Source organism: Trachurus trachurus, assembly GCF_905171665.1.
Source record: "Trachurus trachurus genome assembly, chromosome: 8".
NCBI lineage: Eukaryota > Metazoa > Chordata > Actinopteri > Carangiformes > Carangidae > Trachurus > Trachurus trachurus.
In genome coordinates this window covers 25868482-25940570 of record NC_139905.1, presented here as the reverse complement: position 1 = coordinate 25940570, position 72089 = coordinate 25868482, and the positions used below count along the sequence as shown (strand labels likewise).

The 72089-nt window shown below is 41.9% G+C and overlaps 1 protein-coding gene across 1 annotated transcript; it reads right to left on the bottom strand.

Annotated features, from left to right (window-relative positions):
* Positions 1-16675: 16675 nt before the first annotated feature.
* LOC310990178 (retinoic acid receptor alpha-B-like) lies at positions 16676-41692 on the bottom strand. The gene is made up of 9 exons (XM_083977450.1): positions 40493-41692; positions 23568-23722; positions 22941-23082; positions 20766-20926; positions 20396-20572; positions 19930-20134; positions 19101-19168; positions 18901-18991; positions 16676-17681 (listed from the first exon to the last, which is right to left on the bottom strand). The coding sequence occupies exons 1-9, from the start codon at positions 40701-40703 to the stop codon at positions 17419-17421; spliced, it is 1473 nt and encodes a 490-aa protein (XP_083833576.1). The 5' UTR covers positions 40704-41692; the 3' UTR covers positions 16676-17418.
* Positions 41693-72089: the final 30397 nt, after the last annotated feature.

Below are 72089 nucleotides of genomic sequence, written 5' to 3'. Positions count from 1 at the left end.
GTCCCCCCTCATCATCGTCAGAGTCCACATGAAGCTTCCTGACAGCCACTGGAACACAAACACAGAAACACAATGTGCTGTCAATAGCCAGCATGACTTTTTCATCGTATAATAAAACACTACAGGCACAGAGCCTGTTTAATTTTTTTCGGGACAATTTCGCATTTCAGGGCTTCAATACAAGACGGACATTACATACGAGCAGCATGGAGTTATTTGGATGTTTTTTGGTGTGTCTTGTTACAAAGAAAAGTGGTATCCATTTGCATCCGTTATATGGACATGCACTGCTATGTCGAGACCCCCTGTAACTCAGAGAAGCCACGGATAACTCTGAAGATAATGAGTGAAATTTCAATTTTGGGTGAACTATCCCTTTAACCAACGCATTCCCTTTCAGATCTCCTCCAAGGCATCGCCCGGGGGCGCATGAATCCCCACTCTGAGTCTCCCTCCGACGGTCTCCGGTTCATCCTCCCAGACCAGACGCGCCGACATCAACCTTCCCTCACCTCTACCACTCTGTACAATATAATTTATTCATCCCATTAAATCTTCTAATGGCACATTGTTGTGGCGTGGTCCTGCTAGTGAAATAGTGTTATGTGAAGTCACGATGACCTTAACTTTGGAGAACATAAATCTAGTGTGATGGGTGCACAGATGGAAAAAACACAGAAATCAGTTATTTAACAAACGGCAACAGTTTGGTTGAATACAGACATTCGTTCAGGGTGGTGACTCCAGGTTCAGATTGTTTTCTTCTCTTGTGGACCAGACAGATCACCACCAAGACCAGCAGCAGCAGCACAAGGCTCCCAGTTACCGACAAGACCAGCAGTGACAGATTCACTGGGAGAAAAAAAAACTTGCGGTTACTTTTTGTTTGCTACTGTTCAGAGCATGAACGTATAAAGCCGGAAGCTTTTTTGTTTGTTTGTTTTGTCTGTCACATTAATTAATATTAAATTATATGGAGGTATAGATTTCTTGCAACTGCATGAATAGACAGACATCTTACACTGTGGAGATTTGTGACCTGTTTGGTCATAATGACCATGGTATGTTTCAAGTGAAAATAGTGAGGGAAGCATTACCTGCAAAATGGATTAAACCCAATTAAGTCAAGGTATGGGAGTGGCAGTTAGAAATTCCAAAATTCAATTCAACATTCATTCACTTAAAATGAAGTTGGGACATTAATGCAGTTCACTGGGAAACTAAGTTTGACTTCAACTCTGCATACCTTTTTACTTTATAGCACTCTTGTTCCAAATCTTAAAAAAGACACAAGCTGTTAAAAAAAATGCATGCAGGTGTTGTAATTCTGGCCACTTACATTTAATAACAACATTTATTGGTGTTGTCTCTGTAGATCTGAATGTCCTTGAGGACAGTTTGACTTCATACACACAGCTGTAGTTGCCCTGGTGTTCATACTCAGCTGCAGGGAACTCAAAGGAGGCTGAGTGGTTGACTGCAGGCTTGGTGACAGTGGTGTTGGAACCAGAGAAGATAAGAGAGAAAACACCACCAGGATAGTGGGAGGAAATGAAGCAGGTGATGATGAAGCTGTAACCCTTTGTGACCTGTGCAGCTTCAGGACTGCAGACCAGCCCTCCATCAGGAGATGTCACGGAGATGTTGGGCCGCTGCAGGGGCACTGGTAACAACGGTAACAACATAATGTTAAAGTTAGGAATGGAAAACACACATATGAGTCTGTGCTACTCTGAAAAGAGGAGACACAGCTGCAAAACAAGTCAAAGAAAGAATTATAGGGGAATATCCACCAAAGAGAAAACAATATGAACCAACGATCATAGCAAAGACATTCACTCTCTGTATGCTTTATTGTTCATTTAAATAAGTTTGGAATGTTGGATGTACTTGTCTTACCAGCAACTGAGAGTCTGACAGAGACACTCAGAGGAGAGATGAGGTCTCGACTTGAAACTCGCGTCTGATACCGACACTGGTACGATCCTTCTCTGTCAAAGTTCACTTGACGGATGTTGAAGGTGGCAGGGTTGGAGCTTGATGTTTGAGTCTTTCTGAATGATCCTGATGTCTGCTGCAGAGTGAATGTTCCACCTAAATGATGGGTTGAGATGGAACAGGTGATGGCAACATCCTGACCCCAGGTAACCACACCAACAGGATTCATAGAGATGCTGGGCTTTGGAAGCTTCACTGAAAAAACAAAATTACAGCAGTGTATAGTGTCTTTGAGATGAGATACATACTGTAGCCTATAAAGTTTCTTGTCATTTTGTGTAGTTTCAATTGATCATTTCTACAAGTGAACAAAACAGGGATCTGAAACAGTATTTGTTTCTTTACCAGTGACTGAGAGTCTGACAGAGTCACTCAGAGGAGAGCTGAAGTCTCGACTTGAAACACTTGTCTGATAGTGACACTGGTACGATCCTTCTCTGTCAAAGTTCACTTGACGGATGTTGAAGGTGGCAGAGTTGGAGCTTGATGTTTGAGTCTCTCTGAATGATGCTGATGTCTGCTGCAGAGTGAATGTTCCACCTAAATGCTGGGTTGAGATGGAACAGGTGATGGCAACATCCTGACCCCAGGTAACCACACCAACAGGCTTTGTGGAGATGTTGGGCTTGGGAAGCCTCACTGAAAAAACAAAATTACAGCAGTGTATAGTGCCTCTACATCTGTACATTAAAGTTTCTTGTCATTTTGTGTAGTTTCAGTTGATAATTTCTACAAGTGAACAAAACAGGGATCTGAAACAGTATTTGTTTCTTTACCAGTGACTGAGAGTCTGACAGAGTCACTTTGAGGAGAGCTGAAGTCTCGACTTGAAACTTTCATCTGATACCGACACTGGTACGATCCTTCTCTATCAAAGTTCACTTGACGGATGTTGAAGGTGGCAGATTTGAAGCTTGATGTTTGAGTCTTTCTGAATGATCCTGATGTCTGCTGCAGAGTGAATGTTCCACCTAAATGATGGGTTGAGATGGAACAGGTGATGGCAACATCCTGACCCCAGGTAACCACACCAACAGGATTCATAGAGATGCTGGGCTTTGGAAGCTTCACTGAAAAAACAAAATTACAGCAGTGTATAGTGTCTTTGAGATGAGATACATACTGTAGCCTATAAAGTTTCTTGTCATTTTGTGTAGTTTCAATTGATCATTTCTACAAGTGAACAAAACAGGGATCTGAAACAGTATTTGTTTCTTTACCAGTGACTGAGAGTCTGACAGAGTCACTCAGAGGAGAGATGAGGTCTTGACCTGAAACCCTTGTCTGATACTGACACTGGTAAGATCCTTCTCTATCAAAGTTCACTTGACGGATGTTGAAGGTGGTAGAGTTGGAGCTTGATGTTTGAGTCTTTCTGAATGATCCTGATGTCTGCTGCAGAGTGAATGTTCCACCTAAATGCTGGGTTGAGATGGAACAGGTGATGCCAACATCCTGACCCCAGGTAACCACACCAACAGGATTCTTGGAGATAGTGGGCTTTGGGAGGTTCACTACAAAGAAACACCATCATTCAACAATACGTACTTTTCCAAAAAAGAAATAGTAATCAAGGTAACAGAAAGTTTCCCCTGTCTGGGAGTCATTGGCATCATATCCTCTAGATGCATGTGTGATTGCTTCAAAAATTATTTTTATATAGTGTTAAGTCTCTGGATGGAAAGGTTGAGCCAATCAATCACACTGTGTTTATGTTACATACTGTGTACTTCTTTACCCAAAACTGGATGACTGTATTTTCCTCTTTGCCATAAATGACTGTCCTGCTTCATACTCTATCAGAATAGCCTACAGAAGTTACCACTTCTTACTGGCTTTGCCAGACAACAGCAAATCGCCCCAATCATTACTTCCCCTCATTGGTTTGTCAATTTAAGGGGATATCTCAACATTTTGGCAAATTCACCTATTGCCATAATTCCTATAGTCTTAGGAGTAGGTTCATTACCTTTAATTGTCGGTGCAAGCTGTTTTTAGATCGGCAGAGCAGAGACGGAGGCTCATGGTATTTCTACATGACCCTCATCAAACTAAATACACAATCCAACAACTCCAAAACACTCTCATCGACAAGTTGTGACCTGCATATTCACCATGCAATGAAATAACTTTTAAACTTAATCTACTCTCCCTATTTGTCCTTGTCTATTTTGATGTTTATTGTATGCCTTTAACTGTATCTTACTTCTGTCCTTCTTGCGTTTGGCCTCACTATCCAGCTGTCGAACACGGCTTGGGGTGAGAGGAGCTGAATAAGCTCAGCCTTTTAAATGAGTTTCTCTTCACCCTCTGTGCCGACACTCACTTACAGTAGAGACCTTTCACTTCCTGAACAGACCCCATCATCAAGACAGATTTTCCCAGTTCCTTTACTAAAGTGGGCTAATTTAGGGTCACTCAGTGCTGTACCACATTCCAACTCTCTACACTCTTCAACCGTCTGCCCTGTCTAGAAACCACTGTGTGAGTCCTGGCTGCCATAATAGATTTGAACTCTTCCAAAACACTGAGTAGACTCATATCACTCATCAGACATGTAAGGGTGTATTCACACCTGTTTAGTGCGCACCAAATGTTAAAATGATACATTGTTTCATTTTTCAGTTAGTGCGGTTGCTAACTCGCTTGCTGCTCGCTTTTCACACCTGCTTTTTGTCACTCGGGACAATGTCTCCATGACTACCGGCTGAAATCTGGAACCGCTGATTGATAAAACTTTCATGATGGAGACTCAAGTAGGGCCGGTTGTTAGTAGCTCTGGTCATTTATTTCTATATTGTTTGCATGTATAACTCTGTTTGGTACTTCCGGCTGGTTTCCGGTTGCGTTCACCCAGCTCGGTCCCGTTAGTTCCCGGTTAAACGTTAAAACACGGGCGGACCTCTCCTGCTGCTCGGTAATCAGCTGCTCCGCGGACCCAAGGGACGGACCCGCCGACCTGTCGGTGTCTGAGCGGACTCAGCAGACACGCACCAACCGGCTGCCCCGCTGCTGCTGCTTCGTTTGTGGGGACGGAGCTGCGTAGGACCGGAGCACCGGGCGGTCTCCCCGCTGCGTTAACCCGTTGTCAACGACTACGGGAGCCCTTTTACGGTAGCTCAAACTTGTTGAGTTCGCCTGGCAGTTGGCTCGCACCAGAGTGCGGTTGCTTTCACACATCAACTAGTGCGCACCAGCGTTCGGCTGGAGCCGAACCGAGACCACCTCCTCAGGCCGCACTAGTTTTGGTGCGCATTAGAGTGCGATGTGCTTTCACACTGACCCAAACGGGACCAAATTTAGTGCGATCTAAATTTAGTGCGCACTAACACTGCAGGTGTGAATACACACCCTTATGGTGTATTCACACCTGCAGTGTCCGGAGCACCGGCAGTGTCCCCAAACGGGACCAAATTTAGTGCGATCTAAATTTAGTGCGCACTAAATTTAGTGTCAGTGTGAAAGCACATCGCACTCTAATGCGCACCAAAACTAGTGCGGCCTGAGGAGGTGGTCTCGGTTCGGCTCCAGCCGAACTCTGGTGCGCACTAGTTGATGTGTGAAAGCAACCGCACTCTGGTGCGAGCCAACTGCCAGGCGAACTCAACACGTTTGAGCTAAAAGGGCTCCCGTAGTCACTGACAACGGGTTAACGCAGCGGGGTCATCCCTTTGTTCCCACAGCCCTATGTTCCCTCAGCCCTATGTTCCCTCATTTCTAACTTTTGTCGTCACTGAAAATTAGGCCCTATGTTCCCTCAGCCCTATGTTCCCTCATTTCTAACTTTTGTTGTCACTGAAAATTAGGCCCTATTCCCACAGCCCTTTGGTCCCACCATTGGTTGGGTTTAGGCAATGAAGAAAGGAGTTGGTTACGTTTAGTAAAAAGACCAGGTAGAGGCTAGACAGGCCAGATAGATAGAGTCCAGATAGGTAGAGAGAGTCCAGAGGGAACATAGGGCTGAGGGAACATAGGCACGCTCCCAACGCAGCGGGGAGACCGCCCGGTGCTCCGGTCCTACGCAGCTCTGTCCCCACAAACGAAGCGGCAGCAGCGGGGCAGCCGGTCGGTGCGTGTCCGCTGAGTCCGCTCAGACACCGGACAGGTGGGCGGCTCCGTCCCTTGTGTCCGCGGAGCAGCTGATTACCGAGCAGCAGAGGTCCGCCCGTGTTTAACGTTTAACCGGGAACTAAAGGGACCGAGCTACCAAACAGAGTTATACATGCAAACAATATAGAAATAAATGACCAGAGCTACTAACAACCGGCTCTACTTGAGTCTCCATCATGAAAGTTTTATCAATCAGCGGTTCCAGATTTTAGCCGGTAGTCATGGAGACATGATGCTCTCCAAGTTTGGTCCCGAATGACAAAAAGCTGGTGTGAACGCAACCGCACTAACTGAAAAATGAAACAATGTATCATTTTAACATTTGGTGCGCACTAAACAGGTGTGAATACACCCTAAGACACAATGTTACATGTTTAATATCACACAGCAGAATGGACTGACCTGTAGCAGTTGAAGATGACTTCAAGAGGAAAGAGACTGTATGTGAGAAAAGTACATCACACATTTAGAAATGTTTAAGTACATGTAGTTCCTGTTCTGAAGAACCGCATTGCTACAGACATAAAGTGAGTGTTTTTTGTTTTGTTTTTTACCACAGAACCTCAGTCCTGTTTCTTAGAATCCTGTCAGTGCCCAACATGAGAAATATACGTAAAGTTTTGCTTTGTGCTAATAGTTTTGCTTTGTGCTAAATAGTTCATTCTTCAGTCCCAAACAACTTTTAGCAAGTCATTTTACACACATTTCGCATTTAAAGGACATTTCTGGGCATATTTAACTCGGGGCTGTATTTTCCTAACATTTTAGGTCTAAAAGAAGGAATCTGAAGATTTTCAGTTTAATTGCTTCTGTTTTGCGGTAGTTGTGTCTCTGTACCCGCATCGCCACGGCAGCGATGAATGGAGCGGATGGAAGTTCCGCTGCTTAGGCTGTTTACAGACCTCAAAGCTGTAATTTATTTCCACAGACAGCGTCAGATGGCTACTCAAACATGCACAGAGAAGTTTATTTACTTGAAGCAAGCCGACATGTTTGTAAAACTAGATCTAATTCAAAGTCTTGCGCAAGACCCAAGTTGACGCGCTCGGGGTGTTTACTTGCAGTCGGAAGCTCCCGTTTGTGTCATAAAAACAGGAATATCAACTCTTGACTTGCTTGAAGTAAATAAACTTATCAGTACATGTTTGAGTAGCCATCTGACGCTGCCTGGAAAAAAATTGCGTCTTTGAGGGATTTAAACAGCCTAAGCAGCGGAACTTCCATCCGCTCCCATTCATCGCTGCCGTGGCGATGCGGGGACAGACAATTACCGCAAAACAGGAGCAATTAAACTGAAAATCTTCATATTCCTTCTTTTATACTTAAAATGTTAGGAAAATACAGCCCCGAGATGAACTTGCCCGGAATTGTCCTTTAAGTAACAAATGTAGATTATAACTGCTGCGCAGTGATGGGTCGGGTCCAGGCTATTTGTGGCAAATTTAGGCAATTCTGAGCAACAAACAGGACAAGACAAGACAGTTGACATTATAATGTTCAGTTTGCACCAGTTGAGGATTGAACCCACAACTTCTGGAACCAAAGACTGTCATCTATCACTCTGAGTGGCAATTCAATAGTGGCTTCACATATTGAGGAAGCCATTCACTGTCGTGCAGGCAGCTTTGAAACCACTGTAAAAGATTCAATTATCAAAACAAAGACAAAAATCAGCTTTGCTGCCCAGACCCTAAATATGAATTTCCTTTAGAAAAGAAAAAAAAAGGAAATAAAAATATTAAAATGAATTACGTGACTTGAAACGCTTACTTTCCCTAATTGAATCTATGCTGTTTTTCCTGATCCAACAGATACATAAACAGAGTACAACATACAGATTCTGTAACACAATCAGTGGCATATTACTCACCAAAAACCAGTCCAGGTAGATGTTTCAACATTTTGGTCAGCACAGGTGACCCAGAGACTCTGGGCTCTGGAGGGTTGGTGTTAACACAGAGAGGCTGCACAGCGGTGTGGTGGCTGTGACATGAACCTTTTCACATTATATTGCAGAGAGCAGATAAAGAGGAAATTGTGGGCTAGCACTTCACACCTTGAGCTCAGTGTTATTTACTCAGACACATAAAAAAAAACACACACAGAGCATATGTAGCCTCGTAGGACTGACTTTAGATGTAAACTGGTTTTATATAAAAGACAGAAACGATAAAAAAGAAAAAACGATAATGGCATGATTATAAGTTTCATGTTGATGATTGTAGAAGTTTTGTGGTGTGTTTAAACTTATAGATCATAAAATTAGACGACGCAAGCACCAAGATTTTTTGCAACAGGCTTGAGCTGGTGATCTTGTTTTATCATGGGCTAGGACCCAATAAAAGAATCTCAGTTCTGTCAGGACCACTATGTCAAAAATAATATTTATTTACTTACATAAGTTTTATTTGGCGGTATGATACTGGGACCCCCTGCTCTTCCACGCGCTTGCGTGGAAAGCCTGAGGCAGGAAGAGCACCTTCCTGCCCTTCATGAGCCATCATGAACGGCATAAGCAGGGAGCGCAGCAGCAAAGAAAACCCAGACAGAGCAGAGCAACTAACAAGATACAATGATAGGATTCATAACAGATGACGGGAGGAGCTGGGGTGGAGGTGGGTTGCAAAAAAGCCAGCAGAGGAAGCAGCAGCAAGGATGACGTCAGCTAGAGCAGTTTAAATAGCCCGCTCTGAATGCAATTCCCCAATAGGAAGCAGCCACGTTTCATCTTAAAAAAGAAAGGGGGGGGGCTCAACAACATGCTGGCGTCAGTGGGTTAGACTAGCAGGTGCAACTGTGAAATGTCAGTATAAAAATATCAGGACAGGAAATTCGATTTTTTTAGATGGTGTGTTTGTGTTGAAGTACTATATAACTAAGATACAGTATATTCAGTATTTTTGGCAATGAGATTCTATGAGTGGTCCATTGGCAAGTAACAAAATACAACTGGCCTCAGAAGTGACCCGCACTATAGGCTACTGAATATGAGAAAAACTGTTTCTGCAGACACAGAACATGTAATGTTCACTTCAGGAACTTGTTTGCAACAGGTCTGTTTGAAACAGATATACAAAATAATGACAGCCACATTTCATAAAATAAATAAAACATGAAAATGTGTTACAGATACTTTCCTGTGGCATGGTGTGATTGTCTTTTCAACCACAGGAGTCACTGAAATACAAGCGATCCCATTATTAAACACAACAGTGTCATGACTGTCGCCTACGCAGAAAGACAATGCCAAGCAGTTCCATATTCTCAACACAACAAGACAGTGACAAAACTGATAAGACAGTTCATATGACTGTTTTAGCAGCAGAAGGGACTTGAGTTGTAGTTAAGGAAGTTCTGATGCAGCAGAGTATATAGGGGATATAGGAGAACAGATCTTTTACTCTTTTGACTTCCTCTTTCATTGGCTCATACTCACATCATCTAAGGATTACATGCATGCACCAAGTCCACGGTAAAGGTGTGAAACCTAACCACATGTCCCGACTCCCAAGATGTATTTTTGACACACTCTTTCTGTCTGGTATTCACTTAAAGGGATAGTAGCATTTTTTTTTTGAAGTGGGGTTGTCTACAAATAGCCCCTAAGTACTTGAATTGCAGTAGAAGACTCTCTGCACTCCTCCCGTTAGCAGCGCCAGCCCATAGCCCTGCCCAGAGGTTTACAACATACAGTGTTGTGAATGGACCCAAAGAAACGGCCTATTTTCGCGGCCTAAAAGAGGTTTTACGTGAAAAAAATTACACAGTTCCATTGTTCGCTATAATATAATTTTTTCCAGCCCTTCAAAGTGCAGGAAAAACACAGTTTTTATTTGGACTGCAGAGAGTCTTCTACTGCAATTAATATAGGGGCTATTTGTAGATCATACAACCCCACTTTTAAAAAAAATGCTACTATCCCTTTAAAGGGAAACTTCGGTTTTTTTTTTCAACCTGGGCCCTGTTTTCATATTTTTTTCTGTATACATGAGTGATGGATAATACAATTATTGAGGTGGCTCCAGTATTGAGCAGGGCAGGCAGCCTGCAGCCCAGCTAACACTCTTCAACCGGGCAAGTGGCTCCTGTCAAAGTTCGCCATACGTTCATTTCTCCTTTCTAGTATGTTGTCGGACACTCATTGTAACTATCTGAGCCTGTCAGTGTGAAAAAAAATGCACGTTTATTGAGCAAACTTTGACAGGAGCCACTTGCCCGGGTGAAGAGCGTTAGCTGGGCTGCAGGCTGCCTGCCCTGCTCAATACTGGAGCAGCCTCTATTATTCATCACTCACGTATACAGAAAAACATATGAAAACAGGGCCCAGGTTGAAAAAAAAAACGAAGTTTCCCTTTAACTATTAGAGTGTGAGTATTGATTGGCTTATGACCATCATGGCTTATTAGATATGGGGGACACTGACAGTTTCCCAGGTTAGTATTTTATGATAGGCTATAGATACATTCTTTATGGTGTCATATGGCTTTGATGCCAATATGTTTCAGGGAGTTCAGGGGTGTTTAAGTATTTTAATTTATAAAATTAAATAAAATTTCATATTGACTTTTCTGTTCATTTTAAAACATTTATTTATATAAATGTGGTGATTTCTGTCCATACAGAGCCCCGAGGCAGCACTGCTGTTTTTTTCATTCAAACAAGTAACATGTAGTGGAAACAAGATTAGAACAAAAACAATGAACGATTTGCTGTAGTAGTACAGTAGAAGCAGCAGTAAATTCAAAATGGCGAAACAAGGAGGATGTCGTCATCTCCGGATGAGGGGCGCAGTGTCATTACATCAACTCCTCATTCCTAATTATTAGGATATTTAACGTATATTCCAATCTAGTTCGTAACCATGGTAACAGCAGTGTGGGGTTTTCCATCTGAGTAATCTATAAATAGTAATCTGCCCAATATGAGTAATCTGAGTAATCTCCCTAAGTAGACCTACTGGGGCTGCTGTCCTTTGAAGTTTATGACATCACTATGATGACATAATTGGAATGTCATAGTGGTGTGGGGTTTTCCCCTGACCAGCTGTCCTTTGAAGTGTATGACATCATTGGAATGTTAGGTTAAGATGTATAAAGAATCGATATTCAGTTGCTAGTAGAACACACAGTCTACACGCAGTCTAGACAGAGACAGAGTTGCATACGCAGACAAACACACTATAAACTAAGTCACTTCATTTTAGGTAAGATAACACTTGCGCAAAAATGAGTGCAAAAACTAGTGAAAAACAGAGTGACAAAAAGAGTGCACGTGAGGAAGAGTCTGAATTTACTCGGACAAAGAAAAATGAGAAACGGCTCTTTGACGAAAACAAGGACTTGAAAAGACAAATTGCGAACTTCATTAAAAATGAAAATTCTGCAAAAAGAATTGAGATTGAGCATGGTAAACTGCTGCAGAAAGTGAAAGAACTAGAAATGCTTGCTAGCAATCTCAGAAATGACCTACAGCAGACCAAATCGAACTATACCAAGGAAAAGACCGAGAAAATCCATCTTAAGACTGATTTAGAGCAGAGAAATCTGAATCTGGAGTCGAAGAACCAGGACCTCGAGAACAAATACTCTGTGGAGAAGTTGATGCGAACGCAGATGGAACAGCAACTGGAGAAGTTCAGCGGAATCAAAGAGGAAAGGGACCAACTGGCCGCGAAAAATACGACTTTGAATCATAAGGTTGAAGAGCTCTCAGGGTACAAACAGTGTACCAGCAAGTCAGTACAAGAACTAAAACAGCTGGTACGACAGAAGGACACCGAACATGACAAAACAAAATATGAGTTGTGTGATGTGAGATCTGAGATTAAACGCTTACACGAAACAATAGGACACGTCACGAGGGAAAAAGAGAAACTTGAGGGCTCAGTCAAAAAAGCTATGGAAATGAGAGATCAAATCAAACAATACCAAAAACAAATTGATTTTGAGAAGACAACCAACTATAAATTGCATAGAGACAACCGCCAGCTCACAGCTTTGCTTGATCAGCAAACACACAAAATAGTAGACACAGAACGAAGGGCTGATATGGCAAATCAGGCTTGTAAAGAAAAAGACGAGGAAATAGATTGTCAGCAAAAAGAGTCAGAAAAACAGCGTCTCATCATAACGAAACTGGAAGAGGAGGTTAACAAATACAATGACCTGAAACATAAACTTCAAAACCTAGATGAAACAGACATTGCATTCAGCCATGCAAAAGACCGGGTAATCATTAACATGAGGAATGAGATGAAGGAATATGAGGATGAGATAGGACGGCTAAAAATGTATATTTCATCTCAAAAGGTTACAGGAGAGCTCGCCTTTAAAAACTTGTCCACAGCTCAGATCAAAATCTGTGAGTTAGAGAGAACAAATGAGATTTTAATTAATGAAATCCAACTCCAGAAAACTGACATCACTTCAAAGAAATCCAACATCGTCAAGTTGGAGAGGAAATATCGTTGTGCGAAAAAGCAGTTGGAACGACTGAAAGTCCAGCTGTCACAAGTAAAGATAAAACAGGACACTTGTGCGACCTCTGCTGATAGGGACCAGGCCCTGGCAAAGAAAACCCTGGCCAATGTATCAGCAGAGCGGGACCAGCTGAAGAAAGAGCTAGGACACACACAAGATCTTTTATTCACACAGCAACAGAGGGTGAACCTCCAGGAAGCCGATAGGCTCCAACGAAAAACTGAAGAGAAAGTGGTACAGCAGGAACTCAAGACTGTCAGGTTAAGCATGAAAGACCTTGAGCAAAATAATAGGTTATTGCTAACACAAATGTTGAAGACACCTATTGCAAGACCCAAATCATGCAACAGCACAAGCAACGTCTACCAGAAACCCAAGGTAGAGGAACCCCGCCTGCAGGCAACCAGTCCAAAAGAGGAAAATGAGAAGGAAAAAGAGTTGAAGCGCAAGTTGGATGAGGCACTGATGAAGTTGCATGAGCGTCGTTGGGACATCAGAAAACTTAAGGAAAAAAATAAGGCTTTACAGGGACAGCTTATGGCATATGTTCTCTCTCAAAGCACCTGTAACGAAGAGAATTTTGTGCTGCAAGATGAGTTGAGGAACATCAAATTAGAGATTTGGGAGAAATCAAAGGCCAAACCCGAGCCCCCTGTCTCCATGAAGCACCAAGCCCCCCCTAAGGAAACTGTGACTGGTTCTACATCAAGACAAACGCGCATTGTACTACCATCCACCAATCCCCAGTATGAGTCTAAAGACAAATTAAAGACTCCCTTTCTCCCCCCGATCCAGGGAAAACCTATGCAGCTGCCCACAACGTCCGCTCAACCCTCTCGCCCCTCTGAGGGCAAATCCGGTCATGGATTAAGACATACTCCCAGCACACGGACCAATCAGCCTCCACATAGACCACCAATTATCTTGCCTTCACTTAGAAAATGAAAAACAACACCTCCTAGCATGATGCACTCATGCTAGAAATGAATGGGTTCAGTGTCGGGATAGGGTTTTCTCCAGGTATTCTGGTTTTTCCCACCTATTTTGTTAAACATCTAACAGAAATAACAAAACAAAAAAAAGACAATTTGTCCAGTCCAATTTCATCATCTGTTCTGTTAATTATGTTGTTTTCAGTAGCATACATCAATTAATAAAGATGATATCAGTAAATGACCAACATATAGCTGAATAATTGCACAGGGCAAATCTGGTCACAGATTAAGACAAACTCCCCAAACACTGTCCCCAGCAGCTTCAAGATAGACCAACGAAGATCTTGCCTCCACTTGGCATACTCCTCGGATTCAGTGTCGGGATTGGGTTTTCTCCAGGTTATCTGGTTTCTCCCACCTATTTTGTTAAACATCTAACAGAAATAACAAAAAAAAGACAATTTGTCCAGTCCAGTTTCATTATTTCTTCTGTTAATTGTGTTGTTCTTAGTAAGATACATCAATTAATACAGATGATATCAGTAAATTATCAACAATTTCCTGAATAATTGCACTGGACAAATCTGGCTACAGCCGTACTCCCTGCACACTGTCCCCATTGGATTTCTTCCAGGTACCCCCACCTATTTCCTCAAATAAATAATAAACATCTAAAAAATATATAATTTTCTATTCATCGAGTCCAATTTTCTTAAATGTTCTGTTAATTATGTGTATCAATCAATAAATATGATAGTAAATTATCAATAGATGAGTAAATCCACAACTACAGTACTTGAAAAAGGCAAAGATAGACAACACATAAAATCAATACATTCCAAGTAAAGATCAAAGCGTATAAAAGTTGACAGTAGAAGACAGTTCAAATGTAATCTTAATAAAAATGTAGTGTTAAATGAGCTCCAAAGCTTCCAAATGATTGTGCTTCCCCAATGGCAGCATCTTATCTTATCTTACTGTGTTTTTATTTGCTTCATTCACTTTACTCTCTTAATTGTTTAATCATTGGTTGTTTTATTGTGAAGCACCTCGTAACTGTGTTGGGAAAGCTGCTATGTAAATAAAGTTATTGTTATTATTATTATAAATGAACTCACAACATAAATTAAACTCTTTAATACCGTCTTACTTATGATAAAAATAACATCATTGTTTTTTTTTTGTGTTTTACTGTTTGTGAAAATTCATGGTGTCAAGACCTGTAAAAGCCTTGTTACACTTCTCTTAGCATCCCATACTTTACCATCTCCTTGTATCCATGTTCTTCTCAAATAGGGTAGAATACAAAATACAAATGGATATAAATTAATTAAATTCAATAAATAATTGGGGGGATCTCAAAACCTCTATTCATTACTTTATTTATATAAAGTTGTAAAATTCAAGTTTTCAGGCCCTGTTTGTCTCTGCAGTTCTTCACTTGGTGACCTGGGTTCAAGTGTGACCTGCTGCCTTTTGCTGCTCATCCTCTCTCAATATTTCTCTGGGGCTTGAACCACCAACCTTTCAGTTAACAGCCGAAACGCGCTAACCAATTGCGCCACAGAGACTCACCTGGCTGTCAGGGGTGTGGCCTCAGACTTGACTTCCTCGGCTGGAGTGGGCGTGGTCTAAAAACCCCTAAAATGTTGTTGCTATGTTGATCTTACATTGCATATGCATGTACAAACCACAACACATAGTTGGAGGGTTAGTTGTTGTTGCACTGTTTTCTTGGGCATTGTGCCACTTGTGTGAGAGAATGTGATTATTACAACAATGTTTCTTTTTACAGTGAACACCATGAACACAAGCATTTTATGATAAAAGAAAATCATACAACTTTATTTACCTCCTTGTATTTTTACAGTCTTTGAGTAAGCTTTACCTCACCATAAATTATAGAAGACAACTGTGAAATTGGAATCACAAAATTTGTACCTGACCGTAGGCAGTGGCAACGCAGACTGTAAAAGTAAAATACAGTGTTTACATTTACAGACAGTGTTTTGGCGGCACCCATCCTCAGTGACTATGACATTTCTTCATTATCTTTAAAAGGAGTGCTTTACAGCTTTAGTGCCTCAGTGTGGGGGGGGGGGGGGGGGGTTACAGTATTACCAGCTAGGATCACTCTTGTGAGGGGTGTTTGCATTTCAGGTATCACTGTTTGCTTTGGTTGAATGTGTCCCATCAATTTCTTCCTAAACCAGCCTGCCCACCAGTGTTCCCATTATGCTGGCCTGCTTTCCCTGCATTCCCTGCATGTGAATCAGTCCCCGTTTCTTCCATATCCCGTGTTGTAAACTGTTTTCTTGTCTGTACACGGCATTTATTGCACTGCCTGTCCTGGGTGAGGGATCCCTCCTCTGTTGCTCACCCTGAGGTTTCTCCTATTTTTTCTTGGGTGTTCCTCAGTGGATGTGAGGGTCTAAGGGCAGAGGATGTTGTTATGATGCTGTGTAAAGCCCTTTGAGACAAACTGTTAGTAAAAATGGGCTGTACAAAACTTGCCTTGCCTTATGTATCACTGTTTTTTTTAGGTTGGCGCTGCATTTGAAAACAATCTAAATATGTCTTTAACTATGTATGATGATAAAAAATAAAATATTTTTCAGTTACACAGAAAGTATGCCATTCTTGTTAACACTTCTGAATTTAGGGAGGGGGATTTGAGCATCATTAATTTTCCCTGATGTGTCTGTGAGGAGAAAGAAAGGAGGCTGGTAAAGTTTGTGAGGTCTGGTGATTGTGAAAATGGGAAGAATGACGTTTTCATGGCTGAAATACACAATATACAAATGTACATTTAGGAAAATAACTTCTTCTATCAGTCTGTCTCTGCCAAACAACTTCTTTCACAATCTTTTCTATATACAGAATATTATACATAACGAATGTGAATGTACCAGGAGATGCGCTAATATTCAACACATGTCAGAGGGAAGTTACTCCAGACGAGGACAGAGGCATGGTGGCGGCTTTCTCAAGCTTTCTCCAGAAGAGAATAAACATGATGTGTCAAGAACTAGCTTGGGCTTCGGTCCAATTGTTTTTATCTGTTCCATTAGATGACACAATTGATTTGATGTTAATCAAAGGCAAATTTAAGCACAGATATTAGATTTGTTACTGTTTAGATATGTGGCACTGTGACCCACAGGATTTAAATAAGTCAGTGAACCATTTCTTTTTCATACCACACATAACGTCTTCCATCCATCCATCCATGAAGATCCATATACCATACATCAGTTTGTATCTGTAATTTGCTCTTTGGAGGACAATTATCCCTGGACAATACACTACAACAGTGAAATAAGTGATGAGAGTATTTGTCCTGCTTGGAGAGGCTGTTGCTATCAGTAGATATGGATCTGTCTTGAACTGTGGTTAAAAAGCCTCCAAAAAATAAACATTTTAAAGTCTGCTGGTGTTGAAACTGCCACCATGCCTCTGTTGTAACTTTACTCTTATATAGATTTTGCATATCATACATGACTTTTCATTAGGTATGAAGTGTGTGATTGTACATAAACCCTCTACATTAGTCTGACCACATTTCTCTGCACATACACAATCCTCCATTTAGGCTCACACAGTCTGGAATATCAGCATTATAAAAAGACTTTTAAAAAAAATGAAATCACATTTGCTTTTGCGCGTGAAGCTGATGTCTGAACACAAATCAGTCCTCACAACTGCTTTCATTTAATGCAACACTGAAACCAGTAATCCCGTGAGTTCATTGGGTTCAGGCCAGTCCTCCAGATCAGCTGTCATTAGGTGCAGTTCATTCTGTGTTGTCTGCTGTGTGGATGGTTGTCGACGCTCCCTCGGTGCTGGCAGCTGTGTGTGTGTGTGTGTTGGGGGGGGGGGGTGTTGGTTGTGGGGCTTCAGGTGGAGCAGGAGGGCGAAGAAGGGGAGCAGGGACTGGGGCTTGGGCTACGAGAGGGGACAGATTTGAGCGACGGACTTGCGCGGCGGCTCCTCGGGTCTGTTTCCTCCTCTTCTCTCCCCGCTCTTCTACCTTTGCCTCCCCCTTTTTCTCCCCCGGCTCCTTGTCCCTCCAGACCCTCAGAGTTCTCCAGCATCTCCTGAATGAGAGGTGGCATCGAGCCGGGGATCTCCATTTTCAGCGTGATCACTCGCTCTGCTCCTGTAAGAGAAAGAGGAGGGACAAGATAGCTCAGGATAACAGGAGACATTATGAACGGACCTACATCCATTCACTAAAACTGACTACAATTAATTACCCAGTATTCAAATTGCACTGAAATGTATTCAAAACCTTCCCAATTTGTGAAGAGGATGGAAATGAAGTGACTGTACCATACAAAATAAAAACTAGGGCTTAACTTACAATAATGACATCATGATAACAATTGCCAGAAAAAAAACTCAAACTAATATTGGTGTAAGAAGTAAACAATCCAGAGTAACAATGGGTTGAATCTGATTGGCCTTTTTTTTTGCACATTTTTTCTACAATGATACTGAGTACCTTTTACAGTAAAAGCCCTTAAGTAAAGGGATATGTCCCCCAAAATAATGATAATACGATATTTCACCAATCATCTACTCACCGTCATGCCAAGGAAGGGTTTGGAGAACTTTCAGAGTTATCAAAACGCTTTTGGAGTTCCAGTGGGGGTCCGGCTGGCAACGGATTTCCATATAATGGCGACGAATAGTGCTCACTTTTGAATGGTCCAAAACACACACTATGAAACATCCAAATACCTCCATACTGCTCGTCTGTACTGACCCAATTGTCCTGAAGCCGTCGCATGAAGAAGTTGTTTGGAAAAAAAAATGTGATCTCTGTTTTTAGCCTTGTTGTAGTTTTAGCTCCCAGTGGCTCTGTTGATGTTTGTGTGCATGCGCGAGATTTGCTGCGAGATGTTCGTTGGTCATACTTGGATGTATGATGTAAACATGGAAGAACATCTCGCAGCTACTGCTACAACAAGGCTAAAAACAGAGATAAAATAATTTTTTCCAAACAACTTTTTCATGTGGCAGCTTCAGGACACTTGGGTCAGTACAGACGAGCAGTATGGAGGTATTTGGATGTTTCATAGTGTGTGTTTTGGACCATTCAAAAGTGAACTCTATCCGCCGCCATTATATGAAATTCTGTTGCCAGCCGGACCCCCCCTGGAACTCCAAAAGCGTTTTGATAACTCAGAAAGTTCTCCAAACCCTTCCGACAGTGAGTAGAATTGGTGAATTATCGAGTTTGGGTGAAGTATCCCTTTAGCTTTCTGGAATTAATGCAGGAAATATTTAATTCAGGGAAACTTTACTTCTGTGGAAGTGATTGAAATAATTGTGAATGAAAGTAATGTATACATATGTGTGTGTTTGTGTCTTACCCTTCACACTGATGCTCCTGAGGTCAGTAATCTTCATCAGTATTTTAGGAAACATACAGGGTTTCTCAGGCCTCCTCCTCCTCACATAGATCTACAGACACATGAACAGTTATTTGTGTGCTGAAGCTTAAGAGGAATGGTACATTCATTCCAGATAAAACAAGTGTCCATAAAATATTCTAATAAAAGTCCGATCAAACCTTCAAAGCTTCGAGCATTGGCTCCTGAAGAACGTCCACTTTCTCTGGCTCCTCCAGATCCTGACGATCTGCACACACACACATCCAGAAAAAAGACAAGGTTATTACGTAATCTTGTATATGGCTGCATGCTTTATGGTCAATGTGTGAAACTGATGTGGAACCAGTATCATCTGATATTGCCAGCTGGTTTTATCTCTTTATCTGTTTGCGTCTCTCACATACACAGTGGTTTCACACACTGAATCGCTGTAAGGCCGTTCTGTATGTGTTTTTCTACTTCTGTTGTGAGACAGCAGGATAAGTGTGAAATGCTGACTGAGACACGGCTTTGATCTTATAACCACCATGTATCTTGAGACCTGTGGTTTTACAGTAGATACATTTATTCATCAAAGAGAAAGTTGGACGCTTGTTATGTCTCACCCTCTCTCACTGGAGATTTGTTTTTCTTTACCAAAATTAGCTGAAGTTATCAAAAAGTTGCTACATTTGTTTCTAGGTGTTGTTTTTAATAAAAAATGCATTAAGTTTGGCAACACTGCACACTGTCAACACCTCCTAATAACCTTTTAAAAGAAGTGTAATGGGGAATTCCAACTGTCTGTTCTATCAGCTAGTCAGTCAGTCATGGATATGTTTGTGTTATGTTATGGTGTCTAGTCCTGCTGTGGTGGCCTGGTGTTATAGCCAGAAACATTTAGCACATAAAAAATAAAGACATTCAAATTCAAGTGAATTTCACACTTTTTTCCCCACCACAACACTAAATAAAAGCAACTCTTCTGTCTTGTTTCATTTCATACTCCTGCGCTATCAGCTGCAGTACCTCCACAGAGCAGGCAGATGGCACTGAGCAATCCAGTCTCTGCATCGTCCATCTCCAGAGGGAGCAGCTGGTTGGCAAAGGAGAAGACGAGGTCTGTGAGAGGTCCGAAACCAGCGTTGTGCATCTGAGTGCGGTTCAGAGTCAGACCGTCAGAGAAGGTCATGGTGTCCTGGTCCGGAGTGTAGCGAGTGCAGATCCTCAGAATCTAGAACAAAGGGCATGAAGTGGCTGATGTGTCACAACTGTACATTTTCCCATGAAAGATCTTTCTATCTTCTTTGGGAATCTTTTAAGGAGCTACTTTTAAGCACAGTTTTCTCGTGAGTACAGAAGAAACATTAACTTCATTCCTTACTTCCAACTTCCAACACCAACGTTAACTCTTGTCCCTATCACTTATTTTCTTTCAATGTAATTAGCATGCTAACAACTAGCCCGGGCCCACTTTATAGCAACTCAAACCCACCAGTATGTCGAGGCAGGCAGCTTTGAGCAGCGTGATCTGATCGGCGATGGTTAGCGTTGTGAAGCCGGGCAGCTGCTTGGCAAATTCCACCGTCTTGATGATGCATTTGGTGGACAGCTCGCTGAACTTGTCCCAAAGACTGACGTCCAGTGCCACACGGTGTTCTGCGCTGTTGCTCTGTAGATTGGAGGGGGACAGAGACAGGAGATAGTGATTTTTCAAGAAGATGGAAGTTAAAACTAAAAGGATCTAACGGTTAATAATTCAACCGTAGCTGCTTTTATTGAGTTAAATCATGTTTTCAAAGTGTTTGTGTGTGTGTGTGTGTGTGTGTGTGTGTGTGTGTGTGTGTGTGTATGTGTGTCAGTACCGTGGTGTATTTCCCCAGCTGACCCAGGGAGGGAAATGTTTCCTTATGGGCCACGCGAACCCGTTCAATCATCTGCTCGGTGTCCGCCGACAGAACGTGGATCTCGACCTCCACGGGCCGCTTCTCCTCCTTCTTCTTCTTCGTCCGGTCGTTTCGTACCACTGATGAGTTAAAGAGAGGAGGATTTATCTTACACGCGATTCACATTGAACGTTTCACATCTGAAGGGTGAGGTTTTCTTGACCTGAGTTTTAAATCAACATTTTAAGAGACTTTACTTGTCAAAATCACAGTCAACAGTTTTAAAACCAGGCCTGAAAATGCAAATGGGACACAAAGGGTGTAACAACATAATTTCAAGTGTTTATAGTTGAGCCGTGTCTCTTCCTCTACCACCGCTACCGCTGCCCTTCCTCCTGCTGTATTTGACTATGACAGTTTTTCGCAAATACATTTCACACATCACTTATTTAATTCTCACAGCTGCTGTTCACAAAACAGTAAAGGCATTTATCTTACCTGTCCCTCACTTGTAACTCACCTCAATTAAACCAAGTGCATTGAAACAGCTCTTTTACTTACAAGACTAAATGTTCTGATTTGTTAAAAAACTTGACTTATTATCATGATGTCATGATTAAAGCAGATATCAGTGGAATGTTTTTGTTAATATAAGTCCTAAATAGTCCTATTTTCCGTCAGCAATCACTTACATGAAGTATTTCAGCCTAAACATGAGTCTCTCCGTCACTCTGCTCTGCTGTAACCCGAGGAGAAAATTTTCCTTGTGGGATACAAGTGTTATCCAATGAGGAGAGAGAACGGCATGAAGGGCTGTGTGTGCAGCCAAGGGATGCGCGTGAATGTGGTGACGTAGCACGAGGACCAATTGATGCCTGACAAGGGCGGGGGCTGCTAACTCATGGTGCGTTCAAAGAAACTCGTACTTTGTGTTTTTCCTTCCTGTGAAGTCATACCAGTTCGATCTGGTACGAGTTCACGGGTCGGAAGTTACGAGTGGCCGTTATAGGGAACTTTCACAGACAACAGGATGGTATAAACACGAGCTACGGGTTACCTGGAACGCTACCAAGTCGTAGTTGTGACTTGAAGCTGTAACTTACGGTTTCAAAAGCCTGCCTTGAACGCAGCATTAGCCGAAACGGCCGTGAAGCTGATATCTGCTTTAAACTCGGCTAAGGCTTTAGCCATGATTTCTATAATCTGCCTGTTCAAAGTGCCCTGACATGGCCCATTGCCATAATCCCTATAGTCATAGCAGTAGGTTCGTTACCTTTAATTGTCGGTGCAATTTTTTTTTAGAACGGTGGAGCAGAGCCGCGAGCTGCTCAGAGTGACACTACGGAGGCTAATGGGATTTCTTGGTTAAAAAAAATAATAGAAAAAATAGCTTGCACCGACAATTAAAGCCTACTCCTAAAACTATAGGGATTGTGGCAATGGGCCAATTTGCCAAAATGTTGAACTATCCCTTTAAAGGCCACATGTTTGACACCTTTCCTGTGCTTTATCTGAAGTGTTGATACATTACAGTATATACTTGTGATTTTAGCTACTAAAAATCAATACAAAATAGCGTTATATCTCCTCTCTTAGGGTTCTCACTGGAGCTCGTGTCAGTGAGCCAATCAGAAGAGAGCCGACTTTGAGCCTCTCTTCAGTTGACTGTTTTCTGAGTGATCAAATAAAAATAAAGCAATTTCCAGCTAAACACACAGAAACTGAACGCTGTAAAGTTGGATGGTGGATCCAGGTCCAGGTGGGTGGAGCTTAAGTCATGAATGAGAGCGGTGACCGCTTTGCTGTGACATCACAAAGTAACATAAGTCTTGACTTGGCTTTGAAGCCCTGAATACAGGCTGTGTGTGTTTCTCGGTTGCTGAGGCTCTGATACTTTCATAATATTAATATAGAACCCGGACATGCTTGTATTGTAGGACATGCACTACCCACCATAGGCCACCAGGGGGGGACAAATATTAAGGTTAAAACACATCACTGCTGTCTGAGAATGTTCAGCCTGCTTGAGCTTTCTTTTATTACTGTGTGACTACAAAGCATTTCCAGAAAAGTGCCCTTCAACTGATTCATGTTTCTTATTTGCTGTACTTTGGTGTTTTATAACGTTTGCCCTTCTCCACGCGCTGTACTCACACTCTTTGGACATGCCGACGTCGAGGCATTTCTGCAGCCGACAGGACTGACACCGGTTCCTCGTCAGCTTGTTTATGACACAGACTTTGTCTCGGTGGCATGTGTACACCATGTTCTTCTGGATGCTCCTCCGAAAGAAACCCTGAAGAATGAAGAGGGACGGGGGGATGAAATCCAGAAACAAGGGAACGAGAATACAACGGCATCGTAAACATGTGCATGTGCTCTTTTCAAAACCTGAGATGAAAACAAGGATGAGTTGAGAGGATCACTGTTTTGTTGGGCAGCTGGTACCAGGTCAGTGCGTGGTCTGACACGACATAAACTGTGTGCGTGTGTGTGTGTGTGTGTGTAGAATGTTATGAGAGCAAAGCGGCTTACAGATCCTAGGGGGAGGTGTAAAGGTTGTGACCTCTTTACTGAGACATTAAGCACACACTCTGCGGTCTCATGCTCTTTGTAATTATTTCTCATTCAGGTTTGTGTTTTTTTTTCTTTCCTCTGTAGCTCGCAGCGCTTTGTGCGCACGGATGACCCAGTTACCCAGGATGAGTGCGGTGGTGGCTTATGTGCGTCGCACCGCTGTTATGTTTAGCTGGTGCACGCTCGTTTTGGGGGGCTGCCTACCTTGCAGCCCTCGCAGGCGCTGACTCCATAGTGGTATCCTGAAGATTTGTCCTGACACACAAAGCAGGGCTTGTAGATGCGGGGCGGGGGCGGAGGTGAGGGGGGGCTGGGGACGAGCAGGTCCTCCCCTGAGCTCGTGCTCTCCGTCTCTATGGCTGCAGGAGGAACCAGAGAATACAGAGGTTAGCGTCTAGCTAGCCAAAGGACAAATTTCAAGTATGACATGACACTCTCATGTCTCAATTCTGACTAAAGCTGTGTCAAGATTTGGAAAAGAAAATTAATTTTATGTATTTATTGAAAATGACAAAAAACAACAACAACAAATCTCCTATGACAGAGGGAGGACATATTTTTGCAGGCCAACCCGGATGTTAGCGTCATTCTGGTTCCCCAGTGGGATTCTTTTTAGATTCACTGCAGAAAATAAGATCTGTGATAAAGTTTATGACCACATATTTACATTCTGTTCAGCAGGACAATCCACACCTCTATGACTTTGAAAGCCTTAAAGGACAATTCCAGGCAATTGAACTTGGTGCTAATAGTTTCCTAATATTTTAGGTCTGAAAGAATGAATCGGCGCACATGTTTGTAAACGGAGCTGTAATACAAAGTCAAGTTGACACGCCCCTCGCCCACTATGTTTACAGGTCGTCTGAAGCTCCCGTTTGTTTTATCAACAAAGGAATATCAACTTGGAGGCACGACATTTTAGTTGATATCCCTTTGATGATAAAAAAAGGAGCGCTTCAAACTACCTGTAAACATACTGAGCGCATCAATTTGCCTCTTGCGCGAGACTCTATTTACAAACATGTCAGCTTTCTTTGAGTAAACACACCCCTCTGTGAATGTTTGAAGCCATCTTGTTGTCTATGGAAAAAACATTGCGGTTTTATGGGATGTAGACAGCTTAAACAGCATGAGATCTGTCTGCTCCCATTATACACTGCCATGACGATGTAGGCACAACAGGAGACATTGAAAAGAAAATCTCCAGATTCATTTGAGGCTTTTGACCTAAAATACCAGGAAACTATAGCCCCAGGTTGAATTTACCTGCAACTGTCCTTTATTACAATCACCGGAGTAAATTGCAACACCATCAACAAAGCAGACAAATAGTTTAAGTGTCATCTGTGATGGGATCTATACTCTAACTTGAAGTTTGATTTAACTCTGACCTGTACAAAAACCTTTCCCTTCATAAAGATAGTAAGAGTTAGCCCCCAACAACCTCTGCAGTCTCATTTCGACACATTACCAACCATCCTTTGGGCGAGACACTACTACTACTACTACACTATTTTGAGATTTTGGGCTATTTTTCTTCCTTAACATGTATTCTTTCAGAAAAGTTTAAAAAAAAAGGGTATAAAAACCACATTAAGGTGGTTATTATACTTCATTTTGTCTCTTTTGTTGGTAAATTTCTCCTTAATTCGCCAAAAGTTAGCATGCTACTGTGACATACTGTGTTATGCCTCTTGTCTGATCCAGGTCATGTCAGGTATCATTGTAAAGCTCTCTCTCTCCTGAACAATTATGTAGGCTCCAAAAATGATAATTTCCTCCGTATCCGCAACCAATCGTAAAAGTACAATTTACATTAACAATCTATGGAATTTTACAGTACAAGTCTTTAAAGGCTGTTTTCTCAAAAAGAGTTTTTCCTCAGACTCTGAGCTAGAAATCTCCACTTCACCAGCACTTACAGACACCAAACCTTCCAGTTTTATTCTTGTCTATATTCTGAAGGATTTTACAGAGAGGTTTGTTGATATATCATTCACATCCTGATTTATACAACATTTTATTCCTAAAAACAGGGTGAACTTCAATTTTTTTTAGGGCTGGTGACAGTATTTTCTCATTTACAGAGTGATATAAAAAGAGATATCCAAAATCCCCTCTGTAAAAACTTCTGACTCTAATATGTCAACAAAATAAAACAAGAATTTTGAAAGGGGCTTTATCCATTTGGATGACACCACACACGTTTAATCCATCCCATCCTTTTACATATTAGTTTTGTTTTAGTTGAAAACATCTGGGATTTTAAACTTTTATTATTCATCAAAAGATTACATTAGTCTGTAACCAGACCGGCAATTACCATTCTAGTCAAACCATAAAATGTTCTCTAGTCAGAAAATAAACGATCTTTTGACAGAACAGAGAGAACAGAAGAATGAGTGTAAGCCAGGGAATGAAAGGATGCATGATTAATAATGCAGCTTTGCAGAGAGGGCGTCTGCTCTGATGTTATTAATTTGAGCAAGACAGCGAGACATGGAGGAGGGTAAGAAACAATGACTCTGGAGAAGATGCAACAACATTAACGAACCCTGTGTAATCTAACTCTGAGTCAGTCCTCCCTTTCACTTGAACTCGCACAAACCCCCAGCATCTAGGAAGAAGGAATAAATCCTGTCCTTTTGTTTACTTTGGTCCGTGTTGATTTTAGTCTGTGTTTTTTTTTTAAAGCCTGTGGGGGCTGTGTTGCGCGCCAGCCCGTGCTGCTCTCATACCGTCAGTATTTAGTGTTTAAATTAAATCGTAAAGAAAAGAGCTGGAACGTCTTTGCACACAGGGCAGCTAGCTTTCCTCAAACCTAAAAAATCTATCTTTTGCATAATGAGCTGCCCGGGCACGTTCAAATTCAACAGGACCTGCCTATCAAAGGTGAATAGTGAATTAAATTATACTTTCCTTTGTTTTGCATATCTGCAAAAAAAAAAAAAAAAGGAAAAAAAATCGAGGCTGTTGTGTTTGCAGTGAGGTGGAAGTTGATTAAGCAATATCCTGTTGTTGTGGGGTGCTATAACTTTACTCAACTGGTTTAAGTGGTTGGCTTTATACAGCTTTAAGTAGCACTAAAGCTGTAATGTGTTAATGTTGCATCGGTCTCTGTGTGGTTCACCTTAATTTGTCTTTTTAGGTTTGAGGTTTTCTTCCCAGTGATTTCGCAGCCACAGGGCTCCCCTCTCTACTACACCACCGCTTTTCCTCCCTGCAGCACTGCACTTGAAGTAAGTTGAAATTGTCAACCTGTTTCTTTTTTTTTTTTTTTAATCCTGGTTTTATTTTTTTTAAAAGAACATTTTGTCATCATGTTTTTTTGTGTTTTTTTTCCCCATGGCCATATGTTGTCTGAGCTTTTCAGCCTGTAACGTTCCCCGAGGAGGAACAAGAGAGGAGGGGAGGAAACAATACGTTTTCCAAGGGTGGAAAACAAACTGTGAGGTCGAGAAAACACTACAGCAGAATGAAACCAGGTTCCACATATTAAACAGTTTGTTTTTTATGTTTTGGTGGAAGAACTAAAAGAACCAGTAAGTCAGCACTCTCTATCACGCAGTGAAGAGTAACAGCACACGCACACAAGCACACCTGCCACACTCTGGCCCACTGCCACTGGCTGTTTTCCACCTGTCTCCACCTTAGTACACCTGTTGATCGGTGAGTGAACCCAGTTGCATGAGAACCAACCAGTTCCACAGGTGGAGGGGAGACAGACGGAGCTCTGAGGGAGAGAGAGCATCCATGCAGGTACACGCCTTGTGAACGTCACACATCCGAAACGCCTTGAGGGAATATCCTCAAAGTTGGTAAAAGTATGAACTAATTAGACTTTGATGGTTGAAAATCAAGGTCACAGTCAGGACACGGCAATTATGATAAACATGACTCACAAACTAATATGCTGTATTGTTACACAAGGATGTGACCTGAGACTAGGCATGGGCCGGTATGAGGTATGAGACTGACGCTTTGATAACCTGAAGCAAAAACATCACGATTTCACACTATTGCGGTTTTTCAGCTACAGCTCTAAAATGTGTTGTTTTGAAGCGTCTGGGTAAAAAGAAAAAAAAAAGTTTCTATTGAAAACAATCTTATTTTGAAACAATGTATAGAACATTTGGATTATTAGTAAATGTGTATCACGTTAAAATAAATAATAAAATGATAATAAAATGTATACCGTAATTTCCGGACTATTGAGCGCACCACCTGGCCACCTGGCGTGCATACAACATTGAATTCCACAAACTTTTTTGCGATACCGTATGCATGCTGACCCCCCCCCCCCCCCCCCTCAAAAAGGCTAGTCTAAACACGGAATAAAAACTGAGAGCGCAACGCCACTTTTGCGTTTTCTGTTCAGATCGTGTCCGTGTAGACATAGCCTAAATCTCAAAACGCTGCCCAAATCGGATCTTTTATGAAACAATGTCGCCACAGACCGAAGTCTCCAACCTGTAACATGAGCCACACCGCTAGATGTAACGAACAACAACAACAACAGACTACTGTCGGGTCCCTCAGGTAATCCGTCTGAAACGTGTCCACTAAATCGGCATCGATCGGAATATTTGGACAAACACAACTCCCAGTCAACATTTAGTCTGTAATGTTTGGATTTTGAATACAGTGGGCAGTCTTTCAACAACCTCTTCTATGTTGTTGGTTGTGTTTGTGTGGAAGTGCCACACTACTGGAGGGATTTCTGACCTGCACTTTCTCTCTTTGATGAGACATAAAAAAAACTAAACAAAAAAAACATACTGCAGGAACGGTGTGACAGAAAATTTTTGTGGTTTTATAACCGTGACTTTTGGTATACCTTGAAACTAATCAGCGAATACCGACCTGAGTCTAGTCTGAGTGGCATTAATGCTGTGAACGCATCCAATCAGTCAGTCCACAGAGACATGCACACAGCCTGTATTCAGTAACTGGACTGTCAGGTCGTCTATGCCAGGACACAGCAGTGACCACCTGGACTCGCTAGTATCCAACACTCGCAGGATTTGGTTTCTCTGAGTGTTTACCTGGACTCTGCTTTATTTTATCAGATCGCTCAGTAAACGATCAGAGGCTCTGAGCCTCCTCTCTTCTGATTGGCTGACCGACCTGTTGGAGCTCCTGAGCCGGAGAGAGGTGTAAAACTACACTGGGATGGTTTCTGATTTTTGGATACAGGACAATAATCAAATATAAGTGCGATGAGTCGGCAAGTCTGTCCTCTTTTTTTTTCTGTTTTACTTTCAAAAATTTCGTCTATGTCATGAAAAATTATAATTCTGAAACAAACAGTATTTTCTTTTTGCAGTTTTTGTTCATGTATTCGCTGAATACAATGCAAATGTGGAACCAATACTCTTTCTTCAAATTTCACCTCACAGTTAAATAAACGTCTTCGTCATCTGGGAAGTGAAAACATCTGACCTCCGCAGTCAGGGAGGTTAAACTCGGCGTATTGCTCATACTGAGATCCCGCTGCGCCGCGGATCCTCTCTCTGGCTGGGTCAGCCGGAACTGAGAGCATCGCAGCCACAGACGGGGACCAGCCTCGGTCAGTGATGCTTGGAATTCGCGTTGCTTTCGCCGCCAGTTGTCAGGGACGTTGGACACAATCAGATAGCAACCCTGGGTGTCTACATCATAGTTTCAAAACAGTTTTGGAAATAGTTTTTTTTTTTTTCCGGGCCAGACTACGACTGAGAACAAGAGTGATCTCACTGTAACAGGAAGAGGAAAGGTCTCTGTTTCTCTGTTGTTTGAAAACTCTGTAGCAGTGTGGATGGCAGGTGTTAATGTAGCTGAATTTAAAACTACAATGTAACAGTGAGGTTGCACACATGGCCTCTAACAGCCCCCTCCCACTCTGTCAGCATGGATCTGCTATTTTCAGATCTTCAGATTCAGAAACCAGGAACATCCACAATAACATTACTCCCAGTGCCTCCTCTAACCTCTAACCTCACACACACACACACACACACACACACACACACACACCTCCCCCTGCTTTAGTAGCCATACCAGACATTCTTTTATGGAGGAGGTTCAGCTCCTCTCTGCTGGCCTGCTATGTTTACACAGAGAGAGAGAAACCCAGAGAAGAGATCCTCCTCCTCCTCCTCCTCCTCCACCACCATCATACCATCCCTTCATCTTTCCCCTCTCTTCATCTCTCCTCTGTTTGTCTTTGCTCTCTTCTCACTGACACACTAGCCAACAGCACAGAGTACCGTCTGACCTCTTTTAAACTCCTCTCTTCGCTTCCCGCTCCCTCGCCTGCTAAATCCAAGAGTCTCTCACTTTGTTTTCCTTTGTGTGTGTGTTAATTCCTGCTGCTTCCCGCTTGTGCTGCAGTGTGCAGGGCATGATGCAGTTATGACAAAATGCATTGTATTTGGCTGTTGTTGTTTTGTTTTTTTTTGGTCACTTTCTCTCTTACTGTTGAGGTGAGGGCCAATAGAACGTAGAGGAATACAAAATGTGTATTGGGAGGGGGGAATCCTCCAGTTTCAATCAGATTAGAAAACGAGTGTTTATGTGATTTAATCACACCAGCAAACGCCCTGAGGTGACTCAATGTTTTCACATCTGCATTTGGCTGAATATCAATTTTGCAAAACTTTATTCACATTATGTATGAGGTATACTTTTTTTGGAATTGGAAAAAATCACATAATGCTCCATTAGGAATGAGAAGAAGAATCGTAATGACAGTAGGCCGTTACATACTATGTTGCATTGATCTTTGGAATGTAAGTGTAAGTGCATTTTATATTGTTAAGCTATTAAAAAAAATTATATATATATATATATATAATATATATATATATATATATATATATTAGGTCTGTCCCGATTACCATATTTAGATAATCAATTATTCACGCATGATTGTTTACCATGGCAACGATCGAAGCTTCGATTTTTTTGGGTCAGCCCTAATATATACTGTATGTATATATATCCATATTTATTATTTCAATCCTTTGCACTTTTTATATAATTTGAAGCCCACACATTTGGTTTCCAGCAGAGATGTATTTGTGCACTTGAAAATATATTTCAACATCTACTGGATGATTGTAACTGAGTTTGCGATACACAGTATAAATTTTCAATAAGCAGGAAAAATGGTGAGTTTAAAGGTGATGCAATGATGGAATTTTCTATCTTTTTCTGCATGGTATTCTACGGAGTTTCTTGCCACATATACAAAGATGAAATGATTCATCTTTGAGCACTCACATCCCACGCAGGATAAATCATTCCACTTGTGTAAGCTCTTCAGGTGAATGACGGGATTTAACGATGTGTTATGTTTTGTGACCGGTCATAAACTGAGAAAGGTTAGGACGAGACCAGGAGCCAGCTGGCTGCGACCTCCTCCTCTGCCTGTTATCACCGCCGTGACCTGTGTCCTGTTAGCTTTTTACGAGGTGAACGGCGGTTTTATTGTCATCACACAAAACGTTATGACACCTGCAGCTGCGTTGCAATCGCCAACGAGGCCCAGACTGCGACTGTAAACATTTAGACATATTCGGGGTAAGTAGTGCCATATAGGTCGGGTGTAAACTAAACCATGGCTGAAGGGGCGTGACTCGTGCTCGAAGCAGTGTTACGGCAGTGTTTGGGTTCATCTGGGTCAATGCGTGTTTAAAACCTTTCAGTCTGGGTCACTTTAGTTCAAATCCAATAGTGGCGATGGTAAATGTCAGCCCAGTGCTGGACTCCGCCGCTCAGCGACTCTGATGTAAAATACATTAAATGGTCTCTCCACAGGCGGTCCTGGCTCCGGGCCAGCCAGCAGTTCCTGAATAGAGAGCGCACTCAGTCACTTCAGAGGCCGGCCTTTAATCACTCCACTCATTCCTTCTCCTCCACTGTTAACAAGGCGCGCTGTAAATTCATAAACATTAATTTCTTTGAAACACTGTGGAGGGTTTCTATCGCTGCTGATGTGAATCCGAAGCCAAGCTAATAAACGCACACGTTCCTGCTCAACCTGTTCTTCTTTCACCTCCTCCTGAGGTCAGGCAATATCAATAAAATCCTTTATCACAGTAGACGCTATTTCACAATATCAATATTCATATTATATAACGTTATATATAAGATTGATTATGAGCAGATGAAGAATGTCTTATGAATGTTTTAGTGAGTCATTGCAAGACCTGAGGAATCAATGTATTTCATCCCACTCATGCAATGATGCAATTAAAACCACCGAAAACAGCTGACTGAGCTCACACAATCACCAAGGAGACGACTGTTTATCACAGTTTAAAGTGTATGACAGAATCTTGTTGCAACACTAAACTCTACCTCCGCCTTTCCTGTTGTGGCATCATGAGCAGTAACAGGAAGTTTAAAGACATCACCACCTGAGTTTGGATTTGTGATGGAAATTTTTCACCGTTTGCAATATTTTCAGAATAAATAGATAGCCAGTGGAGTGAGAAAATAATCTATAATCAAACCTAAATAGGGATGACCAGACTTTGTTGTTGAAGCCCCTGGACTATAGACCAGTTCCATCCTCTCTATTGGATCAGCCCTGGTCACTGATTCCTTTAAGTTCAGCCTTGAAACATGTTTCTATTGTGTAGTGTTTTTTCTCTGCCTCTGACATTGTTTATTGATGTGAGCTATGTGTCATGAGGCTGTTTTGTTTTTAGTCCTTTATTCTGGTTTATTTCCTAAGTGTTTATCGATTTAGTATTATTTACAGCACTTTCTGTACAGCACCGTTTTGAAAATTTGCACTATAAAAAAAAATACTGTGGAGACATTGATTCTTAACAATCTATATCAAACCTAACCTCAATAACCAGACTCCTACACTAAAATACATCTGTGATAAGCTTATGCAATAATACAGAGAACCTGCATCAGGGGTAGTGCAGTGTGTTGCGGTGGAAGTGGACCATCTCACCTGGAACGGACTGAACCACCACTGATATAAAAAATTCAGGGGAAAAGAGAAGAGGCACTATTTTAGACGGAGAGTGCCATATTTAATGAATGCTGCTTCTATTTAGGCCGTCATCTACCGAGTAAACTGATCATGAGACAACACGTGTCGTGACGTGGAAGGCTTACATCACAGCTGATGTCCAGAGGGAAATCCTGTATATCAGAGATGTCCTGAACTGATCCTGAGGATTGATGCTGTGGCAGATCCAGGAATAATTTACTGGACAAAGCTAAATAAAATCAAACCTTTCGCCTGCTGCTTTACAACAGCTGGGCGCTACAGTGGGCTGATCTGGCTCAAATATAGTCCCTGTGCCAGTCAGATGTACATTCACAAATCCTGCAATTTGTAAAATCTGTGAGGCCAAAATAAAGCAATAAAGGACACACACCAAAACATTCAGACCAACTTGTGTTTAGATACTTAAAATGCCATCACCTCACTCCCTTACCTGTGAATGATGACTATCTCACTGAATGGCCTCATTATTTAAAGAGGAACTACGCAAGTCAGGAAGCTTTTCCCCTGTTTTGCTAACCCTCCTCTCGGCCATGTGCATTTGTTTTGAACGAAGCCGGCAAGAAAGCAATCCATGGAGCGGTGTATAACGTTATATATCATATACGATTTATATATTTGTTTAGTCTTATCTGTCATAAACAAGAGATTACAGATGACGGGGTGCGTTTGTGTCGCGGTGCCGCAGAGACGAGAGCAGGGACACCGGGTCGGAGCAAGAGGTGGAAGGGCCTCCATTAATCTGTAATTAAATTACAATTACAACAAAGCAGTTTAATTTAGATTCTAGTGTAGCATAGTTGGGTGAAAATCTTGGTGAAAGTCAGTGTTTCAATAGAATGTTTTAAGAAGATTGTTATGAAGAAAGGTTATGCAATGTCTGTAAAACTGTAATTTACAGTGACGCAAAAGATAATTTGCATCAGTAGCTCTCAAATCATGAATTGTAATGAGCTGAGGAATTGTTTCATAACTAATACAACACCCAGTAGCAGGCTGACTCAGCTGTTGCGAATTAACCTGACTAAAATGAGGCTAAAATGAAACTTGGAGATGTCTTGTTTTCCCTCTGCAGCCCCCGGAGCTGAACTCAAAGATAATCCGTGAGGGCAGAATCTCCTCTCAGTACAACTGCTGCTGCACTCGGTGTTTCTCCTTCGCTAGTGAAAACATCAGCTGATCCTGTCATGTCAGTCTCAGGAGTCACATTCCTCCAGTTAAACTTCCACTCGCATCATATCAGTACTTTCATCTCTACAGTTTAATAGTTCTGACCTTCAGCATTTGGATGCAGCAGCTTGGTCTGTAAGTGGGTTTTTCCCAATGCGCCTGACACATGTTTGAAGACTTAATGTAGGCTACACAATATGTAACTGCTGTCATTTAGGCCAACCTAAGTATCAGACTGATCAGTGGTGGCAGCATTCTGGATAAAGACCTCTTCTCTTGATTGAGTTCTGATGGTTTTACTATAGGTTGCAAATTTGCAGTTCTTCATTACATTATAAAGCAGGTCTAGGTTCTATATTAATATGGTGAAAGTATCCAAGCTCTGCCAGGCTCCGAGCCCTGCTGACCTGGACCCACCAACCAGCATTAGAGGATTTAGTTTTGATCAGTGTTTACCTGAAATCTTTGATCACTACGGGGGTATTCAGACCTGGCGTTTGGAGGAACCTTTCCGAACAAGGGAGAATTTAACCCCAAAGATTGGTTCATTTGGTCCTATGTGAACACAGCAATCGTGCTCGGATGCTGGATGAAACAAGTGGGCCGAAGGCCGATTTCTGACCAATGAGAGAACAGTTGGTTCGCGCACAGCATGTTGCCTTGTGAACACAAACGACCCAAAAATGCAACAACTGTATTGGTTTAGCCCCTGAATTGGAACACGTCTGAATACACCCCTTAGACAACAATCAGCCAGCCAGATTGAGGCTCAGAGCCTCCTTTTTTCTGATTGGCTGACTGAACTATTACTAATAGAGCTCCAGAGAGAAGACTGAAAGGGGAGATGTTTAACTATATATTCTCTCATTCTAAAACTACTATACGTCTCATGAATCTACACTTACAGACCTTTAATATCAGTAAAATGTATATACCGTAATTTCCGGACTATTGAGCGCACCTGAATATAAGCCGCACCACCTAAATCTTAAAAGAAAATAAATTTTGTATAGGCCACACTTGAATATAAGCCACAGGTTTTCATGTTGTAACATGTGATATTTACACAGAAAGACAGTACACTGAAGATTTGTGGAACTATGCAAGCCGGCTCGCTTTTCCGCTTTTTTGGTTACGCTCCTCTCAGCCATGTGCATTTGTTTAAAACGAAGCCGGCGAAAAATCAATAAATGAAGCGGTGGATAACGTTACATAACATATACGATGTTACTGCGCCTGCGTTTGTGTAGTCTTAACTGTCATAAACAAAATGTGTCGCTGTGCGCAGAGAGGAGAGCTGGGACACCGGGGCGGCGGCCAGGTACTACACTGATGTTGCAAGGTTGGTTTTCAGCCGTGAGACGCCAGGTGGAAGACAGAGAGCCTCCATTCTCACTCGTAACAAGTCACAAGTCATGTAGTTAACAATCACAATTACTCCAGAGCTTTTTAATTAAGGTAAAAATGTAGCATAGCCACGGGAGAAATCCTGCTTACTTCCTCTTTAAGACATGCTTTCTTTCAAACTGTGCCTGAAAATTGGTAGTACGGCACCAACACTGCAGTAACATGCCTGGTTAGAAAATAAAACACTGCACCAAAACGCAAAACTAGTGTCTTCTTCGGCGCATAATCTTTCCCCACATGTCTATCTCACTTTTGCCCCTCCCCCTGGAGGCCGTTAGCCAGTAAAAATCTTTAAATTAGCCGCATCGTTGTATAAGCCGCAGGGTTCAAAGCGTGTGAAAAAAGTAACGGCTTATAGTCTGGAAATTACAGTAGTCAGGATTAGAAACTTGTACCACTTGGCTCAATAAGTCTGTTTAACCAGGAATGGCAATGACATGGCCTATAACAGGGAGGTCAGGTCATTTATCAGCTGGTGTGAGTCAACCTTCTCAGGCTTAACGTACTGAAGACTAAGAAGCTAATTTTTGATCTCAGAAAGCTGACTAACAATTACACGATTGAAACTGTTAATTCATATAAGTGTATAAGTGTTATCTTGGACAAGAAACTAAATTGGAAAGAACGTACTGAGGTTTTTATGAAGAAGTCACAGGCCAGACATTTCTTTCTGAGGCTAACTGAGGTCCTTTGGCATTATTAGCACAAGGCTTTTAGACGTCTTTCACCCAGGTATCTTGGCAGCTTATCTCTGGGTGATAAAAAAAAACAGGATCAATAAGACGATCAAGAAAGCTGGATCTGTTATTGGCCTAACCCCTGACTCACTCGAGGTCAAGAGAAGAGAATAAGGTCGAAGTTGAAAATGACACTGCTCTTTGAAAACCAGGGACTCTGATGCTCATTCAGCGAGCGATTAGTGATGCCTTGGTGCTCCAGAGAGCCACTGAGAAGGTCGGATATTCCAACGGACACTGTTAGTCATGGTCTGCTGCACAGCATGACTGTATTGTTTGTACAGCTATCCTGGGGAATTTATTTATTCATTTTGAGGTATCTTCCTTTGTTGGAGTTGTATTTTCATAGCTCCTCTCTGGTTTTTGTTGCAGCTTTTTAATCATGTTTCAAAGGCCTTGTGTGTGCTACGTCTGTATGTCTATGTATGGCTGTACAGTTTCCCTATCTGGATCAATATAGTTTACTCATCAAACTACAATATTGTGCTGCTATTCTTCCTCTTTATCCTAATTTATGCAAAAATAATTGAAGATATGACATGTTCAAGAAAAATCTTGTCATTTTTAGGCAAAGTATATGCTCTCTCTCGAGTGCGATGGCAGTGCAATCTCACATGAGGTTCGGGAATCAAGACGTCTAGAACACACAAACACTGACACGCAACCATACGCCTCCTCCTCCCATTTTCACACACTCACACTCAGGTCAAACTTGGTCAGTGTACCCTCACATTCCCAGACAAACTGTGAGTGCGAGTGTGTAAGTGCATGTGCATGTGCATCACTTTGAGAGAGAGAGAGAAAGAGAGAGTGTGTGTGTGTGCGCGCATAACAGAAAGAGGGGTCATTCAGTGTGGAGAAGTGATGACTGGGCAGCTGACACAGGAAAGAAAGAGGCAGATAGAAGGAGAAATAAAGAGTGGGAGAGATGTAGGTCACTTCCCAATTGTCAGTGAGTCACTGTTCTGGATCACACCCAAACACACACACACACACAGAGTGAAGCCCTATCCCACAGTCAGTGCTTACATGTCCCTGGAGGAGTCGCTGAATTTGTGTGCGTGCCAACGTCTGTGTTCAGCCTTTGACCTTTGAACCTGTTTGACACTCTTCGCTCCAGTCACACACACACACACACACTGAGAGTCTCTCATTCCCTCTGTTTCTCAGCAGCTGACCAGAGTCCATTTTTCCTCTCTCTTTTTATGACTTACACTAACGCAAGGGCCGTGTCACAGTGACATCACAGTCTCATCACCCTTAGGTAACTCTCTCCAGCATGTGACACTGGGGTGGAGTGACACTCCTGTGTTTGCATGTGTATTAGTGGATTGGATAATTATCATCCTGCCTGGTAAACGCATCAAATATTCATCATATTTCTGATTATCTGAATCAATATTTTATCTGATCTGCTTGCTTCATGTTCATTTTTAGCATTAAAAGTGTCTGACATGTTAATCGACTTTTAAGATCAAAATGTAAAATGAGCCAGCGTGACCTGGAACAGCCTTCCACCATCTAATTAAGTTAATCCAGAGGTTCTAAACAGAGCGTGAGACAGAAAAGAAGGTCAATCGTCACCTCAGCTTCCTTATTGCAAAAGAAGCTGCGCCTTGTGTTCCTGATCCGGGAACACATAAAACATTATCTCCACATTATACATTCATGAGGTGATTACAAAGATCAGCTCTACATGTGATTAAAAAAAAAAAAACAAAGCTGAGGAGCACACCAGCCTCTTGACCGACGTGGTGAACGGAGCTTCTCGTGTGGACGGAGTGTGATGAAAGGAAGTTGACCAAAACAAACAAAGTCGGGGGAAATGGAAGCACTACTGTCAACTGGAGCATTTACTGTGACAGGCAAAAGTAGAAAGAGTTAAACAGACGAGGTTATGCCATAAACGTTAAGTGAACAATGAAGTAAGACGAGGGAAAACCTTTGGTCCAACGTTAACATAAGATGACGTCTGATTTAAAGGGATAGTTCAACATTTGGCAAATTGGCCCATTGCCATAATCCCTATAGTTTTAGGAGTAGGTTCGTTACCTTTAATTGTCGGTGCAAGCAAGAGACCGGCAGGGCAGAGCCGCGAGCTGCTCAGAGCTCGAGAGATATCGGGGATTTCTTGGTTTCCCTCATCAAACTCATCAAATACACAATCCAACAAATCCAAACCGCTCCCGTGGACAAGTTGTGACCTGCACATTCACCACGCTATGAGATAATAACGTAACGTTATGAGACAGAGTTGTTTTCAAGGTAAATTCAAGCAGTCAAGCAGTTCTTCAGCAAGCAGTCTCTGCATTTGACTCGAAAACAACTCTGTCTCGTAACGTTCTGTTATTATCTCATAGCGTGGTGAATGTGCAGGTCACAACTTGTCCATGAGAGTGTTTTGGAGTTGTTGGATTGTGTATTTGATGAGTTTGATGAGGGAAACCAAGAAATCCCATTAGCCTCCGTAGCGTAGCTCTGAGCAGCTCACAGCTCTGCTTCGCCGTTCTAAAAACAGCTTGCACCGACATTTAAGGGAAACGAACCTACTGCTATGACTATAGGGATTATGGCAGTGGGTCAATTTGCCAAAATGTTGAAGTGACAATACTACAGAGTGAATTCATGTTAGTTTTATTTCAATGGTTCATCCACTGCAGTCAAACACACGGGGAGCAGCTGCACACGCCATCTTGAACTGGGTTTTAGGTTCCGCTGCTGTGGTAACAGATGAATTGAAATTGTAGGCCGTATATGTGTGTGGATTGTGTGTCTGGTGTGTGTTTCAACTTGGCAACAAACAAAATGGGAAGAGATAACATCGAAATACAGCTACAGAGGCTTCTGGGGAAAAAAACAAGAGTGTTGGTAGGTATGCATATTAATCTCCGTGGGTTTCTTTCATTTATCAGCCTCTTTAATGATGTAGAATCATTGGTTGAGTTGCTCCTTGCTCCAGTTTCCAGCTTCTTATCCTGTCATCTTGTAACCTGTCTCATTATATCAGCAGAGATCCCAGCCCTCAGTCCGTATTAACAACCTAACTGGTCATCAACAGAGCCGAGCTACATCCAAGCAGCCACCGCACTGTGTTTCCTGCAGTGTGTGGAGACGAGGCGGATCGTAATATTTTACCAAACATGTTCACATGCTGGGTCATGCTTCAGTGTTTCTTGTCACCGAGTCATTGTAAAGATAGCTTCAGTCCCAGTAGCTCTCACTCCCTGAAGCGATCAACAGAATTAAATGCTCCAACATCACTGTAATCACCACTTCTGGCTACAGAGGCTGCTGTTGCCACTGCTCTCTGCAAAGGTTAGGCTACATAGTCTTGATTTAAAGCCCCCATGTTGAACAGGAAATTGAAATGGAGGAAATTAGAAAAATGTACGTATGCACGCCACGGTACAGAATTGTATTCTTATTGTGTCATGTTTCTGTATAATGAATTTAATTGTCTTATTTGGATCCCCAATAGCTGCAGCAAAACTGAAAAAAAGACATGTAATGTACAGTACATCACAACAGAAAATTAAAAGCAAACTTAAATAGTTAGCATTGAGAATAGCGAAACAAAAAACAAACAAACAAAAAAGAAAATATATATTTGTGTGTGTGATATGCTGAACCCTCTAGAATTGCAGCTACCACACATCATCCTAACTGATTAAGCTGATAATTATTAACTCAAACAAACTGATTAAATGTCTGGTCACTAAAATATCAGGAAATAGTGCAAAGACACCACTGAACTTTTTTCTAAAGCCAAAGGTAACGTCTACAAATTTCTTATTTTATCCGACCAGCAGTCTAAAGATGACCCTCATCGTTTTACTATCACATGAGACAAAGAAATACAGAAGCACAAGCTTAAAAAATGATTACTCCTTTGTCCAATTGCTTAATGTCTAGACCAATTAAAAATGTGTAGTTTATATTCAGGACTTGTAAAGAAACTGATCTCACTCCCACCCAGTAAGGAGCACAGAGCTATGGAGCTCAGGTTTGGCTACGGCTGAAAAAACGACCACAGGCAGCTGCTGACCCACTGAGGTCATTCACATTGCTCCATTCACAACATTAACCAAAACCTTCATGCTGCACAATAGAAAGTTAAATTAATGACCTGATGAGAAAGGACTTTAATTGTTGTCATAACACTGCTGAAAAAGGCTGGTCAACGGAAACCGGAGGCAAAATGGCATTTGTCAGATACAAGAGATCTGGCAATCAGCACTTGGACAGCGAACAACATGGTACGAATTGCAAAAAAAAGAAAAAACGACTAAGTATGTCATGGTGAGGCGTGCCAAATACAAACAGACTGAGGACAGGAACAGCAGTGACAGGCTGAAACTAACCAACAGCTTCCTTACATGTAAACAGTGCAAGAAAAAAGAAGACAACTGACATGAAACCTAATATTCACATTTGTATCAGTTTCCTCTGCTGCTTGGTTACTAAAAAAAAACTCTTATAATGTGTCATCCAAACCCTCTGACAGGGATGATGTCCACAGACAGAGAAGTCATTGTCCACAATAGGATAAAAAAATAAAAAAAACCCATCAATTTGATTTAAATGGTGTGCAGCAAGCATGGGTTCATTATGCTGAAGGGAACTTCCAATCAACGAGGATGTAGACTAGTAAATACAAGACTGACTGATAAGTTGTGGGTCTGCTGATGTGCCAGTTGTGTACCAAACGTACAATGCTGACAGTTTTAAATGATTTCTAATGTGAACTATAGTTATTTTATTAATACATCATAAACGGTAAATCATTTAAAAATGGCACTCACAGTGGCAGGATCCGCTCCAGTTCCTGCTGGTCACCAAGGACGCTCCGAACGACCGCTGGAGTCCTCCTACGCCGGACAGGAGACCCTTGTCCGGCCCGAGCCCCGGGTGTCTGTGGTAGTAGTCCATGCTCAGGAAAGAGCCGGGGCTGGGGCTGCTGCGGCTGGGGCTGGGGCTGGGACTCAGACCCACAACGTCCACGCTTTCGTACATCACCCGAGGGACGGGGGAACGGGGGGTTCGCGTCTGAATCCTTACAGTACCGAACAGAAGAGGAGAGGGGGGGAAATATCAAAGCGTCCCGCACGGCGTAGAAGAAGAGAGAAAAGAGGAAGAGAGGGAGTTCACATCTTCATAACAGACTGACGGGAGGAGGGGGAGGAGGAGGAGGTGGAGAGAAAAACAGCGATGACCTGTCCCGGTGACCTTTCAGCCTCTTGGAGAAGCTCCGGCAGTTTACTGTCAAACCAAACCGTCCTCTTTACGTCCCTTTCGCAGTTCAGTGCTACAGGTGCCACTAACTTCACCGTTGTGTTCGTGTAGCTGTAGCTTTCGTTACTTTAAAACGCGTAATTAAACAGAGCCGCTTCAGCCACTTCAAAGACACCGCGTAACGTTACTCTACTAACGCTCGCTCGGTGTGCGTGTTGCGTTTGAGTTCTCGCTGACCTCGACGTGTATCCCGCACTCGTCCCTGCCGCTTTACACTGGTCCGTAGCGTTAGCGACCCCCTTTTTTTCCCCGCTACGGGCTATTTTTATAGTAGCGAAAATGTATTATGTAATTGTCATATCGCTTGCTAATCATTGTTGCCAGCCCGGAGGAACGGTCCCGTTTGACTGACGCTCAATTACGTGTCACAGCCGACGGCGCTTCTCTTATAAATCCATACGTGACGACGAAAAGTAGAAGAGGTCCGGTTGGTGTAGGTAGGAGCACGCGCTGCTCCGGTCGCCCTCGGGGTCCAAACGTTCTAACCGGAGAAAACTGACTCGTGAACGCAGTCGTGTATGACTTTGAAGTTGTTGACGCCCGTGTGTCTAAAGAAGCAGAGTAGTATATCCGAGGGCAGAAGCGGCGGCGCTGTGGAGGTCGAGGAGGTGTCCCGGTTTGAGTTTGTGTACCTCCGGCTGCTGTTGTTGAGGTCCAGCAGCGGCGCAGGCAGCGGTGTCCTGTGGTAACCTCCGCTCTGCACCCGACGGCCTCTCTCTCGCTCTCTCTCTCTCGCTCTCTCTCGCTCTCTCTGTGGTTTGATGAGTGACACCAGCTGCGCACGAGCTCCACCTACCTGCCCTGCGCGAGCTGAGACAGTGCACAGCTAAAACAACCATTTGTATGCCTACCCATCACTACTGGTGGAAATACTAATGTAACAGTAGCAACAAAAACTACTAACCTCTTTTCTTTAAAAAAGAAAAAAAAAGAAGCCTAATGTTTAAAGGGATAGTTCAACATTTTGGCAAATTCGCCTATTGCCATAACCCTTATAGTAATAGTTCATTAGGCCTACTTGTAATGTTGTTTTGAGATCCGCGGGGCAGGGACGCGAGCTGCTCAGCGAACACAATGGAGGTAAACGGTAAACAGGTGCCCTGTCCCAAACTCAAACTCAAACTCATCAAATACACAATCCAACAACTCCAAAATGCTCTCATGGACAAGTGTGTCTCTGCCTCGTTGATCTCACAACAACATGCACTGATAATTAAAGATAATGAATGACTATAGGGATTATGGCAATAGGCAAATTTGCCAAAATGTTGAACTATCCCTTTAATTTTACGTATACATACATATAACAAGGACAATGTATACACACAGAGAAATACATTCACCAGGAAATACAGACTACTACATAGTCAACTAGGCAATCACTGTGCCAACATTCCTCCAAGGGGGTTAATTTTCTACCTACAAAACTAAAATCCATATTCATATACTGCCTGTATCATTTACAATCATTCATGTATTTCTCATATTTTTTGATGAGTGTCCAAGGTCCATCTAGACAGATCCTGTAGTGCTGAGGCTGCACGTTCCATCATTATTAATTATATAGAGTTCTTTAGCCAGTTGTTTAAACAAAAACAACATGGCTGTCCGTACTTTCCACTTCATCATCAACAATGCAAACCTCTTAAATATCCATTCATGCACACATTATGTGCAATTCTTTGTGTAGCGTATATTACCTCTAGGCTACAGACATGTATATCTGGGATGTTGGCTAAGTGGCCTACATTTACTAAGGCACTGTATTTAAAATAGCCTACAAATTTGACAAACGTCTGCTTTGAATATTTGAGTTTAATGGTGATTTGCATCTCTTAGACCCTGTACAATCATTTGAACAGTGTTTTTATTCTTTTTAATGTTTCATACAAACTGTGTAATTGTATAGGCTATAAAATACAATATTTACCATTATCACTGTATATTTACAATCATGGTTAGTTTCACAGTAGCTCAGTTTCTGCAGGGTTTACATGTTTTGTTGCCTTATTTTTATTTACCTCCATGTATTTTAGATTTATATTTCATTCATATCACAAGTACAACTATTGAATTTTCTTTATATGTGTAATATGTCTTTCCTTGACACCAAGGTTAAAACGCTAAGCCAACAGGGAATATCGTAGTATGAGAAAAACTGAAATGGCATTAAATAACCTGGATACTTTTTATCCTCTACCTCCTTTTTTACAGTTCATTTATTTACAAATCCTCCTCTCTTGCCTGGTTTCCTTGTCAATGTGACTTGAATGCTTTATAGAGTTTGCACAGAATATGTGCCTCTGCAAGCATACAATATACTAACATATGCAGTAACACACACACACACACACACACACACACTTTCAATAAGTGACCATATGTCCTTGCTTTGAGGCCTCCTTGTATTGATTAGCTGCTGCTGAAAATGTGACATCACATTCGTCGCTATGTGTTAATTGATATGAGACATTAAATCTATGGAAACCACAGAGGCAGGGGTGAGGTGGAAATGGCTTGGGGGCACAGTGGGGTTACTAACAAAGGGAGACCAGGTGGAAGATGAAGATGTAGATGAGGATGAGCTTTTTGGGGGGTTAAATGCAAATAAGCAGCAGCTCAGAACAGCAGCGAGAGCCTGGAAAATAACATATCATACTGCATGTCATATAAATCTTGAAGATTTTTTTTTTTTTTTTTTTTACAACACTAGTCCTAGACCCCTTCTCCAGTCTGTATGACTGTGAGCCAGCAAAGTGAAGTGAAGTAAAGGGAATCTGGAGTGACAGCTTTGGTGACTCTTCCCATTGGTGGTCAGTGTGAGAGATGGGAGCATTCGTGGTGACCTTGCTGCTTCCTGGTGACCTTGCTGCTTCCTCAGTGTTTCCGCCCTCTCTGGGCTACAGCCAAGCGCTCGAGCAAACATGCACAGGTGTCATTTACAAACATCTGTATGTATGATATTGCAATTCTAGCCAGCCACTGAAGCTGTAACATGGCTACAGATATCTCTACAGATATCAATCAATCGGTCTACCGCTAAAATATCACGACAATTATTGGATGAAATCGGTGGTGGGGGGATATTCATGGTTCACTGACAATACACTCTAATGACTTTGTTGGTCCCCTGACTGTCCTTCCAGCTCACACTAAGTTTCATATTTGTGATTCTGACTGAAACATCCTGAGAGCAGTTGGATGGACTGCCGTGAAATTTGTTCCAGATGTTCCTGTTCCCCTGAGGATGTATTATAATGACTTTGGCGATCCTCTGAATTGTAATCAGCACTTGTTTTGTTTTTTTTCCCCTTCAAATTTGTTTATTGGATTTCATACAACACAAAATTGTCAACAGCTGCTTTACAGGTTGCATTGCTGTATCAAGTGTAGCAGGGAAGTAACAGGATATGCTCTGTGCAGTGCACTTCAAATTAACAAGGTTACAGAGAAAAGATGTTACTAATATCAAAAGCAAACAGAAAACATACATGTCCATTGTCCATTACAAAGTAGATACAAAAATTTACAAAATAGAAGGAGAAAAAAATGAAATTATAAAATAAAGAATCAGTGACTCTACAAAGTTTGGGTTTTATTTTCAGATTGGGAGGTAGAAACCCAAACAACACTTTTGCTCATAGTACCTGCAAAATCAATGATATTTCCATCTAACCAAGCAACAATTTGTGTAACATTGTGAAAATCAGAACAAAAATAGATTTTAAAGAGCTTCAACTCAAACCTTATAGGAAATCCATGAACTATGGCAGAACACATGGGTAACAAATCATGAACTGTAAAGACCAGAAGTCAGGACAATGTGAGCAACAGCTTCTGCTACAATTATCAGAGTGTGTATGATGGTGAAGAGAGTGTGAATGTGGGGGGTGTGAAGTGTGGAGCATGTGGTGGATAAAAGGATGTAGGGAGGGCAGAGGGGGGTAAAATAGGATTGTAAGGGTCACAGTTTCACACTGAACTACAAAGCTCCATTCACACTCGCCTTTTGGAAAATTGGTGATATTCTATATATGTATCATCTGCAAATCCCATGAAGATGACAACCATTAATGAATGTATCATACAAACAAGTGCTGTGTGTAATGTGTTCTCTCCCTCTTTGTCCCACGGTTCCAGAAGCCACCATTAGCATATTGTGGGGCTGAGATATAAGTTTCAATATCTGTATGTTCAATGCACATATTGTTCCAATTTATAATATGTTGCATGTAAACCAATGTGTTTTTGAAATCACTCTGCCCTGTAGCCATGTCTGGAATGTAGTTCTGGCTATGCATTTGCCCCGAAGACAACTCTGCCTCGTGATGTGAAATTATTATTTCATAGCCACCAAGGTATTTTAAAACATGTGAAAACAGCGACTTAACGGTAAGCAAAGCTGACCAGTGGAAATATACAGTGTGTGTGATGTGGTCTTGCCTATTCGGTCCATGTTAGGTTCCTGATAAATGGACAATAGAATTGTAAAGATGTTGCCTGGTCTAATGAGTCTTGGTTTTTAATAATGATAAGGTCAGACGTTGAAGTAAACAATGTGAGCATGGGTCCATCCTGCCTTTACTTCAGGCTGCTGCTGCTGGTGGTGATGATGTAATGGTGGGGAGGATATTTTCTATGCACTCTTTAGGCCCCTTTGTACCAATCGAGCATTATTTATCTGCCACAGCCTACCTGGGTATTGCTGCACTCTTAAAAATGTTGGGTTAAAAACAACCCAATTTAGGTAGTTTTCCCAACCCAGCGCTGGTTAAATACGGGACAGAACACACGCTGGGTTAAATTTAACCCAACAAATTGGGTTGCTAATGTATAATTATTAGTTACTTATCAATATTACAATTATTATTATTACTGTTTTCTTGATTAAATATATTCTCACACCAATAATGTAACAATAAATATTTATTAAAATTCCAAATTTACAGAACACATAAAAATATAAAAATTCACACAAAATTTCCATACAATTACAAATAACCTTTCTCCTCTTTCTAACAGCGCCAAAACATTAGCTTACCATTTCACTGACAAAATGTATTGTGGCAAGCTAGGGTTCTATAGTAACATTAACTCAAACAGAGACTAACTTTAAATCTTGTAGCAGCTCCTGTGCCTCATATACCGCTTGACTACAGGAGGGATGCTGTTTATTATCTTTAGAACACACACAGAAACTGCACATAAAGGAAGGGAGGTCACTAACCAAACACATAACTTCACTTATGGTGTCAAAGTGCTGATTTCCATAACAGTAATTGTAAACTAAGGCTCAACCTAGCAGTTGGGTTGAAAAAACAACCCAGCATTTCTTTGTGTGTGCTGATGGAACAGGAGATTCATATTATATATATGGATGTGGATGACAAATCTTCAGCAAGTGCAGCAGCACCACATACACACAGCATAAAGCTGTATGATGAGTTCAAGCAGCTCCACTATGTGAAATGATACTGCTTTGGAAATGTATGCTGTATGCGATGGTGTTTTGGCCTCAGAAAAGTCCAAATATTAGAATACTGTGTCAGAAGAGGTTGTATTGACAAATGTGGTTTTTCTTTTACGCAAACTGTCGGGAGAAAGTAAAACAGAGAGGACAGGAGAAACAAGAAAAGAGGGAGAAAGAAACTTAGGAGAGGAGAAAAGTAGCGAGGAACGTCAGGCAGGAAGGGAAGAGGAGCGGAGATCAAAGGCAGGATCCTGCTGATGGAGACACAGATAGTAACTGTCGCTCTTCCATTATTCATCAGACAGCTGTGGTGTAAGTAGGTTAAACTTCTCAGAGAGGCAGAGAGAGAGAAGGATGAGGTAAAGGAGACAGGGATATAGACAGACTGGAAGAGAGGGATAATGAGAGAAATAAAGGAGGATTGACAGAAAAGATAACTCACATGCAGTGACAAAAACAGGACAGTCAGAGTTGAGAGACGCAGAGAGACCAGTATGCAGAGAGAAAGAGAGAGAGGGAAGGAGGCAGAGGAAAAACAGGGGTGAATTGACAAGAAGGGTAAAAATAGAGATGAAAACTAAAACAGACAGAGTGGAGAAAAGCGATGAAGAGACGGCAAACAAACACGATTAGACAACATTGTGATCCCATGTGCCTGAGGGAAGATAAGAAAATGTATGCACACGCACAGATGTATGGAGGCTTTTATGGTTGACATCACATATATTTTACAGCACAGAAACGATCACGCAATGTTGGAGAGAGGCAGAACACTCGCCCTTTTGCACGCAGGGCACATGTAATGCAGGGTAGTGCATGCTGTACATGCCATGTGAAATTTCACTTGTTTGTGCATTTACAGTGTTTTTGTCCCATTTGTGTTTGATGTCCCCCAGGCTTTGTGCTAACTGAACCCTGATGAACTTTTAGATCAGGGAGGAAGAGACTCCATCCTACATGGTGTAAGGCTGTGTTCAGTATGACATTAGCAGTATTTTTTCTCCAACTTTCTGCAACCGAAAATTCGACAAATAGGCTGTCCACACACAAATATAATCTATGTACATTTATTGAATTTTTATTAATAACATATGGACATATAAAATAAAGCACATGTGTTGAAATTTTACATGCAACATATTATAAATTGGAACCATGTATTGAACGTATACATATATTGAATGTTATATCTCAGCCCCACAAAAATACATGTTTATGTAATGTTACATTACATAAATCAGCCTATGTGGAGCATGACTCCACCACAAGTAGCTCACCCAATCAATTGTCATTTTACATTGAATGGTAGAATGTAAATTAAAGGTCCCATGCTGTAGGGGCAAATGCTCGAGTTGTAGGCTATTTGATTATAAATCAGGTATAGGATATACATTAATACTGTGAAAGTATCAAAGCCTCAGTCCACAGAGAAATGAACACAGCTTGTGTTCAGAAACCTAGCCTCACAATGGACTGACAGGACATCTGTAACATTATGATGTCATAAAGCAGCAAACACCCTTAGTCATGCCCCAAACCTCTCCTCTGATTGGCTCACTAATCTGTTGTTACTTACTATCCTCTTATGGATATCAATAAAACACCAGAAGAGTGTAAACTATGGCACCACTGATTGAAAATAGACTTTGCTTGTGGACAAACAGGTGATGTTCTACTATAAAATGAAACCAGGAGTGTCTGCAATTGCACAGAACACAATGGAGTAAGGCATTGTTTCTCATGTAACAGCCATCTTTTAGAGTGATCTTAACATTTTCATGCTACAGCTACAGTCCAGCAGTTATCATATTATGAGGAAAAACATATCTTTATCTTTATCAATTTCTATATCTATATCTATACACCAGTGAGCAGTGGGCTTGATGTGGTGAACCAGTGAAGTGATTACCGTATATCTTTATCACACCCACTGAAAGTGGAGATGGTATGTGTAGCAGCCTCCATCATGATTGCAAAGTCGATGTTTAAAGTTAGAGCTGGTAGGTAGACACTCATGTGCAAGCAGCTGTTCAGTGAGGGAGTTGTCATGCACAGGTGCGGTTAAAAGTGTGTCCCTGGTGTGAGACTCATCATGCATGAGGTCTGTCAACTTCCTTCTCCTTGTTATAAGTTGTCTGTTCCAGCCACAGACCAAACCTCGCCCCAAACCACTGAGAAAATGTCCAGTTCTGGTTACTGAGCATTTCTCTACCATTGATTCACTTACACAACCTTTTAGATTTAACAGGTTTGTATTGTGATACTGTATAGCTCAATACTGCTCACAGCTCCAGTTTATGTTCCTAACTAATAGTAGCATTTATTAAATAGATACAATTGCAATGCATGATGTACAGACATGTGTATAAAGAAACAACTTAAATAATAGATAGAAATCAATTTAGAGCACATGCACACAGAAAGGGGCATGTGGTATAGCCAGGCATCTATATTTGTGTGTATGTGTATGTGTGTGTATAGCTGTGACTAATGGAAAAAGACAGAGAGCTAGAGAGAAAGAGTGCATCCAATTTACAATTAACCCTTTTTAAGAGGGGGAACCTGGTTAGCAAAATAACTCTAGCCTATATTTGAGAAACATATTTGCTTTCTACTGGCCCATTATGTGCCCATGTCTACAGCCTGAAACTGGCCCGTATAAAGCATGAAGTCAGATGCTGTTTCCTCACTGGGATCAAGTCTGGCACACACACACACACACACACACACACACACACACACACACACACACACACACACACACACACACACACACAGAAACATGAAGTGGAAGTTTATGGGCTGGGCCAGGAGTTTCGCATTAAAATTTGTTTTGTCCAAAATTAAATGCCTCAGTTATCAGCCTCTGTGATAAATGAACTGAAAACATCTTCAGATTTATGGCCTCCATATGTGTGAAGAGATGTGGCTCTCCAGAATTGTTTTATTCATTGGTGCATTAGCTGCGTCTTGCTGAAGGGGGAAAGTTCTGCCGGTACATCGTCGCAGCAAACAGCAGGAGAGCGCAGCATCACATGTCATGTGTCACAGCCATACATGTATATCACTGTTATTGAAAAATATCCATCTATCCAAGCTTTATTTATATATAGCACATGATGCTCCTCTGGTGTGTGTGTGTGCGTGTGTGTCTTCTGTGCTGCTGCTGCTGCTGCTGCTGCTGGTGTCGCCATTATTTACGGGTCAGTGAGAGGCAGAAATCCCAGATGCAGAGAGTACATGGTTCAACACAGAACTACAGCTGAGCTTTAAAGTTTAATGAACCTGGACAGAGAAATAAAGGTTAACATCTCGTGACACAATACAGGAGTGGATTGGATTTGTATCAAGAATAGTTTAGTGAGCCCTTTACTGTCGACACTCAGTTGGCAGTTCATTATGTATACCTAGCTCAGAACAAAAGCAGTCTACATCAGTCCGTATAAATCCTTGTTCATGATGGTTACAGTAGTTAATGTTGAAACTGCTATAGAGAAGTCTCGATAAAATCGTATGATTATTTTGGAGGCTGCTGTTTGTAATCTGGGGGCTGGTGCACAAGGAGCCACTGGAGGATTGAAAACCAAGGGAGGTCTGGCGAGGAAACAGGACACGAAAGGATGGAGGGTGTGTGTGGTGTGGTGTAGGAGCTGAAAGTGGAACTGATCCATGAACTTGAGGTTGGAGAGGGGGAGACTGGGACTGTGAAGGAAGCTAGTGGTGGATGAAGCAGGCAGCGGGGAAGCAGTTTTGGTCTCGCTCTGGAGTCCAGAGAGAAAACAGGAATTAACAAAGTTCATGGAGAGGAAATAATTCTACAAAAAAAAAAAAACTTCCAACACAAAACAACATGACAAGAGCTAGTGATGAGTGAAAGGAAGACCAGAGAATCGCTCTGCTGCTCCCACTGCACCTACACACGAACACATGAGAGCTCAAAGCACAAACCAGTGGAAGTCTTAGTGGAACACAAGGACACAGAAGCATTGCGCCCCAGTTCCTTCAGGCCAGACTGGAATAAGAAGGCCTGATCTTCTTTTTTCCACAAAAATAGCCCTTGGTTTTGTTGTGCCATTAGATGTTGAACTGAGCTCAAACCTGATTACTGGCACACAAATTAATCTTGTGATAGGCTCCTCCATGAAGGATTCACTTGTTGCAGCCTTTATTGCTCAGGAAGAGAAAACTAATTTGAAGGAGCCTTTGAACTGCCCCATTTCAAAGGCTCCTTCAAATTAGTTTTCTCTTCTCGACTGTTGTGCCACAGGGACGTAGTCGGCCTCATGTAGCCACCTGACACTGGACACATCTAGAGAGAGAGGAGAGAGACAGTGAAACACAGGGAGAAAGAATAAACTAGTAAAGAAGAGACTAACAGAGGAACTATGGCAGTATTGTGCTGTAAGGAGAGTATTCCTACTATCTGTCAGCCTCGTGGTCACCATGGAGTACCCCAAGGATCCATTCTCGGGCCTATCCTCTTTTCTATCTATTTACTCCCCTTAGGGGCTATTATTAGAAAATATAGTATCTCGTTTCACTTTTATGCAGATGATAGCCAAATCTACATGCCCCTGAAAGCCAATGGCTGGATGAACCTCATTTTTCTAAAAATTTAATGAAAGCAAGACAGAGGTTATAATGTTCGGACCCACCAGTGCCTCAAAAGCCTCTCTTGACTTGGTTTCTATCTTGGGGTTAAAATTGACAACAGTCTTAAAATGGATCAGCAGATAAATGATGTTGTAAAATCCATCTTTTCCCACTTATGGTTCTTATCAAAGGTTATGCCCTTTCTTTCATTTAATGATTTACTTTGTCTAGTCTTCTGCACCGCTGTTTCCTCTCGATCACTGAGGTCTGCTGACAGATCACCCTCCCAAACACACAGTTAAAGCAGAGGGGTGACAGAGCCTTTTGCCCCCAAACTTTGGAACGAGGTGCCCCTCCAGATTAGACTGGCCCCTACCCTGCCTGTTTTTAAGTCTCCTTTAAAAACCCATTTGTTTTCTCTTGCCTTCTCAGTCTCTGTGTGAAAGTGGGTTGCTTTGTGGTTAGAATCTTTTACTTAACTCATTGAGTGCCGCGCTCCTTTCCAAAGTTTTAGTCAAGTGTACCGGCAATTTAGACCATTTTTGACTTTTTATGTAGAGCCACAGTGTATTCTATATTATTGCCACCAACACATACTGTGGCTCAATTGAAAGGTTTACCTTAATGCTTCAAGTGGCCACAAACCGTTTGTTTCTACGTGCCTCTGTTCCTGAGAAAAGTCAAGCTAAACATGGCTGGGTTTCACCAAAATCCCTCCTTTTTTTCTAGAAAAGGAGATAGAGCGTCTTTTATGAAAGGTGCGCTGTTTGTGTCTGTCGCTCTTCTGACACTCGCATTTCTGGATCAAAGGGCTCGTATAAGATAAATATATACAACAGTTGTTGTTCTATTCACAAAACCACCATCGGGGGCGGGGGGGGCGCCACTAAACAACAATAACACAGACGCACCGTGCCGTGTCACAGCTTCTCCCCGCGGAGCGTGAGGGTCAGTCGGCCACCGCGGCTCGCTCTCACCGGTCCCGCCGGTGGTCGCGGTCCTTCTGTGGTACGGGTCGGTGATGCCGGTCTGCTTTGGCCCAGAGACCATCAGATTTTACCGCGGGGGGACTTTGGGGAGGACACGGTGTTGCTCCAGCTGAAGACCGGGCGGACTGTCGGCTGAGAGCTTCCTGGTTCAGCTCCGAGCAGCTCGAGCAGCTGGAGCAGCAGCGCGGGTGAGAGCAGAGCAGCTGCGCTGCATCTGCATGCAGAACTCGTTTGCAGAAGCCGAGTTATGATAAAAACTTCCAGATCATGAGCTGTCATGTGACTTTGATCGTCATCTATTTCAGTTCTCCTCGTCGTAGAGTCCCCAAATTTACATATAATGTGTATTAAAGTGTCTATTTTCATAATTTAAAAAAAAAGCAAAAAACGTAAAATTACGTTTTCGGCACTCAACGCATGGGAACGAAAAACGAGAAATTACGTGGTTGGCACTCAATGAGTTAATCTGTGTTTGCAAACCTTTCGTATTTTGTATTTTTGTCATGCTTATTTTTGTACAGCACTTTGGTCAACACTGTTGTTTAAAAAAATTTTTTTTTGTCTTGTATTGTATTTTGTCTTCCTCATTTATATAAAACTGGAACAGCCTGGTCTGCCTTGTGAATACCAAACTGACTTATAACCTTATGCCATATACATGTGTATAAGGGACACTACATTTACTCACACATACTCACTCATATATCTTGAAAGAGCATGCCTGATTGTGAGACAATGGTGCACCATTTGCATTCATGATTGAAGACTAATACAAGCATTTTGAACTGGATTTATTGTAGGCCACAGGGATTCAAAGCAGAGCAGCTAAAGGTAAAGGCTGCGAGAGGAACAGGAGGCGGGCGGGTGATGAGTGGCACAGCGGAGAATCCTTTGATGAGAGGGAATCTAGGCTGGAGATGAGCAGCAGGAAGGCAGACAGGAGGGGTTTGATCCGGGAGCACAGGAAATATGAGGTAAGGTAAAATACAAAAACAAAAAACACAAGGGAGCAAAATAACTACTGTAGTAGACCTCAGAGTAGCACCACACAGGTAGACTAGGTAAAGGAGGTTTGAATTCTGCAGAGCTGACAAGACGATGAAGCAGGTGAGCTGGCAGATGCAACCAGGGGGTGGAGGAGTGAAGAGAGATGATCAACAGAGACGTAAAGGAGACAGAGACAACGCAGGAAATGTAATGGGTAAATATTTAATTTCAGTGCCAAGAAAAGCATTCCAACTGAGACATCATGACATCCCAATATCTGCTGGAAATAATCACAATCTTATTTTCTTTTGCATATCGCTCAGCCCCAGCTGGAATCATGTCTCACCATCTTGCACAATCTTTCCCCAAAAAGTACAGCGATTGTTGCAAAGTTTTCTTCTTTGTCATGTTGTCTTGGCTTGAACTGTGCCCTCACAGTTTGCGTTGGTGCTGGAACATTTGGTCTGTGTCTGTAAACCTCATGGAAACATGCAGAGATATTCACAATATGAATGCAAAGTAAAGACGGAAGACTCCTTCCATAATATCCAATGTGTTCCTGCGCAGAGCAAAAAAGAGCCTTTAAGGGGGTCTGTGTAAGTCTGTTTGCATTTTTGCTGTTGTGGTCACTTTTTTTTCTTTCTGAGTGCAGATTTACACTGTCGTAAAAACTCACCATAACTCCCCTTTAGTCTTCATTATATGGTACATGTCATTCATATGAATCAATCTAGTGGATCGATGAAAAATTCAAATTGTAAGTTCTCTCATAACGAATATAAGTGGATCCCACCCTATGAAACATTTGTTTCTGATCCGTCCAACTTGTCATTGATCTCAAAAGGACAGTTCGTTAACAAACATTAACGTCAGTAAGATAAATGAGTTTCTCTTTTTTAATACAACCACTTTTACTTTTATCTACTTTTTCTTTATTCTCTTTTCCATCTTTTGTTATTTATCTTGAAAAATATTCATTTAGTATGTTAATCTTTCATAATACCAAAGTCAATGGTGTTCAAAAGATAATTATGTCATTATCTAATTTTCATGACCATCATGAATAGTTATTTGTCTAAATATAACTGCACTCGTTTAATTAAAGAATGCTCTGTGATTGGCTCCTGAGGTGTAAACATGCAACTTGATTGGTCCCAACAAGAATCTCAGAAGCAGGAAGTCAAAATAAGTGAAGAGTACAAAGAAAGCTACAGATGATGAATGGGCAGCATTACACACACTGTTCACCCGCACATCCATCACACATGTGCTGAACGCAGCCGTCACAATAAACAACACTAAGACACTCACATTGTCATCATTATTCATGGAGCATTGTGTTTGTGCACGGACAAAAAAACACACACACACTGTTAGAGGAAACCTAGAAACAAGCTTTTCTACTTGATTTCTTGGGAGTGATTGTGCGTCTGCCTGCGTTTGCGCTCGTGTGTGTCCGTCCGTGTCCCTTTGCGTGAGCAGAATGGAATAACAGATCAAGCTGAATTTAGTAATTAAACATGACGAATGTATGAGTTCTCTCTCTCTGTCTGTCTCTCTCTTCCACTCCCAAACACACACACACACACACACACAGATACTTGTACATGTATCTTTGTAAGGACTCATCAACATAAGAACTCCCTAGCCCCTTCCACAACTAAATGTCGAAGTACAACCCCCACCCTAACTCTAACCTAAATCCATACCTTTGTACCTAAAATTCAGTCATAACCTTTAAATAGGCCTCTGAAGTGGAAGACCTCACCCCCTGTGAGCACTGGTCCCCACAAAGATAGAACGCCAAACGCACTCACACACATGGATTTTCTACAATGCTAAAAGACTCCTTGCCTCGCTGCTAAGTTCTGTGTGTGTTTCTGTGTGTGTGTGTGTGTGTGTGTGTGTGTGTGTGTGTGTGTGTGTGTGTGTGTGTGTGTGTGTGTGTGTGTGTGTGTGTGTGTGTGTGTGTGTGTGCGCCTGACTGATGGGCTGGGGAAGCACAGCAGGGGGAAAACCACAGCCTACAGTATGTAACATAATGAGTTTGTCAGTTGTGCAGTCAGACGGAGGGACAGTGAGGTTAATACTGGATCATGTCCTCATGTAAGTCAAGTCAAGTCTCAAATCTACAGGTATTTAATATGAAGAACAGGAAACTTAGGGTAAAGAAAAAAAAGAAGAAAAAAATACTGTATATCATGGTACAGTCTGTACTCTCACCTAGAAATGACATTAACATACAACGAATCGTCTGACTATGTACGTAGAAGAGGAGTAATTGCTCCCTTGATTATGTTCAGAGGAAACATTTCATGCAGCCAAGGAAGAATAGGAACAAACAGGAGTCCCAGCCGAGTGATTTGTCCTGTTTGGCAGGTATAGAAGGTGTGAGACAGAGAAGACACGAGTGTGTATCCTCATCTTTATTTTAGCTCTATTTAAAGCAGAAGTAAGTGGAATATTTGTGTTGATATAAGTCTTAAATACAGTAGTTATATCTTCCAACAGCAATCACTTATATAGAGTGTTTGGTCTGAAACACGGGTCTGTCAGTCACTCTGCTCTGCTGTAAGCCGAGGAGAAAACTTTCCTTGTATCCTACAACCTTTATCCAATGAGGAGAGAGAACGGCATAAAGGGGCGGTCCTCTCTGTGTGTGCAGCCAAGGGATGCACGTGAATGTGGTGACATAGGGACGAGGACCAATAGATCCATGACGAGGGCGGGGACTGCTAACTCCATCGGCTGACAAGAAGTTAGCCAAAACAACCGGATCGCTTACTTCTGCAAGTAAGAAATTAAAGCTGTTTAGCAGCAATGGTAACGGCCTGGCAGTTTTAGACAGATTCAAACAATTCTGAGCAACAACAGATAAAATAGGAAAACAACAAGAAACATTGGCATTAAAGATCAGTTTTGCATTAGCTGAGGCTTATGGTACTAAGAACTACCCCCCCTAACTTATGGAGCTAATTGGCTGGAGGTGAGACCTGGTGTGTGGCTTCATAAATGGAGTAAGGCAGCCACTGCAGGAAGACAGCAGCTGTCAAGGCAGATTTGACAAAAATTGTCAGAACGTCAGAAATTCTGTTATCAAGACAAAAATCTGATACTGCATCTTGACAGCATGGAAATGTTGGTTACTTGTTTTTTAACAATAAGTGTTTTGCTCCATAGGTTTTGTGCTTGCAGCTGAGCAAATCTGGCATGGGACTGGACCTTTGTGCAAAGTTTTTCATGCATTGGAAGTAGGATTTCTTAGGAAGAAGCAGAAGAAAAATACTGGAGAAAACAATTGGTTCCCGGCAGGCCCTGGCCCCTAATGATAGCTAAATGTTAAAGGGACAACGAGGAGTTTTGGAAAGCGAAGTGTTTTCATACTACATTTACCATGAGCCTCCGCACGCACGGTGAAATTCGTGGACCAGCCAAAGACGGACATCTTGCCAAGAATATTTTCATTCATCAAGAATGAAAGTCAGAGGTTTGAAGACGATCAGATACTGTCGTAGTTCCGACCACAAACGGCGATTCAGCGGCGTTATTCTCATGACCCGCCGGGCAGCGTCTGCGAAACCGAAAGTAAGGAAACGCTGGTCGGCTCGCCCAGCACTTCCAGCATTAATTAAAATAACAAAATAACGATAGAGACAAAACGATATATTTATCGAAAATGGGCCCATTAACAAGTGTGGGTAGCGTAGATTCATCCACATTAACGTGATACTTTTTTATAACCAAATAGAAACTCCTCATTGTCCCTTTAATAAAGTCCGCACAGTGGTGGTTCGTCCTTTAACGTACTTTTTCACTATCAAACCCTGACTGTCATCTTTTTCTCAAACCGTCACTGATTGTTTTCACATAATCACAAAAATGCTGATGCAAAACATTGAGAATAAAGCACTGGATCTGCTGTGAACAGCTGCTTCCAATGGGAAAAGCGCCTAAATGTAGTTAGATGATGTAATGTACTGATTAGCATATTCATGACATGGTCACGTCATATTAGCATTCAGCTTAGTATCAACTGGTTCCAGCTCATAATCTGTTTGCTTCTCTCCTCCTCTCTGCTCACATGTACTGTACATCTGAATTCACAGTAAAGCTGCTCTCACTGACATAGTTTTAATGCTTCGGTTGTCACTGAAATGAGGCCCATTTAAACTGTACATGTTCAATTAACCGGGCTAAAATCTTTATTTTATAACCAAAACACCACCAAACGCTTCCATTAAAGGCAAAGACTGAGCTGTGACTTCAGCTGTGTTTACTGCAAATCTTCTTTCAGAGAGCAAGTTAGGAGCTTATTCACAACTACGGGTAACCATTTGAATCAGAGGTACATTTTACATTTTGCTCATCTGGCAGATGGTCTCATCCACAAGTGACTTACAAGTGGGTGACATCACTAAAACCCCAATGTAACAGAATTGATTCATTTTTGAACAAGCTATGGTCAATGAGGTAACTCTACCACTTCATCACTCATCAGGTTTATAGGGCTGACCCTGCTGTTCCCGTCCAGCCATAACGCCGGATTGTGCTCTAGGCGCTTCCCGCCAGATGTGTGTCATTCAGTGTGCTGTCGGTCTGCTTGTGTGTGTGAGAGAGATTGTGGAACACTTTGCACTATATTAGGATCAAAGACATTTTGCGCTGCAGTAAAAAATATGATCTGGATGAGGAATTAAAAAAAGAAGGCACACAACTGGGTGAATCCATTATTGCAGGCTTGAGGGGGGGAGGGGCATGGAACAGACATAGAGGCTGACATAGACACCTGAGGCTACACAAAAAGGAAGAGAGACCGACGGGCCTGAAAGCAAACAACGCACCACAACACAACATAACACAACAACGCAGGAGAAGGGCAGTGCTCTCAGCTGACTCGGTGACCCCATTACTGCAGTGGGAGAGTAATGTGGAGGAAAACATGCCTGGATGTGTGTCTGTGTGTGTGTGTGTGTGGAAATATTTGGGTCTGTTGTGTAAGGTCAGATTGCGCCGCACTGCGCAACCAGTTACACAATGTGTTCATAACTGCAGTCACTCATCACATCAGCGTTTACATGTTCCCAATCCGACGAATTCCACACAGTCGAAGATCCTCCGCCGTGTCTTTAATCCAGCGAAAAAAAGGCAGAGCCGCTCATTATCTTTTTTTCGCAGGAGATTTTATTTTATGTTTTCTGATTCATGGGATGCCCTGTAACAATGAACCCTCTATGCACAGACACAAACATGTGTGCCCCTTGCTTCTCATTCCTGCACATGACAAACAGGCTGTTGTCACTGCTGGCCTCGGCCAAAACAGGGGAATGTAGGGGAATCCCATCATATCACAGCTCCCCCATTGTTTTATTCCCCATCTGCTTCAGGCGCTGAGCTTCCCCTCCATCTCCGCCTCTGTTTGTACCTCCCGGCTCACTCCCTTTACTTCCTGTGTCTCCTCCCTTGTTTCCTACCTGTTTCTTCAAGACTGTGCATTTGCAGTTTGTTCAAAGGCCCGAAACAAAGATTTATGGTTTCCTGTGGCCGTATACAAATTATGTTAGCATGTTCGAGGCAAACATTGTGGCTTTGGCAAGGGACGTTGGTGCTGTTTACATGACATCTTCTACAGTCAATGTTTGTTTGGGTTGTTCCACGGAATGACACAAGTCCTCCAGTAAACTGACCAAGCAGCTTTTATGACTTAACCTGAGCTGACCACATTTAAATTTGGAAATCAATGACAATCCCATCTCTTTCATCACGAATTGACCAACTTTTGGTTTCTCTGCATTCTGTCACCCAGTACATCAAAAACAGCTTTAGCAACTTCTGACTAATTCAGTTCTCCATTCTCACTCAATGTGTAGCTCTGATAGTGAGTAATATGCATCGGAAATATATGTACAAAGTTGAATGATTAAACTAAATCAGTTCTGCAACTTCAGTAATATTTTACTGTCTGAATTATTATGTGTTTCCATTGTACTATTAAAGTGTGCTACATATACATATATAGGTAACACTTTATAATAAGTGCACACTATTAAGCATTAGTTAAGCATTAATAAATACTGAATTCTTCATTTATAACGCACGGATACTCATTAGTATGTAGTTTATACAGTTAGTGCAATGATGAGTACAACATTTTTAACTGTGTTTATGAACCGCATACTAATGAGTATTCATGTGTTATAAATGATGAATTCACTATTTAAAGGTATAGTATGTAGGAATTACCCCCACCTAGCGGTGCGGTTGCATATCTGAACGTATTCTTGATGTTGCATGCACGTGAAATCGGGCAGATGTCAGACAGACAACAGACGCTGCATGTAACAGGATAAACAAGCGTCTATGTAAACAAGTGGTCCGCCAGCACGAGGCAAAACAATACAGGCGTGACAATATGTTGTCATGGTGATGTCGTATTGTTTACCTGACCCACGTTTTACCGTCTTTCTCTTGTTGACTAAAATGACATGCGGTTGGTTTGCCGACGGCATCGTTCAGGTGCCTGACTGCACCTGAATGCAACATCAGTGCCTCTGTCCATCCTCACACTACACAGTGGTGACAGTTTTAACAGGCGCTACCTGGAAAACTTTCTCCCCGAGCCGACAGCTCCGCTGAGTTTCCGTGGTTACCTACGGTCACGCTGCCACTGAACGTAAAAAATGGTGATGCAACATGGCAGCCTCGGTTCGGTGCGCCGCCCACTTATGTATTTGTAACGACTTGTAACAACTCATTCTAAGGTACGGGAAAGCTTTCATTTGTATGCGGGGGTGATTCGACTTCAGTGAAATACGTATTTATGAAAGCGATATTTGATTTTTGCTAATAAAAAGCCAAATAAGTTACATAGCCTACTGGGGCTTTAAAGCTTAACTAATGTAAACGGACACCAAGGAGTTTGCTTTTGGTTATAAAAGAGTCTCAGATTAATGTGGAAGAATCTACGTTACCACTTTTTAATGGGTCCATTTTCTATAAAAATATTGTTTTGTCTTTATAGTTATTTTGATATCATTATTAGTGGTCGGCTCGCCCAGCATTTCCTAGTTTCGGTGTTGCGGACACTGCCTGGCGGGTCATGGGAATAACGCCACCAGATCGCCGTTTATGGTTGGAACGACGACGGTATTTGATCGTCTTCGAACCTCCGACTTTCATTCTTGATTAATGAAAACATTCTGGGCAAATGTTTTCGCTTTCGTCCGTCTTTGATATTTACCACTACTGTATATATGATCCTGGCAGACATTTTTATACACAACACAGATATCATTTATATTTTTAAAGAAATGTTTTTTTTTTTGCGGATGGGTTAGGGTTATGAGCTCAGATTGGTGTGCCAGGAAGATAATTTAAGCATATAGCACAGCATTGTGTGATACTGTAGAGGTATTGTGTTCCCTCATGATGATTACAGTCAGTGACATTCTTGTTGATGATGTTGGTAGTGATATATTGTATTTTGCTGCCCACTCTAACTACGTCCTTCTTTTATGGTTTACATGAGGTTTAGTGATTTGTACATGTTAGTGACATATTGATTTGTAGTCAATGTCCCAGAACGTCACTAGCTGGTGTATACAAGTATCATCTCCGCATTACACCCCTCCTGTTGACCCACATTTCAATTAACCGGGAGTTTGGCGTTTTGGAGGCCATGTCAGTCTTAGTTTAGATATTTCACGATGAGTAAAGGTGATGGCTGATTTTGAAAGGTGCACAGATTGCATGGCTACCTTTGGATGGAGCAGAGCTAGCTGTTTGCAATCCTTATGATAAGCTAAGCTAACTGGCCTCTGTCTGTCAAAATGATATGACCTTGGTGTAAATCTTCATATTCAACTCTAAAATGGGATTTTCTTTTCACAATGGCTACAACCCTTTATGTTTTGTTAGTGCAGGATTTCTGTATTATAATGTGTGCAGGGTCACTGTTATTGCTTCTGGGTACACAGTGTTCCTAATGTATCATTTATGTGCTCTCCCTTGTTATGATGTGTCAGAGTGGTTTAACGAGAGCGTAACATGCCAAGAACATAAAAATTAATAAATTTATGGCTGTATTTTATTTTTACGTCACATGTTTCCTGTCCTCGCTCTAGCGTTTGCAATGTTTGTGAAACTTCTCTCCCATAAGCCTCAGCAGATTGCACTTCCTCTTCTTCCCTAAGCTGACGCCTTCAGCAGGATATCCTGTGTCACCAGCCTGCGTATGTGTGAGGTCATCCAAGCAATGCGCCATGTTGCGTACACGTCAATCATTCAGCTGCACCACCCTTCTTCCGAAAACCACCCAAATTCACATGTACCTCCCTTTTTTTTCTCTGTGTGATCACCCAGGGAAACTTGCAGATCGAAAAACACCATTGCACAGCGTCGCCCCTCTTCGTAAGCGTCTCTGTCTTGGTGCGAGAATGCAAAATCGCCTTTACAGGAAATAATATAAGATGTGAACAAGTTACGTGATTTTTTGAATTATGCAAAGCTAAAGGCTCCCTGAGGACAAATAAACCCCACAGCGTGATGTGTGGTCGCCTGTCTGTCTCTTCCACTGCCAATGTTTGTCTGCCTGACTTCCTCCAAGCTTATCCATTTATCCACACGTCTGTGTCAGTCTATGAGAGACGGAGGCAGAGGAGGGAAAAAAAAGGGACTGATTAATTATTGAGGATACCGACACATGTCTTCTCTCCCCTTTTATTCTCCCTCTGACCTACATAGTGAACCACCTGATCCTGGCTCCAAAACAAACCTATTGACATCCAGCTCGCTGTCTATCTACTTGTGTGTGAGCGAGTGCATGGGTGCATTCACATGTCGTCTCATCTCTTTGAGTCAACACGCTCACGAGGAGCAAGAACGAGACAAAAGAGGAAAAAAGTACGAGGAGGCAGAGATGAGAGATAACGGTTTAGTGCCCTGATCTTTCTGCTAATGAAACCAACCACCCCCATAAGCATGTCAGAGATTAGCTGCAGAAATGTGTGTGCAAGTGTAGGCTATGTGTGTGCATGTGTATGTGTGTGCGAGTGCGCGTGCGCTAATATACATTCATGTGCGTCCATGTGAGGCATTAAGCGTCTGTCAGGGGGCCCCAAAGTATTCTGGGATAGAACGGAACGTTGGGGCAAAGGCTAAACTCACCTCCCTCATTTTTCTCTCTCCCTCTTTCCTTCCTTTTTTCTTCTTCCATGGCTTCTGTGCATCCCTCTCTTTCATCTCGCTCTCATGCTTGCTCAGGCAGAAGTTCCCTTGTTCCCTTTATGTGTTTCATAATTGGTTAATAACCCCACCATCAGAGATGGAGAGAAGGGGAGAGGGGGGTGGGGGGTGGATTGAGGAAATAGAGAAGAAACAAAGATAAAAGGTGAAATAGTCTAAATTTCTTCTGACATCCATCTAGAGATGCTCCGATATCATTTCCTGAGCTGATGCCTTTTTTACTGTTGTAATTTGCCATTGAAACATGCTGATATATTACTGACAGCTACAGTAACGCTATTGCTATTGTATGTTGCTATTGACAGGAAATCACCTCTTCTTTGCTCGATAGCAGTATTTGTCGGTGGCTGCACAGCGTCTCTTCCTGTTTAAGTTACTGATATTTAAAACTGTTGGTTTATTTGAATCTGAAACTATTAGATTTTATCACAGACATGGTATTAGATCAGTGCAGAAACGTGCATACAATATCTGATAAAAATGTTCATAGTTTCCTACTCAGCAGTGTTGCAAAACTAGTTATTGTATGTGCAGGATTTGCTAAAAATAGTTAACACTGTGGGCTGTCATTGCAAACTGGTCGTATGAGGAAGAGGATGGGAGCAGTATTTTGAGGCACTGCTGTGTAGAGTTAAGTTTGTGTGTGCTCAGAGGCCTCCTGCACCACTTTTACATGACAGTTGAAAAAACTGAATTAGCCTTAGCCTGACTATAACTGGACAACTAAAGTGCATGTAAGCGCGTTAGTCCGACTAGGGCTTCTCCAGATCCGACTAAAACACCCAGATAAAGCAATGTCTTAATCTGACTGAAACTGGACAATGCATTGTGCGCATGTTTCACAACAGTAGAGACAGCACAAAGTGTAGCATAGAAGCCGGCTCAGACCTGACCAAACAAAACAAGCGCCTGGCTTGATCCATCCACGCTGATTCAGTGCATTTCATACAGTGCATAGCGAGAAGATGTGTTTTATATACAGTACTGTATGTTTAAAAAAAGGAAACCCATGGCCCGACACGACCCAAGTCATTTTTATATATTTTCAGCCTGAACCCAGCCTGGACCGGTGCGTCCGGTCGGGAACTGTAGTTGCGAACCCCACATTTTTTATATCCAGTTATTTACTAGGTGACAAAAAAGTCAACAGAAAGGGGTCCATATTAACCTGCTAAAACGACACATCAATTTTCCCTGTTGCATGTGAACTGGGACAAGGCCGGAATTCCAATGAAACACGCAATTCGAGCTATGAGCATAGCTTCTTACTGTAGCTGTGCATGTAAACACACAGGCTGACTGTGTAGCCGCTAGCCTGCTCTACTGTTGTCATGGTTTGTCTCATTACCTGTTTAGTTCCTGTTTTATTTCAAAGTTCCTGTCCTGTCGTCCTGTGATTACCCCATGTGTCTCACATGTGTTTGATTGCACCACCTGTCTTGTCTTGTTCCCTTGTGTATTAACCTCAGTGCTTTCCCTTCGTCCTTTGTCGGTTGGTCCGTTGTTGATGTCCGTTTGTCCATGCCCTCTTTTTTTTGGGGGGGGGGGGGGGGGTTTCCCATGTGCATGTTCCTGGTACCTCGAGTTTCAATTAATATTTTTGCTTCTCTGTAACAGTTTTGTTTTGGATTCTGCATGTGGGTTCAGTTTCTCATCAAAACCAACTGTCTTCTTATTAAAGAGGGTAGCCTATGCAAATTTTTGCTACTGCGTTTTAGCCAGTGTTAGCGTGAACAGCTGTTTTCTTACCAATCCAAATGTTGTGGATTCAACCAACACACTTTATTGGTTTACTCACCAACACCTGTGTCAAATATTTTCTGCTGCAGAAGTTAGCATGCTAACTGGCTAGCTATGGCCAATCTCCTGACCCATGTTGCCTCCAATCTGCCCTAAAGACACAGACACTGCTCAGAGGACGGTGGAACCTCTTTCTTGTCCTTGTTAATGTAATAATGACCAAAGCTCTTGTCAAGTGACAATCACCACCACCTATCTCAAGCAAGAGACTATATTCAACAGCAGAAAAATGTTTAAACATAATGTGCTGACCCAAATACTATAGTAAGATGACCCATCTATTCTTACATTTGGGTCAATACGGTAGGCTAGAGGTTGCAAAATCTGCTGTTACCTATTCATACCTGTTTGCTTTCAATTGCTTCAAAATCAATAGACATCCGAGGAATTTCCCCCTCTCCAGCTATACCAACTGCACTTGGGGACAATTTGATAAAAAGACCATGGTTACACCATGTGTGCGTCTAACACCAACTGCAGATTGGTAGAGGAGCGAAATGACAGTGAGAACAATTAAGATGATCTAAGTCTGCCCATTTCTTCCTCATTGCGCTTTCTCCCCTTCAGTCTTTCTGTATTTCTTTTTTTTCCTCCCACCTTTGCCCTCCTCTCTGTCTTCCTTCCCCCTCTGTCTCTACATCTTTCCATCTCCCTCCATGCCTATCTCTGCCTTCCTCTCCTTAATGAGTCTTTGTGAGGGACAGTAGCGTTTTAGCGGGGAAAGGAGTTAATGGCTTTGCTGATGGCTGCTGCTAATGGATCTGGGCTAATGGCCTTGGCCACCGCTGATGATAACCATGAACTAATAGCATGAATGACAGATAGCCTACTGCTTTCAGACTCATGCTCAGTATCAAGAATAGATAGATAGTCTCAATGGAACAACTAGGTAGTCCGGACCCCCTGAGTAGAGCAATAATACCCAGAGGAGCCATCTTTATTGTGATTAGATATGAAGATGAATATGATGTAAATGGTAAAATGTACAGCTAAAGTGCCAGATAGAAATCCATCACTTATAGTCTGGGCACCACAAGAATTTCTATAGAAACCAACCAACCAACCAGCATACAGGAACTTTTCATTCTGGACCCAGAAAGAGTGTTCTTAGTGTTGTCTCATCATCATTTGAGTTTTTGCATGTATGACATGACATATCATTAGTACTTTGTTAGATACTCATGTAGTAACTGTAGTATCTTAATGTGGAGAGCTACAGGGGGTTCCTGAGGGGTCTTCAGCAAAAAAGTATAGAAGAGAATAGTTTATTTTCACTCTTATTCCATTAAGCTACCATCAATTCTCAAACCAAAGAAATATGTTAGTTTAATCACCAGTAATTTTAAGTCATATGCACTTTTTATACTTTGGTTATTTTTCAGTCCATATTTTAACCAGATGGAGCATTTTTGTCACCAGACATCTGGAAATTTAGTTTTCAGAGGAAAAAGCTGGAAAATTTTAGTGGTAGCTCAGTTGTCATGTTCAACAAAGAGCTCCAGTGAAGTGAACCTACTTTATAACCAGTCTTTAATCCACTGGTCTCTTCCATATTGAGAGGATAACACCTCAGTTGAGCTGCAGGTAAAAAGTGCAGATAGAATGTAATTGGAACAAAATGGGACAAGTTGTTAAAGTTCCTTTCAGTATGATGTATAGATTTGGCTGCGAAGAACTTAAAGTTAGGTGGATTTAAGTTGGCAGCTGAAAAACAATGAAGACAGATGCTGCTTCCACTTGTGATAATAATGTAACTTCAGCTAGAAATCATAGTTCTCACTATGATTGGGCCCTGCCAACAAGCCTGTCTTTTACAACTTTCTTATTATTTCATTTGAAATAGGAATTAAATCACAGTTTAAGTTGAGCAGATGGTGTCCATGTCCAGTCTTTTAAGAAGAGAGGTCAGACAGTAAAGTTCAGTCTGCTTTAAATATCTGTTGTGTCATAGTGTTGTATCTGTTCTCTTATATCATGTGAGAGATGTAGCATCCTGACCCCCTCCCACTGTCCCTCTGAACTCCCTCTTAAAGCTTTGCGTCTTTGTTGTCTGGATGGAGTGAATCACATGTTTGGACAGTTCTCCACAAAGACATGTATGGTGTCTCACATGCTTGTAAAAACTAAAAGAGGAATGAAAGAAGCAAAGTGGGGAAAAATAAAAAGGAGACTCAAATGGTGATAGACTGGAATGCTGTTCCGGGTGTACCCAGCTCGCGCCCAGCTGGGATTGGCTTCAGCCCCCTGCAACCCAACACGGATAAGCCGTAATAGAATGTTGGATGTCACACCAAGTGTGGCAGTCACACCAAACTTGTATTACATCATGAAAGAAAAACTATTGTGTAGTCGTGCATTGCTCTAGGCATGATCCTCAATAAGACCTACAAATACAGTAAAGTATAGTGACATAAAGAAGCTTTTTTGATCTGATGCTTCTGTTGCCAGGACAACATCATTTGTTAATCATACAGCAAAAGAAAAAATAAATACAAGTAATTTAAAAGTGTGGCTATGGTAAATGTTCAGGCACAAACCAACTTTTGTACAAGTTACAATTACAATGTAATGCAATTTATGCAAAGTTTGTACTTTGTTACTTTTTTGAGGTTTGTTGTGTTAGTTTTTCTTCTCCTTTCTCAGGATTCTCTTTAGGTCTAGTATTAACAGTTCAGTGAGCCAATCAGAAGAGAGGGTTTAGCCTCTCCTCTAATTGGCTGGCTGTATTACGCGTGATTTGATTAAAAAAATGTAGCAGATTTCCTGTGAGATGCTCATGGAAATCAAATCCTGAAAGTGTTGGATGGCGGGTCCAGGTGGGTGGGGCTTGTTTTGACAACAGTTACAAGAAGATCTGATGGCTTAATTTCTGAATGCAGACTGTTTGCCTAAGGAACAGCTTAAGTATTTAAATGCTGAATTTAGCTCAGAACATTAGAGAGACAGTAAGACTTTAGACTTTGATTGTCCCTTTAGTGAAATTCTTTTTCACATGACCATTACATTTCACCGGACAGAGCAGAGCAAACACACAGATTACAACACATTTGTCACACTCTGGCCAGGTCATCTGGGCCTTTTGTTAAAGGAGAATTCCGGCCATTTTTGATCCCTAAATCGTTTTCCTGATGGTCACCCAGTGCAAAAAATGTGACTAAAATTGATGCAGGCAAACCAGAGTTACACCATGGCTACCCCGCGCTCGGGATAGCGACAGCGCTAACCCATGGGGGCAATTCTACATGTTTAATATACGATTGTCGGCACAGACCGTTTTCCGACCCGATTGTCGGGAGAACTTCACTCGTAACACACCACACACCACACACCACAGGAGAATCTCATAAAATAATCTTAAGAGCCTAAAATAATCGGGCGATTTTTGTCTTTGGTCGGAAGGGGGAAAATCGGGGCAAAATCAGCCAGATTATCTTTATGTGTGTGGTAGCCTTAAGGCACCTGAGGAAATGTGTAGAAACCAGGTGGGAAAGTAGCAGAAGAGATACAGTGCAACGTTACAGTGCGGACGTGGCCTATTCAGGTTTACACAGCACTAACCCTGAATATCTATTTTTTTCTTTGTCTTTTATTGAAATGATCAGATTTCAGACTCAATCTGATTATTTGTAGAACTAGACAGCGGAGGGTTGGTCGATTTCTAGCTAAATTTAATAATCCTCTGAACATCACATTCACATTGATGTTGGGAACTGGTGCCAGAGAGGAGGGAAACTTACATTACTTAAATCAGTCCCCTGACATCTTCATCACTCCCTTCCTTACAACTGCTACCAAAGGTGTTTTATTTCATCTTCTGAACATAATATCCCTTTTCACACTGAGTCAAGACAAGTAGAAGTGTGAAAGTGTGCTCATTTTTACAACCCTGCAAAAACGGCTCCAATCAAGACCAACACCGAGGGTTGTATCAAAATTTATCTAGGCCTATGTATGATATAAAAAAAATTCCAGCTGGAGAATCATGGGGGTGTTGAGCCCAGAATACACACATTTATTTTCCTAAACCATGACATCCTGTGAGACATTTCAATGAAGGATGCCTGAGCAGAATTGCCTTCTGTGTGGGAGGCATCTGCTGTTGATCATTAAAGCAAACTGCCATGTGAATGGGTTAATCAGAGTGTTTTTTTGTGCACTTATATGAGACAAAATCTCAGCCCCTCCACAAGTCAGGTAGCTGGAAAGTGGAAGACAGTGAGGAAGGAACCTTTTTGCAGAAATGACTTTTCCATCTCAGGCTCCTGTTGGAAGGTCATCCGGCAGCGAAGTGAGGAAGACCCGAGGCCAAGGCGGAGCGATGAAGAGCTAAACGTCCCACAGAGGCAGAGCCACTTGTTAGAGACACACCATTACAGTGACATACAGTCATTAGCCAGCTCAGCTCTTTGCTGCCAGCCCAATATGTGCCCCAGCAGTTAGCATTCAGCCTGCGTTAATGGGGTAATTCCCATTCAGCTGGGATAGCAGCTTTATGAGCGATGTGTCACATCGACAGTCAGCTAGCGTAGCAGCCATGCAATAATTTCTCCGCTCGCTCCTGTATTAAATGACACTCCGTCTACGCCAAGACACGCCCCTACTTCTCCATTTTACTCCCGGCCCTAAATCACACCTCACTGTCTCTATTACATATCTCGGCCGCTCTCTAAATCACTTTCCCCTCTACGTTCTTTTTCTCCTCTACTTCACCGCATCCTCCTTCTCTCCTGTGAATCATAAACCCCTCAAACTTTCTCTCTTTGAAACTGTTAGACAGTGTCAATAACATAAGACTGACGCTTTTGAAAGATATCTTTGTTTTGAGGATGCATGGGCTCAGACAGGCTTTTATATACCAAATGCCATGTACCAAATAATTAACAAATTGCACTGCATTGTATTGTGACATCTTTCTATTAGAACCAGCAGTTTGAGCAACAGTATCTGGTCTGTTGGATGGGTCCACACCGGCCAGCCTTCTCTCCCCACGTGTATCAATGAGCCTGTGGCCGCTTGACCACTGTTCCTTCCTTTAACAGGCGCTGAGGTGATGTTCAGTGTTATTCACTTCACCTGTCAGTGGTCATAAAGTTATGCCTGTGTATGTAACTGTATATGAGTTTTTAATCACACCAGGATTATCACTCTTTTTATTAGAATGGCACCCTATATACTGTCCATAAGTGAATGTCATTTTCCATTGTTACTTTCCATTGTTGATATTTATTCACATTACTGTCCTTCATGTTTATATTTGAATGTTTTTAATGTCTACTCTACATGCCCCAGATATAAATACATTTTTCTTGAGTTGAATTGAATGGTTGTGTTTGGTTTCAGAAATATGATGGGACCTGGTGACATTTACGATGAAATAAAAGTGTGTATTGTGTTCATAAATTATGAATAAATTATAATAATCACCTGCAATTTTCTTCCCAGAGACCTTATACTTCCAATGTCACCAATAGACCTTTAAAGCAGAAGTAAGTGATATATTTGTGTTAATATAAGTCTTAAATAGTTATATCTTCCGACAGCAATCACTTACATAGAGTGTTTTGTCTGAAACACGGGTCTCTCAGTCACTCTGCTCTGCTCTGAGCCGAGGAGAAAACATTTATCGTATCCTACAGTTTTTATCCAATGAGGAGAGAGAACGGCATGCAGGGCTGTGTGTGCAGCCAAGGGACGCCGTGAATGTGGCGACGTAGGGACGAGGACTGTTATGGTGCGTTCAAGGAAACTCGTATTTTTCCGACCGTGAAGTCGTACCAGTTCGATCTGGTACGAGTTCACCGGTCGGAAGTTACGAGTGGCCGTTACAGTGACTTTCACCGGTAAAACAGGTCGGAAAAACACGAGTGGGTTGCCTGGAACGCTACAAAGTCGTAAGTTGTGACTTGAAGCTGTAATTTACGATTTCAAAAGCCTGCCTGGAACGCAGCATTAGCGAAAACGACCGGACCACTTACTTCTGCTTTAATAATGGTAAATCATATTTCCATTTAAATACAAACTAGTATTTAACGGCATTGTATTTGTTTGATGATGTGTTTCAATGTTTAAATAAAAGCAGCAAAATGATTACATTTCCTGTGAATGGAGTGGAGTTGGAGCTGTGTCTTCAGTTTTCTTCATAAGTTCAGGAACCTCCACAGAAGGTAAGGCAGTGCCGTTTTTCATGAAAATCTGCAACTCACTCACACTTACATGCCATAGTGCCAGAGATGGAAATCTGCAGCAGCTCCATAAACGTACAATTATTCACAATAAATCAAATGAAAGTTTCACTTAAAGTTTCCTCAAACTATGTAATACTCTACTATGATGAATACTTTGTTTAACATGAACTTATAAGAAACAAACAATAAAGTCAATTAAGTCCATCACTGAGGAAAATCAGTTGACAACTGAAATAACACCATGACTGAGTGTTTATAGAGACAGACTCAGACAGCCAGCATTTCATACATCATAAACCTAAGGAACCAGTCCTGCCATCTTGTGGGGACAAATGGGGTGGGGCTAAATAAGCCAAACAATTGTCAGTTCAGAAAGAAAGAGTTTGCATTAGCACTAACACTGTGTCACCCACAGCCACTTAAAGTCCCAGTATGTAACTTATTTGGCTTTTTATTAGCAAAAATCAAATATTGCTTTCATAAATACGTATTTCACTGAAGTCGAATCACACCCGCATACAAATGAAAGCTTTCTCGTACCTTAGAATGAGTTGTTACAAGTCGTTACAAATACATGGGTGACGCACCGAACCGAGGCTGCCATGTTGCATCGCCATTTTTTACGTTCAGTGGCAGCGTGACCGTAGGTAACCACGGAAACTCAGCGGAGCTGTCGGCTCGGCCTGTTAAAACTGTCCCCACTGTGTAGTGTGAGGAAGGACGGAGGCACTGATGTTGCATTCAGGTGCAGTCAGGCAGACGGCCGTCAGCAAACCAACCGGATGTCATTTTACTCAACGAGAGAAAGATGGTAAAACGTGGGTCAGGTAAACAATACGACATCAACATGACAACATATTGTCACGCCTGTATTGTTTTGCCTCGTGCTGGCGGACCGCTTGTTTACATAGACGCTTGTTTATCCTGTTACATGCAGCGTCTGTTGTCTGTCTGACGTCTGCCCGATTTCACGTCAACGCAACATCAAGAATACGTTCAGATATGCAACCGAACCGCTAGATGGGGGGAATTCCTACATATTATTATACCTTTAAGCTAAACAACATGCTAAACGCTCTGATCTGTCCCCGTCTGTGATTCCTCATCTGTCTGGTTCTGACTGAGGTTCAAACATGTGGTTGAGTCTCTCTGCTGTTTCCTATAACACAAACCACCTTGATGCGCTCTGATAGTTCACATGTGGTAAGGGTGAGAAGAACATAAACACTTCTCAATCTGGAAATCAGAGTAGATCAATTTAAAATGTTTTGTGTGAAAACGATGTTAAAAACATATTAATCATAGCAGAGCTTTTTTCTTTTCTTCTTCTTCTTTTTCCACTTTTGCCACTAAATGTGATGATGATATTCAGTCATGTAATCCAACACAAAGCCTGTGGTACAATCTGATGGTGTGAGACATTTCCCAGGGTGGAAGGATCTACCGCAGTGGTTCCCAATCTTTTTTGGTTTGTGACCCCATTTTGACACCACAAATTTCTGGCAACCCCATCAATCAAGATGCACCAACTCAGATATTTTTATATACCACATTTTATTTGAACTCTATTTATATTAGAGAAAGTGAAAGTATAGAACACAGTTGTTTAAGATTGTGTGTGGTGTTTTTAATCATAATTTAAAAAAAGTAGTAGTAGTAGTTTGTTTATTCGACCTTGTGCACAAATTATTTACAGTTAAGCATCAATCACAATCAGTGAACAATCCTTAGTTCAACTAGTTTGTATATCAAAAAGGTGTAGGCTGAAGCTATCCAGTTTATAAATGTCTACCCTTTAAATCATTATTTCAGTAAAACCATTGGTGCTCTTCATAGTTTTAAA

Bases quoted from the DNA above. Each gene is read 5' to 3' on its own strand.
- LOC310990178 (XM_083977450.1), bottom strand. From the start codon at position 40,703: ATGTACGAAAGCGTGGACGTTGTGGGTCTGAGTCCCAGCCCCAGCCCC. The intron at 20,135-20,395 runs GTGGGTTTGAGT...CCTTTGTTCTAG, and splicing joins CTGCCTGCCTCGACATACTG to ATTCTGAGGATCTGCACTCG. The intron at 18,992-19,100 runs GTTTGATCGGAC...ATGTGTCTGTAG, and splicing joins CAATGCTCGAAGCTTTGAAG to ATCTATGTGAGGAGGAGGAG.